Source organism: Peromyscus maniculatus, chromosome 1 (genome assembly GCF_049852395.1).
Source record: "Peromyscus maniculatus bairdii isolate BWxNUB_F1_BW_parent chromosome 1, HU_Pman_BW_mat_3.1, whole genome shotgun sequence".
Lineage (NCBI taxonomy): Eukaryota > Metazoa > Chordata > Mammalia > Rodentia > Cricetidae > Peromyscus > Peromyscus maniculatus.
Genome location: NC_134852.1, coordinates 20,028,539 through 20,096,505, shown reverse-complemented (window position 1 = coordinate 20,096,505; position 67,967 = coordinate 20,028,539). Strand labels below are relative to the sequence as shown.

At 48.6% G+C, this 67,967-nt stretch overlaps 5 protein-coding genes and 1 long non-coding RNA gene across 14 annotated transcripts; 4 read left to right on the top strand and 2 right to left on the bottom strand.

Annotated features, from left to right (window-relative positions):
- The first annotated feature begins 7,824 nt into the window (after positions 1-7,824).
- Positions 7,825-14,324, top strand: Zbtb45 (zinc finger and BTB domain containing 45). Of its 3 annotated transcripts, none has more exons than XM_006997198.4 (3): positions 7,825-8,117; positions 11,248-12,547; positions 13,146-14,324. In XM_006997198.4, exons 2-3 carry the CDS (start codon positions 11,248-11,250, stop codon positions 13,400-13,402), a joined length of 1,557 nt encoding a protein of 518 aa, XP_006997260.1. In that variant the 5' UTR covers positions 7,825-8,117; the 3' UTR covers positions 13,403-14,324. The 3 variants fall into 3 exon arrangements, with proteins under 3 accessions (XP_006997260.1, XP_042128684.1, XP_076427322.1); XM_042272750.2 differs by lacking the exon at positions 7,825-8,117 and adding an exon at positions 8,291-8,613; XM_076571207.1 differs by lacking the exon at positions 7,825-8,117 and adding an exon at positions 8,291-9,013.
- Positions 14,325-15,299: 975 nt separating this feature from the next.
- Positions 15,300-25,188, top strand: Slc27a5 (solute carrier family 27 member 5). The gene is made up of 10 exons (XM_006997199.4): positions 15,300-16,215; positions 17,038-17,247; positions 18,623-18,781; positions 20,578-20,702; positions 22,718-22,912; positions 22,999-23,089; positions 24,042-24,240; positions 24,406-24,503; positions 24,668-24,798; positions 24,875-25,188. The coding sequence occupies exons 1-10, from the start codon at positions 15,537-15,539 to the stop codon at positions 25,049-25,051; spliced, it is 2,064 nt and encodes a 687-aa protein (XP_006997261.1). The 5' UTR covers positions 15,300-15,536; the 3' UTR covers positions 25,052-25,188.
- Positions 25,189-29,298: 4,110 nt separating this feature from the next.
- Positions 29,299-29,975, top strand: LOC143273086 (small ribosomal subunit protein eS8). The gene has a single exon (XM_076571292.1). It carries the CDS (start codon positions 29,336-29,338, stop codon positions 29,960-29,962), a length of 627 nt encoding a protein of 208 aa, XP_076427407.1. The 5' UTR covers positions 29,299-29,335; the 3' UTR covers positions 29,963-29,975.
- Positions 29,976-34,110: 4,135 nt separating this feature from the next.
- Znf446 (zinc finger protein 446) lies at positions 34,111-39,788 on the bottom strand. The gene is made up of 6 exons (XM_042272770.2): positions 39,653-39,788; positions 38,954-39,335; positions 38,680-38,881; positions 38,319-38,413; positions 36,459-36,543; positions 34,111-36,247 (listed from the first exon to the last, which is right to left on the bottom strand). Exons 1-6 carry the CDS (start codon positions 39,727-39,729, stop codon positions 35,682-35,684), a joined length of 1,407 nt encoding a protein of 468 aa, XP_042128704.1. The 5' UTR covers positions 39,730-39,788; the 3' UTR covers positions 34,111-35,681.
- LOC143273091 (uncharacterized) lies at positions 36,238-45,635 on the top strand. 2 transcript variants are annotated; one of them, XR_013050993.1, is made up of 2 exons: positions 36,238-36,903; positions 38,698-45,635. It is a non-coding gene; the product is annotated as an uncharacterized LOC143273091 (long non-coding RNA). The 2 variants fall into 2 exon arrangements; XR_013050992.1 differs by having other exon boundaries at positions 38,622-45,635.
- A 1,034-nt stretch (positions 45,636-46,669) lies between these two features.
- On the bottom strand, positions 46,670-53,111 carry LOC102920510 (uncharacterized). 6 transcript variants are annotated; one of them, XM_042272699.2, is made up of 4 exons: positions 52,074-53,111; positions 49,802-49,928; positions 49,228-49,344; positions 46,670-48,547 (listed from the first exon to the last, which is right to left on the bottom strand). In XM_042272699.2, exons 1-4 carry the CDS (start codon positions 52,242-52,244, stop codon positions 47,151-47,153), a joined length of 1,812 nt encoding a protein of 603 aa, XP_042128633.1. In that variant the 5' UTR covers positions 52,245-53,111; the 3' UTR covers positions 46,670-47,150. The 6 variants fall into 6 exon arrangements, with proteins under 6 accessions (XP_042128633.1, XP_015845838.1, XP_006997264.1 ...); XM_015990352.3 differs by having other exon boundaries at positions 49,760-49,928; positions 52,161-53,110; XM_006997202.4 differs by having other exon boundaries at positions 52,161-53,109.
- Positions 53,112-67,967: the final 14,856 nt, after the last annotated feature.

Below are 67,967 nucleotides of genomic sequence, written 5' to 3'. Positions count from 1 at the left end.
TACATGTATGTGTGTGTACATATTTATTTACATAAAAATATGGAGGCCAGCCTGGTCTACAGAAGCGAGGTCCAGGACAGGCACTAAAACTAGACAGAGAAACCCTGTCTCGAAAAAAAAAACTATAAATACATATGTATATATAATGTATATGGATTTTTGCTACATGTATTTCTGTGCACTACTTGGATGCTAAATGTCCAAGGAGGCTAGAAGAGGTCATTTCTCCAGTCCTGGTAAAAAGCATTTTTTAAAAATATTCAAGACTAGGCTGGGCAGTGACGGTGCCTTTAATCTCATCTCTTGGGATGCTGAGGCAGCCAGATCTCTGAGTTTGAAGCCACGGACGTAATTAGGTCCTTAATTACAGCTTCCCAGCCTAAAATGTGGGCGTGCCCTCTGGCGCTCTCTTTCTGCACTCTTCGGTATTTCCCCCCTCCACGTGGTCTCTCTATCTCTCTGTCTCTCTATCTCTCTGTCTCTCTCTCCCTCTCCCTTTCTCTCCCAATAAAGCTCTAGAAAGGTAACCATGGCTCGTGACTCTTCTGTCACTGATACATCCAGCACTCTCCTCCGCTAGCATGGCCGCCACGGGCAGCGGCCAGCCATGAGCACCGATGCTGAACCAACAACCATGATCTATAGAAAAGTTCCTGCCAGGCTGTGATGGTGCACGCCTTTAATCCCAGTACTCACAGAGCCTGGTCTACAGATCGAGATCCAGGACAGGCACCAAAACTACACAGAGAAACCCTGGGGGGTTGGGGGATGGGAGGAATACTGGCTCCTCTTCCAGAGGACCAGCATTCAATTCTCAGCATCTCTATGGTGGCTTGCCATAGCTGTAATTCCAGTTCTAGGTGGTTCCAAGCCCTTTTCTAGTCTCCACAGGCACAAAGCATGCTTGTGGTGCACAGACATACACAGGCAAATACTCATGAAAAAATTTTAATTAAAAAGAAACTTTTTTTTTTTTTTTGGTATTTTCAAGACAGGTTTCTCTGTGGTGTTTTGGAGCCTGTCCTGGATCTCGTTTTGTAAACCAGGCTGGCCTCGAACTCACAGAGATTCGCCCAGCTCTGCCTCCTGAGTGCTGAAATTAAAGGCGTGTGCCACCACGCCTGGCTTAAAAAAGAAAGAAACTTTTGACAGGCGGTGGTGATGCACCCCTTTAAAATCCCAGCAGAGGTAGTCAGATCTCCAGGGATGTTACACAGAGAAACTATGATGGCGTTGGGGGGGGGGGGTTCACATTTGGGGATTTCAAGAGCCTAAGGGAAGATGACAGAGACTTTGAAGATAGATACCTTATATTGTGTGACTCCACAGATAAGTACTGCCCCAAATCACTACTCCAAAGTGACTTTAAGATTAGTGAAAATCAGTGTGGAGACTAGAACTAAGGCTGGGACTCGCGGGAGGCCGAGAAGGACAGCAGGAGGTAAGGTCACATTCCATGGTAAGTTTATGGATAACAGAACTGAGTGAGTAAGTGGGGGAAACATGCAAGGCGAGGAGGGCTTGCAGGAGGGAAAGCCAACCATTTGGATGCATGGTGCAAAGGCTAGATCAGTATCTACTGTAGGTGAGAGTAGCATACCCCCACCCCAGAGCCAGATGTGAAAAGGCAGCCTTGAGGGAAAACTAAGGAAGTGCTCTTCCTTAAATTGTGGCCCTTGCCCAGTTACAGGAATGTTTTTACATATGAAAGCTCCTCCTGTAAACCTCCAGCACACATTCCTCATCTCCACCCCCCTTTGTTGGTCTCTAATCTCTGTCTAGATGCTGTTTTTTTTTTTTTTTTTTCTGGTAAACCTTGGAGGCAAGGGACCTGACCTCTCTCCTGCTTCTACAACCTCCGAAATCATCTTTGGGTCTTCTCTGGTCCCCAACTTAACTTGCAGTCTTAGAATCTCTTCCAGGGGCTGTAAACTGCCCTTCCCCATTTCAGGAGCTCCCATTTCCTCTCCATTCTAAATTGTCCCTACTTGTTTGGACTTCTTTATCTTGCCTGGGTTTCCCCAGCCTCCATCCTGTCTTGTGCCAGGAAGCAGCTTCCAATGGGGTATGTTTAGTGTCTGTACCTGGGTGGAATGCAAACAGAACACCGTGGGTGTCTGGATCTTGGGGATGGTCTAGGGCCACTAGGGTGTGGCTTTGTTTGTGGATGTAGGACCAGAGTTTTGGACTTTGCCCCTGGGTAGTAGTTAGCTAGATGAGAACTTGGCTTGATAGTAAAAGTGGAGGTTAAGATGCTAACTAGATGTACCCCCAACTATAGCAGCACCCCTAACTAGCAGGGCCCGGGAAAATGTCCTGGGGAGAGCCTTTTTCTTTGACCTATGTGACCTCCTCCCAAAAGAGGAATATCTGTCTATCTCTATCCCTTTTGGTTTTTATTAATATTTTTGAAGATCTGGTCACTGTGACCTCGAAGCTTTTCCCCTTAAGTGACTGATCCATGCTGTCTGCCTCTTCCCTCCCTCCAGGGCCTAGGATTTTTTAAATATTTGCCGTCTATGCAGTCTGAGATAAAAAGTTGTGTTCAGGGCCAGAGAGAGAGCTCAGCCTGTAAAGGCACTCACTAGCCAACAGGCCTAAACTCAACATCTCTGCCCACTCTTACCCACATGGTGACATGGTTGAAGAGATAGAACTACCCTTAGCAAGCTGTCCTGCAGACCTGCACATAGACACACATGCATGCATACATACAGAATAGAAATAATTTTAAAAACTGTCTTCAAATATATGCATTTATTCTTTTGTTGTTTTGTGAGACAGAATCTCATAGAGATTCTCCTGCCTCTGCCTCCCGAGTGCTGAGATTAAAGGAGTGAGCCACCACTGCACGGCTTATTTATTTATTTTTGAGGCAGGACCTAGAATTTGCTAACCTCCAATTCACAGTGATTGGGCTGCCTCTCCTGGTTCCACGTACGGCTGGAGATCCCAACTTACCGGCATCTCCAGCCCCTAGATGTTACTGTTTTTTATCGCTACTGTAACAAGTGAACAGAAACTAGGTAACATCTTTGCAGCTCACACTGACAGACAGGCTCTGCGCCCTCAAGCCCCACCTGGAGGTGCTGGCCAGGAGGAAACTTATGTGAAGGCTCCGGAGAAAAGTCTACTTAATAATTTATTCAGGCTGGTTGGTAGTGGTGCACACCTTTAGTCCCAGCACTCAGGAGGCAGAGACAGGTGGATCTCTATGAGTTCCAGGCCAGCCTGGTCTACATAACGAGTTCCAGGACAGACTCCAAAGCTACACAGACAAACTGTATCTGGAAAAAGACAAACAAAAAAGTTCATTCAGGTTGTGGGTGGATCTAGCTCCATGCAGCTGTATGCCTGAGATTCCTGTTTTCCTGCAGGTTGTTGTATATGGTGGCTCTCATGTTCCTGCCCCGTCATTCTGTCACATGGCCTATCCCTTTCTAAGCTTCTGGAATATTCTACTTCAAGCACTTCCACCTTAAAGGTGGAACCTTTTTCATTACTTTAGAACTACCCAAATAATCCAGAATCATCTGTTTAAAAAATTATTTATTTTATGGTATATGGATGTTTTACCTGCATATGTCCATGTACCACACAAGTGCCTGGTGCCTGTGGAAGCCAGTAAAGGACATCTGATCCCTTGGAACTGAAATTGTGAATAGTTGTGAGCCATTAGTCAGCACTAGGCCTTGAACTTGGGTCCTTTATGTTAAGTTTCAAATCCAAGACAAATGGCTGAGGTGCCTATTTAACATATCAAAGCAGACCAAGTTCTCCCAGCATCCCTCAGTCCCTACCTGTTACAAGGGTCCTCCTGGCTGGTGTACCCCACCCCCTCCCCTAAACTTCTCCAGCCCAGAGGCCAGGCTGCCCTTCCCCCAGCTGCCCTTCTCTATATAATCCAATCCAACCATTTTGGTTACCTGGTCTTTTTTTTTTTTTTCGAGACAGGGTTTCTCTGTGTAGCTTTGGAGCCTGTTCTGGATCTCACTCTGTAGACCAGGTTGGCCTCAAACTCAGAGAGATTCACCTGGCTCTGCCTCCCAAGTGCCTGTGTCACCACTGCCCGGCCCATTTTAAGAATACTTGATGAACAACTTCGATCACATCTGCAAAGACTTTTTCAGCAGAGTGTACCTATTCAGATTAACATGAATACAGGTTTTGGGAATTTGAGCACCAAATGTGTGTGTGTGTGTGTGTGTGTGTGTGTGTGTGTGTGTGTGTGTGTTGTTTTGTTTTAAGACAAAGGTCCTTACTGTTAGTTTCCATGTGGTAGCAGCCTGCCTCTGCCACCAAAGCAAAGTTATGCCATCACCTGTCGCCAGGTGCCTCTCCACTGTCAGCTACGTGACATATGTACCCTTTAAAAGTGCCCGCCAGGCACAGCTCACTTGCTCTCTTGCCTCTTGCTCCTCTCCGCCTCTTCCCTTTCCTCTCCGTCTCTTGTTCTCTTGCCTCCTGCTCCTCACTTGCCTTCTCTCCTCCTTCCTCATGTCTCTTCCTTTTCCTCCCAGAGTCTGTCTGCCTGCCTCTCTCCTGTCCCCACTCCCCCACTCCGACACGACACGGCCTTTCACTCTCCCCCTCTCCCCCTCCCCTTCAGTAAACCTTTTGTACTGACTCTGTTGCGCAGTGGTGGTATGTGTGGTATGTTTGCTTAGTGGCAACCACTTTGCCTTCCTTTTTTTTTTTTATCATTACACTTACTATGCAGCTCTGCCTGAAGTGGTTCTCACTCTGTAGCCCACAGTAATACTCCTGCTTCAGCCTCTCTGAGTGATGGTGACCGACACAGGGATGGTAGATGCCCATTAGTAGTGGAGACCTAATATTGCAAGCTACTGAATACATAAGAGTTAATCCAGTTGGGCTGGTCGATCACCTAGCTAATGGACAATCCCTCAGAAAAGTGGGGCCACACCTAGGAAGGTGGCTTCTCCTTAAGAGACAATAGAGAAATGGGTGGGATAATTCCACCTTTAATGACACGCTGTACTTTTCTTTCCCCCAAGTCCCCACAAGCCCCCATCCTTTCCATTGGGTCTGCCTGAAAGGATGAAAGGGCGCTGGTGGGTCGGCGGGCGCGGCGGAAAGGCGGAAAAGTTACGAGCCATGGCTACGACTACCAGAGTTAGAAAGAGCTTTATTAGAAAGAAACCAGGCCTGGAGAGACAGAAAGATGGCGGGAGCAGAGCAGAGAGGAAACAGAAAAGAGGGGTGGGGGTGGGGGGGTCTGTGTGCAGCTTTTTAAGGCGGGGACACAGTCGCCTGCTGATGACATAAGGCGCCAGACAAGACCCCCGAGCCGCGCATGTACGAAATCCTAACACTGCCCACCTTGCTGATGCACAATTTTTGTTCCTTTTTGGTCTTTTTCTCTCCAACACTTTCCAGAGCCTAAATCCACATTTTTCTGATACTTTGGGCTTCCTTATCTTTCTCTAAAGCTCCTGTCCCTGTCCACATGTCTGTCCACCAAGTGGCTGATTTCCGTGCTGGTTTAACTCAAACAATACAGCTGGTTTGTTTTCTTTCTCTCCTCCGGGCATTTATGCCACGCCTGTCCCAGTCGGTTTTATTACTATTATTTTTTAACTCTAATAAATTAGTCTTCTTTGAATAAACTTTTCCTGCCTTTTGAATCTTTAATTAGTTCAAAAAATCCATTCCTACATCCCTAGATAGTATCAATAGGGTTTACAGATGTACAGCAGTAGGTTGGGTACCAAGTCTTAGAAGGGTATTTTTAGAATCCAGACTTCTTGCCAGAATAGTTTGGTGATGCCTCATAGGCTTACAGGATGGTAGCCCAGGATAGAGCTATACCTGTGTGTTCCTGTAGAAGGCTGTGGGGTGGAGGAGACAAATCACATGACAGAAGGTGGTACAGTCTGAAGTTAGGGTAGACCCTGGTGGCATAGCAGTCCAGTAAGAAAGTGAGGGTATAGAGAGGGGGTCCCTGAAGCTAGAGGGGAATGAGCAAGGAGAAGCCTGTCCAGTATGAAGGAGGTAATTCAGTGGGGGGAAGGCAAAGTCTCCTTCTTGAGCTTAGAATCTGAACAGAGGTAAAGATGCTAGACCATGATGCTAGGTCATTTTGCTATTTGAACTCAGGGTCTCAAGCATGCTAAGCCACGTCCCCAGCTTTTACTTACTTAGGAGGGTTTTGGTTTTGTGTGTGTGTGTGTGTGTGTGTGTGTGTGTGTGTGTGTGTGTGTGTTTTATGAACAGGTTCTTACAGCTGAGGTTGACTTAAATTCCCAATCTTCAAGTTTCTCTCTCTCAAGTGATAGGATTACAGACATTCCTGGCTGTTATAACTTAGGTTATTTTGTCTTGCCAGGCGGTGGTGACACCCACCTTTAATCCTAGCATTTAGGAGGCAGAGGCAGGTGGATCTCTGTGAGTTCGAGGCCAGCCTGGTCTACAGAGGGAGTTCCAGGATAGGCACCAAAACTACACAGAGAAACCCTGTCTCGAAAAACAAAACAAAACAAACAAAAAATTTAGAGTATTTTTCAGACAACATCTTGTGTTGCCCAGACTGGGCTCAAACTCTGATATATGGAGATGACCTTGAACTTCTGACTCTCCTGCCTCAATCTCCTAAGTGCTTGGATTACAGGTGTGACTTCTGTGACGTTGAGGATCAGACCCAGGGCCTCTGAATGTTAGGCAAGCACTCAAGCAACTGAACTATATTCCCAGCACTAGATTTGGGTTCTAATAAGGTTTACCTGGCACACACTTCACCAAACTTAAAAAAAAAATAACTTGCTTATCTTTATTTTATGTGCATTCGTGTTCTAGCCTGCATGTATATCTATGTGAGGGTGTCAGATCTTGGAGTTACAGACAACTATTAGCTGCCATGTGTGTGCTGTGAATTGAACCCACGTCCTCTGGAAGAACAGTCAGTACTCTTTTTTTTTTTTTTTAAGATTTATTTATTTATTATTATGTATACAGTGTTCTGTTTGTATATATGTCTGCACGCCAGAAGAGGGCACCAGATCTCATTACAGATGGCTGTGAGCCACCATGTGGTTGCTGGGAATTGAACTCAAGACCTCTGGAAGATCAGTCAGTGCTCTTAACCACTGAGCCATCTCTCCAGCCCCCCTTACCAGACTTTCAAATACGTCTACAACATAGCTATCCGACATCTGCCCAGGATGGGGAACAAAAATCCTGACATCTTCCTGAGGCACCAGGTCTGTTAGCCTCACCAGTACTAGGTAGGTACATGGGGACCTAGGGCTCTCTGCATCTCTCCAGCCCTACTCCCTGGTACCTGGTTGGCCTTACATGGTGGCTTATTGCCCCCAAGAATGGAAGGCCAATCCATCACTTGATAGGTTTGGTTCATGGGTGCCTTGGACAACAAAAGGACCACTCCGGGGGCCTTTTTGGAGGACGGCTGTTCTCTCTGCCTAGGTGACTGGTCTCTGCTGTTTGGTGTCTGACGACTTCCCACCCCATTTCATGTCCTACACTCTATATTCTGATCTGTGGCCAAGCTGAGGCATTGATTCCACAACTATTCATTTATAGAGCGCTGAATTCCTGGGGGTCTGAGCGGGGCGAGGTGGGAGAACCAAATGAGGATGCTTCCTTGGGAAGGCGGGCCTGTGTTCTTCCAGGCGACTGCAGGGGAGTCCTGTAAAGCGTCCTCATCTGGAATGGGAGCATGAGAAACTCAAGAGAATCTTTCTCTCCAGAGAGAATCTTTCTCTCTGGGGTAGGAGAAAGGACACCCGTGCAGGTCTGGGTTCGAGCGCCCTCTCCAGTTCGGTTGAGAGTACCGAGGGCGTGGCCAGAGGATTGATTGACAGCTCACTCATATCAGCAAGGCGACGACGGAAGCGTGCTCAGGCCCACAGATCCCTTGCAGCTCCGCCATCCCCAGCTTCGGCGATTTTGGTTCTGACGCGGATTTGGTTCTGGCCCAATGACTCCCTAGTCTTAATAGAAACACCGGAAACGTGTTCCCGACTATCGTTCCGCCGGCGCCGCGGCCATCGGTTCCGTTTCCCGGCCCGGAAGTGCGGCCTTCAAGTTCACAAGCCAGGAGGCAGCAACTGCAGGGCCTGGTGCCTGAGGAGTCTGAGGTGGGGTCGAGCGGGCATCCCCCTGCCTCAGAGTCAGAGGGAAGGCCGGGGCGTGCTGGGGGAGGGACGCCCGCGTGAGGATCGGTGCACGCGTTGCGGACGCGAGAGGGCGCTGCAGGATCGGGGCAGGACGCGGGCAAGGGTGCGGAGGCGGGAAACAGTGGGTGCCGTCGTCGCGGGCCTGAACGGGGCTCTGGCACAGGGTGGGAGAGAGACAGGTTGATGGAGCAAGGTGCCTGGCCTGGGTGGGGATGTGGTGGCGAGAATGCAGCAGTAGATGTGGCAGAGTGTGCCTTTGTTATGGGCCATCCAGAAAGGTCCTGCTGCATCTGAGCAGCACGAGCCCTCCGGGAAGTAGGTCCAGGGTGGGTTTGAGGAGTTCAGGACCTATGGATTGGCACACAGGCTGAAAAAGGAGGCCGCTGGCAAAGGCAGGTGCAAAGCCTTGGTCCCTTCGGAGAATCATCCATCATCAGAGAGGACCCAGATAAACTAGGTTAGCAGGCTCCCTCTGGCTGTCGCGTGAGGGAAAGGCCCGGAGGTGGGGATGTGGAAGGGACTTACAAGGTGACTTCCAACAGTCCAGGCCAGTAGTCACTGGTACAATGTGTAAGATAATCGGAGAGAAAGGGAGGAATCAGCCGCGACAAAGGGAAGGGCGCGTTTTCGTAAAGAATATAGAAACGTTGAGTCTGAGATCTCAGTAGCCCTTGTGTAGGGGTAGGATTTAATGGGGCCCTAATCTGGAGCCAAGGCCCTTAAGAGATAGATGTTAGGGTGTATACTGTGTCTTGATTCTCTCCCTTAGAGCAGAGTTGTATACAGTCTGATCCAAGTGTAACATCTTTATTTGTTAAATAAAGAAACAGGCACAGAGACCTGGAATTATCTACTTGGTGGGTAACTGGCAGATCTCAGCTTCCTAGCTCGTGTGTGTGTGTGTGTGTGTGTGTGTGTGTGTGTGTGTGAGAGAGAGAGAGAGAGAGAGAGAGAGAGAGAGAGAGAGAGAGAGAGAGAGAGAGAGATGGAGGAGTATCTCCTCTTTTTCAGGGCCTCAGTCCTCAGGATGATAGTTTCGGGTGCATAAGAAGTATGTGGGTTGCTTAACCACACTGGGTTTCAGCTTGCTGGCTTTTCACAGCCCTTGTGCAGGTTTTTAGCACCTCTCAGGGCGCAGGTGATGTAAAGAAGAAACTTGGCCACAGTGTTTTTTTTTTTTTTCCACATTTTTTAAATTTTTTTATTTTATTTTATATTTTTTAGTTTTTTTTTTAATTTTTTTTTGATATATATTTTTTATTTTACAATACCATTCAGTTCTACATATCAGCCATGGGTTCCCCTATTCTCCCCCCTCCCACGCCCTCCCCTTACCCCCAGCCCACCCTCCATTCCCACCTCCTCCAGGGCAAATCCTCCCCCCGAGGACTGTGATTGACTTGGTAGACTCAGTCCAGGGAGGTCCAGTCCCTTCCTCCCAGACTGAGCCAAGTGTCCCTGCATAAGTTCCTGGTTTCAAACAGCCAACTCATGGAATGAGCACAGGACTTGGTCCCACTGCCTAGATGCCTCCCAAACTGATCAAGCCAATCAACTGTCTCACCTATTCAGAGGGCCTGATCCAGCTGGGAGCCCCTCAGTCTTTGGTTCATAGTTCATGTGTTTCCATTCATTTGGCTATTTTTTTTCAATAATTGAGTAAAACTGAAATTTATTATATGCCACAGTCGTCCTAGGGACCTCCATGCTATATATATAGCCTCCATGGTTCTATGGGTTGTGGTCTGATTGTTCATTTTATATCTAGAATCCACCAATGAGTGAGTACATACCATAACTGTCTTTCTGGGTTTGGGTTACCTCACTCAGGATGATTTTTTTCTAGTTCCATCCATTTGCCTGCAAATTTCATGCTTTCATTGTTTTTCTCTGCTGAGTAGTACTCCATTGTGTATATGTACCACATTTTTTTCATCCATTCTTCCGTTGATGGGCATATAGGTTGTTTCCAGGTTCTGGCTATTACAAATAGTGCTGCTATGAACATAGCTGAGCATGTATCTTTATGGTATGTATCAGCATTCTTTGGGTATATGCCCAAGAGTGGGATGGCTGGGTCTTGAGGTAGTTTGATTCCTAATTTTCTGAGAAACCGCCATACTGATTTCCATAGTGGTTGTACAAGTTTACATTCCCACCAACAGTGGAGGAGTGTTCCCTTTGCTCCACATCCTCTCCAACATTGGTTGTCATTGGTGTTTTTGATCTTAGCCATTCTAACAGGTGTAAGGTGGTATCTCAGAGTCGTTTTGATTTGCATTTCTCTGATGATTAAGGAGGCCACAGTGTTTTGTTATATGTACTCTTTATTTGCTTTCCTTGGGTAGGAGGGACGCTGCTGATGCCCAGCCTCTAGAGATGCTCCCATATGATTTGCCAGGAGGCAGGTGCATCCCACCTAACTGAAAATCTCCATATACATTAGTTAATGGTACCTGGTTCTGAGGTAGTCTTGGATCTGCTTGGGGCCTTAGTGGTGCTAGGATAGGCAAGTTTGGCTAGGGGAGAATAGAAAAGAAAGAGAAAAAACAGAATGGAAAGTGTATTTTGGCTAGCCTGGTGGAGATGAAATAGCCTATCATTTCCTCAGGAAGGTCGTTCTCAATGAGACAGAGTAGCCAGTTTTGAATGGGAGTTAGAAGGTAGCTAATTTTAGTTACAGGGTAGCCAGTTTTGAATGGGAGTTACTGGCTTTTGCTTTGTTTCCTTTTAAACAAGGCTACCCCTTGGGAAGAGGGCCATCCTAGGATTTAAGGATATTAAATCTGGGGCCTAGGTAAGTTTCCAGAAGAAGGCTAAGCCTGGATCTTCCTTGGAGCAGAAAACAGGGGATCCATGCTGGTGTCGCAGGGATGGAGGGCATTGAAGAGTACCTAGGCCAGGAGTGCTGGCGTGTTTTATGTGTTGGTTCAGGGACTGTGATGACCTGCCAGGGACTCATGAGGTGGGCCAAGGCTTGGGATGTAGTGCACTGTTGGGTTCTGTGGTGAGGATTTAAGGGGACCAGGACATGGGATGGCAGAGAGTACTTAGCTGACAGCCCAATCCCCATTATCTCCTCATCTCACAGATGGCAGCGACCGAGGCGGTGCACCACATCCACCTACAGAACTTTTCGCGCTCACTCCTGGAGACCCTCAATGGGCAGCGGCTAGGCGGTCACTTCTGCGATGTGACTGTCCGCATCCGTGAAGCTTCCCTGCGTGCGCACCGCTGCGTGTTGGCCGCGGGCTCACCCTTCTTCCAGGATAAGCTGCTGCTTGGCCATTCAGAGATTCGTGTGCCCCCGGTGGTGCCCGCGCAGACGGTGCGCCAACTGGTCGAGTTCCTGTACAGTGGCTCGCTGGTGGTGGCTCAGGGTGAAGCGCTGCAAGTGCTCACAGCAGCGTCCGTGCTTCGCATCCAGACCGTCATCGATGAGTGCACGCAAATCATCGCACGTGCCCGTGTCCCCAGCACCCCAGCGCCTGCACCTCTGCCACCACCCGTGCCCCCTCCACTTGCTCCTGCGCAGCTGCGCCACCGTCTGCGCCACTTGCTGGCCGCCCGCCCCCCGGGTCACCCCAGCGTAGCGCACAGCCGCAAGCAGCGCCAGCCTGCACGCCTGCAGCTGCCTGCACCCCCAGCACCCATCAAGGCCGAGGGGCCAGATACGGAGCCATCGCTGACTGCCGCCCCTGAAGACAGAGGTGAAGAGGAAGACGATGAGGAGACAGATGAAGAGACCGACGCCGAAGAGGGTGAAGGCGGCGGCGGCCCAGGCGAGGGCCAAGCGCCCCCTGCTTTCCCCGACTGCGCAGGGGGCTTCCTTACAGCCACAGCTGACAGTGCGCGTGAGGACCCGCCTGCATCCACCGGCATCACTGATTATAGTGGTGCCGGCAGAGATTTCCTTCGCGGGACTGCTGTGACCGAGGATGTGTTCCCAGATAGTTATGTGTCTGCTTGGCATGAGGAAGGCAACGGGGGTCCAGAAGGTTGTCCGGTGGAAAGTTCTGCTCCACCTGACTGTGCTCTAGCTGGGCCTCGACCTACCAGTGTGAAGACCCCTGGACCACCTGTGGCTCTCTTCCCCTTTCACCTGGGTGCCCCAGGTCCGCCAGCACCAACACCTCCTACTCCATCAGGGCCAGCCCCTGCACCCCCGCCCACCTTCTACCCCACACTCCAGCCAGATGCAGCCCCCAGTGCTCAGCTCGAAACTCCCACTGTGTCTGCTGCCCCTGCTGCTCCAGCCACAGTCATCTCAGGCACTCCTGGGCGCGCACCTGGTGCCTCAGGTGCTGAGCAACCTGCCTATGAGTGTAGCCACTGCCGCAAGACTTTCAGTTCCCGGAAAAACTATACCAAGCACATGTTCATTCACTCTGGTGAGTGGGAGAGGAAAAGAAATCGGCTCTACTCGCACAGATTTCTGAGATCCTTAAGCACTGGAGATTTGGTTGCTGGGGGGGATTGGGCCCTTGATAAGCTTTGTTTTGTATTAACCTTAGAAGCCTGGAAATTTAGTTCCCAGTGTAAAGTGGGAGCCTGCCTTTTCCAAAGCCTCCCAAGGTCTTAGAAAACTAGATTCAGCCTGGGATGGTCAGGTTAAAGGAAGTGTTGGTGGAAAATTGACCAGCTTTGGGGGTGGGAGCTGCAGAAAGAGGCCTGAGGTGACTTATGGGGTAAATCATTTATGGGGTAGAAGAATGCTTGAAGTCGGGTGCGATCTGAGCATGTAGCCAATGTTGTTCCAGACAGGTAGAGTTCCTTGTTAAGGAACCCTGGCTGATCGTGGCATAATTGAATGATGATGTGGGTCCAGGAGAAGGGTTCCCAGTAGAGCAGGATTCCAGAGTGGTTTCCTTGACAAGCAAAGGCATCCTGAACTGACCCAGGAGGGGAGAATAGAGGAGTCCCTACCAAGGAGTCTCCAGGGAGAGCAAGCTGGACTAATGTATGTATGGCTTGCTTTGTCGTTTTCAGGGGAGAAGCCACATCAGTGCGCAGTGTGTTGGCGATCCTTCTCGCTACGTGACTACCTGCTCAAGCATATGGTCACACACACTGGCGTGCGAGCCTTCCAGTGTGCTGTGTGTGCCAAGCGCTTCACGCAGAAGAGCTCACTCAACGTGCATATGCGCACACACCGGCCGGAGCGCGCGCCCTGCCCTGCCTGTGGCAAGGTTTTCTCCCACCGCGCACTGTTGGAGCGCCACTTGGCAGCTCACCCGGCACCTTGATTGGGATCCAGCTGTACACAGTATGGAGGTGCAGTCAGACCCCTGGACTCGGTCCACTCCACCAGAAGGCTCTTGCTCCGGAGTATGGGACCCTCTCTCTTCCCCACTCTCACCCCATTTTCCCTGTGGACTTGGGACTCAGAACCCGATTTCCCTCCTACACATGCTTAGCATCTCTGGATGGGACATGCCTGGGTGGAGGATGGTCAGGGACTCTGCCACCTCAGAGACCTAGACCATTTCCAGGTTGAGCTGGGCACACAGACTCTTGCAACCTGATGCAGGATTTTCGCCCCACCCCCTATTAGGGTATCATGTCTAGGGCTGGCCTCTGCCCTGATGCTGGGCTAGTGTCGAGTCCTGCTTGACATGCTGAACGGGTTCTGAAGGGGGGAGTGTGGGGGAAACGATAGCTATGAAATATAGATGTAGATGAAGAAAAAGACAGAGACACAGGATAACTTCCAGAGGTTCTGGGTCAGTACCGCAGACCTCGACTTTATTGCTAACAGCCTTTATATACACAAAAGCAAAGGGAGGCAAAAAGACCTCCCCCTTTCGAGGACATCGCAGTTCAAAGTACAGTTAAGTGTAAACACTTCCTTAGTACTCAAGATCTCTGGCGGCCACACCTTACAGCAAGCATCCTGTAAATAGGCCTTGAGGTGTAAGATACCTGGTAACCAGCCTTTGGCCAAAACATCCTATCATGCTGTCTTGCAGGGGAAAAACAAGCTCGGACTCTCTGATCAAGATGAAAACAGGCCACAAGCTGGGGGTCTCTGGGCCCCCACATGCTAGAATTCTCTGACCTCACCCCCAGTCTGGAGCCACCCTTCCCTCATTTGGCACCCATGGAGGCTCAGATGGACCTACCATGGGACTTTAGAATTCCGTTCTAATAAAGGACATTGGGCCAGTGCACACTAGTAGGTTTTTGGGCTATGGGGTGGGGGCTTGGTCCCCATGTTCCTGGGTTATACCTTTGCAGTCCCCCAGATTTCCTGGGCAGGTAGGCACAATTTGGTTTGATAGCCTGGACTTTTATTTTGGGATTTAGGTGGGTGGGCTGCATATATAACAATCACCCAGTTTTCTTGAAGTGTTCAACCCTGTGGGCAGGGGAATCTCAGTCCCAATGCTGGCTGCTATATACACAATCGTTGGAGTCCCCCTTTCAACCAGAAATCTTATAGACTCAAGATTCTCCCTCCCCTATTCTGATGGACATGAATGTTGGACATCTTGTGAGATGCCCAGAAGGGTTCTTTGGGGACCAGGCTGCATTGAGGACATTTGAACTTGGGCTCCAAGTACTAGAGAACCCAGAGTGAATGAGATGGCTGTGTCAGGTGGGTGAGAAGAAAGAATGGCTAGGTCCCAGGTTGCCTATTGACTATAGAAGGTGACCAAGAAAACCAGCATTGTATCTGCTATCAGCTCAGAGACCCAGCCCTGTGTCCTTCCCACCTCCGATACACTGATGTCTCACTGTAAGGGTTTGGTGCCAAGAGCTCTTCTCTGGGCATCACAAGCAGAGCTCTCAGCCTTTTGAGTCCCACGACTCAGTCCATAAGGATACCGGAAGTGAGGCAGAGTCCCAGGGCAGCAGGCTCATGGTGGAGAACAGAAGTGTGTTTAAATCCAGGTGACAAAGGTGTTCTAAGTGTTTACTGAGCTGTCTCCGTGTACCTGATAGTTCGGGGCAAGGGATTTTGTGAACGGCCCTCAGAGCAGGTAAGTAGAGCCATGGGTTGTGCGTCTTACCCATTTTTCATGCTTGGCTGCAGTTCGGCAGGTCCTATCCCCTGTCGCCCTAGTTTCCCACACTTAACAGACATGAAATGGAGACAAATGCTGGCCTCCAGAGAAGGCTGGTTGGTGGTGACCAAAAGAGGTGGAGCAGGCCTCGTGACCAGGCAGAGGGCTGGAACAGCGGGAGGACTCCCAGCCAGTAAGAGCTATGTGACAGAAGAACAGAAGGACAGAGTCCAGGGGATAAGAGCAGTTGCTGAGAGTACCTATTTGGGGAGTGGGGTAGACAGATTCCCTTAAACGCAGCAAGTTAGGGCTTCGGAGCTCTGGGCAGAGTTGAGACTACACGCTCTCAGCCACTTCGGAAAGGGCCAGTGCCATGGGTGTTTGGCAGAAACTGACCTTCCTCCTGCTTTTGCTGCTTGGCCTGAGGCAGCCCCCATGGCCAGCAGCTATGGCTGTGGCCCTGCGTTGGTTCCTGGGAGACCCCGCATGCTTTGTGCTGCTTGGCTTGGCATTGCTGGCCAGACCCTGGATCAGCTCCTGGATGCCCCACTGGCTGAGTCTGGTAGCTGCGGCTGTCACATTAACTCTGTTGCCTCCACAGCTACCCCCAAGGCTACGCTGGCTACACAAAGATGTGGCCTACGTGTTCAAGATCCTCTCTTGTGCCCTGAAAATTAGGCGACTCCTTAACAGGCAGCCTCCAGAGACCTTTGTGAATGCTTTGGAGCGGCAAGCGCAGGCCCGGCCTGACCAGGTAGCTTTTGTGTGTACAGGGCCCGGGGCCTGCTCGATTACGAACAGCCAGCTGGATGCCAGGGCCTGTCAGGCAGCATGGGCACTGAAAGCCAGGCTGAAGGATACCACAAACCAGCAGGCCACGAAGACTGCTGCGCTCTTAGTGCTCCCCTCCAAGAACATTCCTGCTTTGACTGTGTTCCTGGGGTTGGCCAAGCTGGGCTGCCCTGTGGCCTGGATCAACCCATATGGCCGAGGGATGCCCTTGTTACACTCTGTGCTGAGTTCTGGGGCCAGTGTGCTCATTGTGGACCCAGGTGAGTGACCCAGGGGCAATGAAAAGAGGGGACAGAAGCAAGGGAGGTCAGAAGTTTCTGGAAGATTAGCAGAGAGTCTTTGTCCCTGTCCCATGCGATTAGGGTCAAAATGTTGGTTCTGGACTCACCACTTTATTTTTTCCCTAAATCTTTCAAGCCTATTTGATTAATTTGTTTGTTTGTTTGTTTCGAGATAGGATTTCTCTGTGTAATTTTGGTACCTGTCCTGGATCTTGCTCTGTAGACCAGACTGGCCTTGAACTCACAGAGATCCGCCTGGCTCTGCCTCCTGTGTGCTGGGATTAAAGGTGTGTGCCACCACTGCCCGGCTACTTTTTTTTTAATTGAAGTTTTTGTTGGTTTGTTTGTTTCCAAGACAGGATCTCATTATGTGAAGCTTTGGCTATCCTGGAACTTGATATGTAAATCAGGCTGGCCTCGAACTCACAGAGATCCACCTGTCCCTGCCTCCTGAGTGCTGGGATTAAAGATGCCAGGCCATGATGCCCAGCTTTATTTGACTAAAGTTGTATTTTATGAATTATAAGGTTCTTCTGTTGACAGGGTTTCTCTGTGTAGCCCTGGCTGTCCTGGAACTCACTCTGTAGATCAGGCTGGCCTCAAACTCAGAGATCCTCCTGCCTCTGTGCGGCTCCCCTCCCCCAGTGCTGGGGCACACGCCACCACCGCCCAGCAAAGTTCTTTATTCAAGAATGAGGAAGCTTTTCTCTTGCTTTCCTGTTTCTGAGTCTCTGAGACTCCCTCTTGACTTTGAAGGAAGGTAAGATTTACCTCTTTTTTTTCCTCTGATGGTCCATGTAGACCTCCAGGAGAGCCTGGAAGAAGTCCTTCCTAAGCTGCTGGCAGAGAATATCTGCTGCTTCTACCTTGGCCACACGTCACCCACTCCAGGTGTGGAGGCTCTGGAGGTGGCCATGGATGCTGCACCTTCTGACCCAGTGCCTGCCAGCCTTCGAGCTAACATCCAGTGGCAAAATCCTGCCTTATTCATCTATACTTCAGGAACCACCGGTGAGGAGGCCGACGTCCCTGCCCCCACCCTCCGCACTCTGACCTTAACCTCACTCACCTTTCCACCGAGCCTTCTGTTTGTCCTCTGACACCCAACCTCTGACTTTGACTCTGACCCTGAGTGTGGTTCTGTTTTGTTTGGATTTATTATCACCAGCTTTGAAAACCAACCACAGAGTGGGAGGTGGTGCTGTTCACATGTAAATCATAACACTCACAGGGTTAAGAGGCCAGAGGTTGTGGAGTTCAAGGTCTGCTCCTTTCACTGGTTCCCATCCTAAAATCAAACAATACACATATTAACATGTCCCCTGTGCAAGGATGACAGGCAAATTCACAAAGCATTCCACTCCGTGTTTTTATTTTTATTATTTATTTATTTATTATGTATACAATATTCTGCCTGCATGTATCCCTGCAGGCCAGAAGAGGGTGCCAGATCTCATTACAGATGGTTGTGAGCCACCATGTGGTTGCTGGGAATTGAACTCAGGACCTTTGGAAGAGCAAGCAGTGCTCTTAACCTCTGAGCCATCTCTCCATCCCCACTCCATGTTTTTAAAAAGGAATACAAATTCAAGCTGGGTGTGGTAATGCACATCTTTAACCCCAGCACTCAGGAGGCAGAGGCAGGAGGATCTCTTGAGTTTGAGGCCAGCCTGGTCTCCAGAGCAAGTTCCAAAATAACCAGGGCTACACAAAGAAACCTTGTCTCGGGATAAATAAATAAGGAATGAAGGTTCTTTTGGATGGAAAAAAAGGGAGAGAAAAGGAAGAAGGAAGGAAGAGAGGAAAGAAGGAAGGGTTGAAGTCTGGGTTACATAGTGAGTCCAGGCTAGCTTGAGCCATAGGGAGATCTTGTGTCAAAAAACAAAACATGCAGAAAAACCATCACCAACAAAAAGACACTCAACAAGTTTCTGTGTTTATTGTTACTTACTGTTTTGGTCTTTTGAGACAGAATTTTTTTTTCAAAAATCTATTTATTACATGTACAGTGTTCTGCCTACATGTATACCTGCATGCCAGAAGAAGGCACCAGATCTCATTATAGATGGCTGTGAGCCATGTGGTTAACTGGAAATTGAACTCAGGACCTCTGGAAGAGCAAGCAGCCAGTGCTCTTAACCTTTGAGCCATCTCTCCAGCTCTTAAGACAGAGTCTTGCTCTAACAGTTTTAACTGACTTTGGACTCCCTATGTAGCTGCCTCACCCTCTTGGGTGCTGGGATTATAGGCTTGCCCCACCTTACCCAGAAAAATCATCATACTTGGTCCCCTCTGAGAGGCTCAAAGGCAGGCAGGCTTGTGGAGACCCACCCTGCAGTGGTGGTCTCTCTTCCTACCCAACCCTTATTGCTCTGTCATCCTCCAGGACTCCCAAAGCCAGCCATCCTCTCACATGAGCGGGTCTTACAAGTCAGCAAGATGTTGTCATTCTGCGGGGCCACAGCTGATGATGTGGTCTATGTTGTCCTACCTCTGTACCATACAGCTGGCCTTATCCTCGGAGTCCTGGGCTGCTTAGAACTTGGTGAGTCTCCCAAGGATGACGGTGTGTTAGTGGGGGGCAATCAAAAGGACACGATTCTATACTCTGCACCCTGAGTTTGTTTTCCCCACCCCAGATTGGGCCATGTAGCCCAGGCTGGCCTCAAACTTGGTATATAGCTGAAGGTGGCCTTGAACTTCTGATCCTTCTGACTGTATCTCCCAAGTGCTGAATTACAGGTGTGTACCACTGTAGTGCCTGTGTTGAAAGACCCCTGAGCAAGACCACCACAGAGTTGATATCCAATGCAAGCACACAGGGGTTTATTAATAGCAAAGCAAGCTCAGGCTTGGTCCCTGTCCAATACTTGACACAGCAGTTGGAGGAAGATGGCCAGAGCCCTCACTTCAAGGGGTTTATATAGGAAAGGTTTATGTGCAGAGGGTTACATATCTCAGGATTGGACAAGGGGGCTAAGGGTGAGGTAGTTCTTTGAAGTTACTGGCTGAACTATAATCGTGAAATTACTAGTGGCTGACAGGATACAGGGTATCTACAGAGATATACATTTTTTACTCCCTATATCCTGTTTTGCGGAATCCAGGATATATGCACTTAGATTTATGGTTCTAGCCCTATCTCCATACGAGTTCAATGAGTTCAATCTCCGGTCAGCTGTAAAACTGCTGGTCAGCAAATACCTTTGGAGTGGGGGGGGGGTGTCTCTGAAGAGGGCTTCTGATTTTTCCCTTTAGCATGCCCAGTTGTAGACACTTTATCTTTTTTTTTTTTTTTTTTTTTTTGAGAGACAGGGTCTCAGGCTGGTGGTGGTGGCAGTGCATGCTTTTAATCTGAGCACTTGGGAGGCAGAGGCAGGTGGAGTTCGAGGCCAGCCTGGTCTACAGAGCGAGTTCCAGGACAGCCAGGGCTACACAGAGAAACCCTGTCTCAAAAAAAAACCAAAACAAGCAGGGTGGTGACCAATACCACTAAGCTCGATACAACACTCAGGAGGCAGAAGCTGGAGAACTAATGTAGTTTCAGGCTCAGCCCGGTTACATGCATAACAAGGTCCAAGCCAACCATGGCTAGAAACTCAGTAGTTAAGACTACCTGGGGCTCTTGTAGAGAATCCAGGTTTGGTTCCCATGCCAACATCAGATGGCTTCTCATCACCTGTCATTCCAACTCCAGGGGGTCTGATGTCCTCTCCTGGCCTCTCCAGGCATCCACATGCATGTGGTGCATATACATACATACATACATACATACATACATACATACACACATAGGCATGCACACATACACATTCAGGCATGTACATATACACACAAAAAGCAAACAAATCTGCCAGGTGGCGGTGGTGCACACCTTTAATCCCTTCACCTGGGAGCCAGAGACAGGTGGATCTCCAAGTCTGAGCCCAGCCTGGTCTACAGAGTGAGTTCCAGGACAACCAGGGCTATAAAGAGAAACCCTGTCTCTAATTGCCCCCCCAAAGAAAAACAAAAAATCTTTCATAAAAAAAAATCAAAACAGAACAAAAAAAAAAAAATGCCTTCTAGAAGCTCCATCCCCAAACCTGCAGAATTACTATTTATTTTGCAGGTTTGGGGATAGTCCAAGACCTTGAACATTCGAGGTCTGTTTCTAGTGAATTTGGGGCACCTGCTCTACCATTGAGCCACACCACCATCCCCTCACTGGTAAATCTTAGGTGTGTGGGTCATTTAGGTGAGTGTAGCATTACTTTGCATTTGAAACACCACAACCAGGTGACCACATAGATTCTCTCAACAACATGGAACATGATCACTCATTTTCTTTTTCCCTACCAGGAGCGACCTGTGTCCTGGCCCCCAAGTTCTCTGCCTCCCGCTTCTGGGCTGACTGTCGGCAGCATGGTGTGACGGTGATCCAGTATGTGGGTGAGGTCCTGAGATACCTGTGTAATGTTCCTGAGGTGAGGCTCTAGGATGAAGGCTCCAAAGTGAATTCCCAGGCACGAAACCCTAGATGACTTTCCACATAAAGTAGTTGTCAGATAAAGATTTAGATAAGGAGTGAAGGCATGACTCAGGAGCAGAGGACAGGCTTTGCATGTGTGAGACCCGACATCAGAGACAGAAAGACCCATACCTATGGGGCTCAAGCAAAGTCACCTCTTGGCTACACAGAGTTGAATGTTAGCCTGGCCTATACTGACACTCTGCTTCAAAACAAAGTCTCACATGATAAGTTCCGAATACTTCCACATTTTCTCATTTCTTTCTCATTTACTTATTTGTTTGTTTGTTTGTTTGTTGTTGTTTTTTTTGTTTTTGTTTTTGTTTTTTGAGACAGGGTTTCTCTGTGTAGCTTTGCAATCTGTCCTGGAACTCACTCTTTAGACCAGGCTGGACTGGAACTCACAGAGATCCACCTGCCTCTGCCTCCCGAGTGCTGGGACTAAAGGCATGCACCACCACCGCCCGGCGATGCTCTTACTCTTATAGAGCAATGAGCTATGGTCCCTAGAAAACTGTCTCCAGGTAATATGCCCCACCTCCCAGTCTCTTCCCACCCCTTCAGTTTCAAATCAAAAGCCCCATGAGAATCTTTGCCGGTAAGGTCCCTTCCTTGGGTAACACTTCAAGATAAGGTTTCAAGCAGGTTGGTGGTGGTGGTGCACACCTTTAGTCCCAGCACTTGGGAGGCAGAGGCAGGCGGATCTCCGTGAGTTTGCGGCCAGCCAGGTCTACAGAGCGAGTTCTAGGACAGGCTCCATAGCTACACAGAGAAACCCTGTCTAGAAAAAAAGAAAGAAAGAAAAAAACAAAACAAAACAGAAAAAGATAAAGTTTCTAGTGACTTCCCACTTTACCTATAAATGAATGTCACCACTCCACAGAAACCCTTGTAGATAATGCCTCCAGATAGCAATTCTCCTAGATCAATGTTCCTGGAAACTACCCCAAGCAGTGTCAGATGGTCAGATGCCTACCTGAGGTTGATGTCTCCAGTTACTCCTAGCTTGGTAACTCTTCAGATAAGGATACCCCCCAAGAAACTTTCTCTAGGCAAATGCCCACAGGGATAATTTAAGTACAGACACTGATAACTTTTTGTTTGTTTATTTTTTGTTTTTCGAGACAGATTTTCTCTGTGTAGTTTTGGTGCCTGTCCTGGAACTTGCTCTGTAGACTAGGCTGTCCTTGAACTCAGAGATCCGTCTGGCTCTGCCTCCCAAGTGCTGGGATTAAACGTGTGTGCCACCACCGCCTGGCTCCAATAATTTTTTTAAAGATGGAGCTCTCTCTCTATAGTCCAGGCTGGCCTGTGATTTGCTATGCAGCTCATTCTGATCTCCAACTAACAGTCCTGCTCAGTTTCCTGAGGGCCAGGATTATAGGCATGCCCTGCACTCATGTCTAACCTTTTTTTTTGTTGTTGTTTGTTTGTTCATTTTGTTTTCTCTATATAATAACAGTCTTGGCTGTCCTAGAACTCTCTCTGTAGACCAGGCTGGCCTCGAACTCACAGAAATCCTCTTGCCTCTGCCTCCTGAGTGCTGGAATTAAAGGCATAGTGGCAGGACCTATACTTAGGGAATTTACCTGGAGTACTTAAGAAGAGTTAGACATTACTAGGCTGTGGTGGTGCATGCCTTTGCATGCCTTGGGTAATTTCCAAGATTAAGATATTTTCTGGGCTGGAGAGATGATTCAGAGGTTAAGAGCACTGGCTGCTCTTCCAGAGGTCCTGAGTTCAATTCACAGCAACCACATGGTGGCTCCCAACCATCTGTAGTGAGATCTGGCGCCCTCTTCTCGCCTGCAGGCAGACATGCAGACAGAACACTGTATACATAATAAATACAATATACAAAATAAATAAATAAACAAACAAATAAATAAAAAAGATCTTTTCTTCAGAAAGAGTTCCCAGCCATAACTTCCAGGGCACCGCTTTCTGACCCTTCTTGGGATGTCCCTGCAGAAACCCGAAGACAAGATACATCCAGTCCGCTTGGCAATGGGCAATGGACTGCGGGCGGATGTGTGGGAAACCTTCCAGCAACGCTTTGGCCCCATTCGGATCTGGGAATTCTACGGCTCCACGGAGGGCAACTCGGGCTTGATGAACTATGTGGGACGATGCGGGGCTGTGGGCAAGACCAACTGCTTCCTTCGAGTGAGTGGACGGGGCTCCCAGCGTGATGGCGGTCCCGAGGCTGAGCCCCCGGGACCTTTGCCAATGCTCCCCGCCCTCCATCCCAGATGCTGAGCCCCTTTGAGCTTGTACAGTTTGACGTAGAGACGGCAGAGCCTGTGAGGGACAAACAGGGTTTCTGCATCCCCGTGGGGCCAGGTAAGGAGGTCAGCAAGTCTTTAGATGTGTGAGGGGTAATTACTTCCACCTCCTTGGCTGGAACCAGCTGCCTAAAGTCCTTTTTATTATTTTTTATTACATTTTTTTAGTGTAATGTCTCATATAGCCCAAGCTGGTCGTGAACTCTTAATCCTTGTGCCTCTACTTCCCAAATGCTAGGATTACAGGAGCGTGCCGCCGCCACACCTGGCCCAAAGTCATAACATGGTGATAGGTGGTGATGTCTGCAACCCTCACCTTGAACTCGAGTCACTGGCCTGTCTGACCATCACTTGTGGACCTCTGCCTTACAGGATTTGGGCTCTGCCCAGCTCTCCTGCTTCCGTCTTATTCTGTTCTGCTGCCTTGATGTGTGTCTATTGGTTCTCTTGAGCTTTCTGTAGGGGTCACACCCTCCGAGATATCGGTCCCTTACCCTGTACCTTCTCTCCTGGGGTTTTGCAAGGGCTCTGGCATATCTTTCTCCCACTCATCCCCTTTGTCAGTTCCTCACCCCCACCCTGTTTCTTATGGGCACCCTGATGCTACCTTCTCTTTTTCAGAACTCTCTGGTTTTCCAAGTTTCTCTCTCTTCCTCTTGGTTTCTCTCGCCTTTGGTCTGAGTGTCTCCCATCAACCCATCTTTTAAAATTTTATTTTATAGACATGAATGTTTGCCTGCGTTGATGAATGTGCACCGCGCACGTGTGTGCTTGGTACCTGAGGAAGGCAGAAGGTGATTGCGAGGCTGTGTGGATGGATGGTAGCAACCTAACTTTAGATCCTCTGGAACGACAGCCAGTGTTCTTAACCACTGAACTGTCTCTCCAGCCTTAACAGTACAACTTAGTTCTACCTTTGGCTGGATGAAGAGTGAGGAACCTCTAGCAGGAGCAGACTCACGAGTTGATGGGGTTCTCATTTAGGGCTTATTTTCCATTTATACCTCCAGGAGAGGCAGGACTCCTATTGACCAAGATACTAAAGAACCAACCCTTCCTGGGTTACCGTGGGTCCAAGGAACAGTCCAAGCGGAAACTGGTTACAGATGTGCGGCGCTCAGGAGACCTCTACTACAATACTGGCGATGTACTGTCCTTGGACAGTGAAGACTTCCTCTACTTCCATGACCGCCTGGGTGACACCTTCCGGTCAGGCATGGGTGGTTTAGGGAATGGGGCTTCTGGGGTCCATTCTGCCTAGGGATGGATGGGACCCTCTCTTCCCTGGGGCTGGGGTCGCTCCGCTTGGGGAGGGTAGCATCCCTTTCAGGGGGCGGAGCATTCCTAGCTTGGGCGTGGCCTCCCATCCTGCAGGTGGAAGGGCGAAAACGTATCCACACGAGAGGTGGAGGGAGTGTTGTCCAGCCTAGACTTCCTACAAGAAGTCAACATCTATGGCGTGCCTGTGCCAGGTATGGAGAGTTTGCCCGACTTTAAACATCTTGCACCTTTGGGGGTGGAAGGTGGTCATTACAAGTCTGGGGCACCTTTGGGGTACAGAGAGGTGAAGAGCTATGTCTAGTTGCACAGCCGGTGAGCAGAGCTGGGACAGCTGAGTGACCAGTGTGCTTTCTAGGGTGTGAGGGTAAGGTCGGTATGGCTGCTGTGAAGCTGGCTCCTGGGCAGAATTTCGATGGGCAGAAGCTATACCAGCATGTCCGTTCCTGGCTCCCTGCTTACGCTGCACCTCATTTCATCCGTGTCCAGGTGAGAGCGAGGTAGCAGGAGTGGATGGATAAGGGAATTGGTATCGCAATCAGGGCTCATGATTACTGCTTTGCAGGACTCCCTGGAGGTCACGAGCACCTTCAAGCTGGTGAAGTCACAACTGGTGCGTGAGGGTTTTGATGTGGGAGTCATTGTTGACCCATTGTACATCCTGGACAACAAGACCCAGACCTTCAGGCGTCTAATGCCAGACATGTACAAGGCTGTGTGTGAAGGAACGTGGAAGCTATGACCAACTGAAAGGCTATCCAAAAGTGTGGAACCCGATGCTGGCCAGGGTTCTTAGCATCAACTTCACAAAGTTGTCAGGATCCCAGATACCCATGGTCTAGCAGCACTTAGAGAATAAACTTGAATGTGTTTGCAGAAGGAAGCCTGTGTGTGGATTTAAAACAATAGATGAATGCAGCTGTTCAGTGCTGCCCCTGCCCCTCCCCCTCCTCTCCCCCATCCCTACCCCCCATCCCTGCCTGCTCCAGGGTTCCCTGCCAAGGACCAGCTTTGAAGCTGTTCCAGTGAAGAAGAGTGCTGACTGCAGCTCTGGGTCTTCATGTGTAGTCTTGGATGTCGTGAAACTCACTATGTAGACTAGGCTGGCCTTGAACTCAGAGATCTGCCTACTGCTGCCACTATGCCCAGCTCCCTTTTGTTTTTATTATGTGTATGCGTGTGTGGGGGGGGGGGTATGTGCATGTGAGTGCAAGTACCCACAGAGATCAGAGGTATCATATCCCCTTGGAGCTGGAGTTCAAGCAATTGTGAGCCACCTCGTGTAAGTGCTGGGAACTGAACACACATCCTATGGGAGAGCAGTCAGTGCTCTTAACCACTGAGCCATCTCTCCAGCCCCCTGTATGTTGCTTTAAAGGCCAAGGGGTGACAAAAGTGGTGTTTACCTTTCTAGTGTTACCAGGTGTCTTAGGGTTACTCTCTGTACGATGAAACACCATGACCAAAAGCAAAATGAAGAGGAAAGGGTTTATTTGGTTACAATCGAAATCCATCATCAAAGGAAGTCAGGACAGGAATTCAAACACGGCAGGAGCCTGGAGGCAGGAGCTGATGCAGAGTCCATGGAGGTGTGCTTGCGTCTCATGGCTTGCTCAGCCTGCTTTCTTTTAGAGCTCAGGACCACCAGACTAGAGATGGCCCCACATCAATCACTAACTAAGAAAATGCTCTGCAGACTTTCTTACAGCTGGGTTTTATGGAGGCATCTTCTCAGTTGAGGCTCCCTCCTCTCTGATGACTCTAGCGTGTGTCACGTTGACATAAAACTAGCCAGCATATCAGGAAAATGGCCAGTGGGGTTCAAAGTCTCAGTGGCCTCTAATGCTACTTTAACATTCCCCTATCAAGAGTTGAGGACCATGGGCTGGAGGGATGGCTCAGAGGTTAAGAGCACTGACTGCTCTTCCAGAGGTCCTGAGCAACCACATGGTGGCTCACAACCATCTGTAATGACATCTGGTACCCTCTTCTGGCCTGCAGACAGATATGCTGTATACATAATAAATAAACAAATCTTTAAAAAAAAAAAAAAAAAAGAGTTGAGGACCAGCCGGGCGGTGGTGGCGCACACCTTTAATCCCAGCACTCGGGAGGCAGAGGCAGGCGGATCTCTGAGTTCGAGGCCAGCCTGGGCTACCAAGTGAGTCCCAGGAAAGGCGCAAAGCTACACAGAGAAACCCTGTCTCAAAAAAAAAAAAAAAAAAAAAAAAAGAGTTGAGAACCTAAAATCATTTAGGAGATGTGCTAAAATTTGGGAATCAATGTGACCTGTGAAAACCTAGAGATCCAATTTGAAAGGTACTCACCTGAAGGGAACAGTGTCTGGACTGGAGGTTAGGTCTCACTCACATACTGCCTCAGGGCAGGAATGCTGGTTTAGGGGAAGGAAATAAGAACACAGACCAGGAACCGGGATGCTCTTTCAGCATCTTTGGCCTCCAGCCAAGACATGACCCATGACATTTCTGGCTAAGAACAAGAATAGAACAGCTGTTTAGGGGTCTCTGCCCTGAACTGTATGACCCATCTCATATCCTCGTTACCATGGCTCTGGAAAATATGGTCTGTATTGTGAGGAGGTGAGAGTACTTGTATGAACTGTGGTGGTAATCTAGACAGGATCAGGTGGGCATCCCAAGGCCTCAGAAGTACTGGGACCAGAAATGGCTCTGAGAGAGAGTGACTCTAAGAACCACAGCCTAGAAGAATGCTGAGGTCACTGGGAGGTGTTCTCTGTAGGTCAGGAGCCAGAAGTGTTTTGAGGGACTCCGTGTTAGGTGGTGGGCATGGAAATTCCTGCTGGAGTTGTGGGTCAGGCCTCCAGGGCCAGTTGTTAGTGGACGAACCCCAGGCCAACTCGTTCCCACCCCCCCCCCAAGAAGTGTAACCACTTTGTTGGTGAACAGCCCTAGCCAGCTAGCTCTGGCATAGGAACCACAGTTGCTGTGAGTTCATGAGTGCAATGGCCCCGTTGTTTCTAGAAGGCCCTTGTTACACAACATTCCACACCAACCTCTGGCTCTTATAGTCTTTCTGTCCCCTCTTCTGTGACATTCCCGGAGCTATGTTAGGAGGGGAATGATATGAAGGACCTATTTTGGCCTGAGTAACTCCGCAATTACTCAGGGCTGAGAGCTACACTAATCTATGGATATAAAGATATGCGTTCAGGAGGCAGTTTAATTCTAAGTTCATTGAACTGGAGAATCTACTACTATTATTTAAGACATGGCTGGCCTGGAATTGTGTAGCCAAGGATGACCTTGAACTTCTGATCCTCCTACTTCTACCTTGTCGGTGTTGAGATTCCAGGCCTGGGCTACCGTGCCCCATTTATGTGGTTATGAGGATTAAAGACCCAGTTTCAGGTATTCTACCTGAGCTGCAGCCACACCCACCACAGCCACTTTAATCCCCAGGTCCTTAGCTTCTTTCTAATCGGGAAACATGGCTTCCGTGCTCAATGCTTGGTTATTTGTTTCTGTCAAATTGTCTTTGCATAGTTTTATTCTCCTTTCAATTCACATGAGTTTTTGTTTTGTTTTTTTGAGACGACTGTGTAATTCTAGTTGGCCTGAAAGTCTAGTTGGCCTGAAATGTGTCAATCAGGCCGGCCTCCAACTCATTGACATCCGCCAGCATCTGCCTCCTGAGTGCTGGGGTAAAGGCATTCACCATCATATTCATTGAGTATCGGTTTGTTTTGGGTTTTGTTTTTTTAATTAATTTTTATTTTATGTGCATTTGTGTTTTGTCTTCATGCATGTCTGTGTGAGGGTGTCAGATCTTGGAGTTATAGATAGATGTGAGCTGCTGCATGGGTACTGGGAATTGAACCCGGGTCCTCTGGAAGAGCAGTCAGTGCCCTTAACTGCTGAGCCATCTCTCCAGCCCTTGTTTGTTTTGTTTTAAAAATAGACCTTTCATGTAATGTTTGAGACAAATATTTGCCCCAAGGAATGATTGTGTATTTTGGATAGAGTCTGATTACTTTACCAAAGCTAACCTTGGACTTGAATAATTTTACCACAGCTTACCTAGTATTGGGATTACAGGTGTGCCCGACTGTGCCTAAATCAAAATTAGTCTCTTATATATTAATATGACCCCCCCACCCAGTTTCATTAAAACAACTGGATCTCTGTACCTTTGCATTTCTTTTCTTTCTTTCTTTCTTTTTTTTTAATGGTTTTTGTTTTTGTGAGACAGGGTTTCTCTGTGTAGCCCTGGCTGTCCTGGAACTCACTCTGTAGACTAGGCTAGCCTCGAACTCAGAGATCCAACTGCTTCTGCCTCCTGAGTGCTGGGAGTAAAGACCTGTGCCACCACCGCCTGGTTAATCCTTTACATTTCTGGTAGAGAAAATTTATTTCCAGGCAGGCCTGGTTGTGTATGTGGAAAGTGGAAACAAAAGGATCAGGAGCTAGCCTGGGCTGCATGATACCTTTTCCAAAAAAACAGAACATAAATCAAGCTAATGGTGGTGACATATGCCTAAAATCCCAGTACTTAGGAGACAGAGACAGGAAGATTACTGCTAGCTGGAGACAGGCCTGTTTTACATAGTGAAACCCAGGCCTGTTAGGGTTACATAGCAAGACCCTATCTTGACAAATATATAAACAAATAAGAAATCAATAAGAAAATCTGCTTCTAAGCTGAGCAGTGGTGGTACATGCCTTTACTCCCAGCACTCATGAGTTAGGCAGATCTCTGAGATCGAATCCAGCTTGGTCTACAGAGTGAGTTCCAGGACAGCCAGGACTATACAAGGAAATCATGTCTCAAAAAAAAAAAAAAAAAAAAAAAAAAAAAAAAAAAAGGCCGGGCGGTGGTGGCCACGCCTTTAATCCCAGCACTCGGGAGGAAGAGACAGGCGGATCTCTGTGAGTTCGAGGCTAGCCTGGGCTACCAAGTGAGTTCCAGGAAAAGGCACAAAGCTACACAGAGAAACCCTGTCTCAAAAAACCAAAAAGGGCTTCCTCTTTCCAGCCAGCGCCGAGCGATGGGCATCTCTCGAGACAACTGGCACAAGCGCCGCAAGACCGGGGGTAAGAGAAAGCCCTACCACAAGAAGCGGAAGTATGAGCTGGGACGGCCTGCTGCCAACACGAAGATTGGCCCCCGTCGTATACACACAGTCCGGGTCCGAGGAGGCAACAAGAAGTACCGTGCCCTAAGATTGGATGTGGGGAACTTTTCCTGGGGCTCGGAGTGTTGTACTCGGAAAACAAGGATCATTGATGTTGTCTACAATGCATCCAATAACGAGCTGGTCCGCACCAAGACCCTGGTGAAGAACTGCATCGTGCTTATCGACAGCACACCATACCGACAGTGGTATGAGTCTCACTATGCGCTGCCCCTGGGCCGCAAGAAGGGGGCCAAGCTGACTCCCGAAGAGGAAGAAATACTAAACAAAAAACGATCAAAGAAAATCCAAAAGAAATATGATGAAAGGAAAAAGAACGCTAAAATCAGCAGTCTTCTGGAGGAGCAGTTCCAGCAGGGCAAGCTTCTTGCCTGCATCGCCTCGAGACCAGGCCAGTGTGGCCGGGCAGACGGCTACGTGCTAGAAGGCAAGGAGCTGGAGTTCTATCTGAGGAAGATCAAAGCCCGGAAAGGCAAATAAAGCATCATTCATAGCTCATGTAAAAAAAAAAAAAAAAAAAAAAAAAAAAAAAAAAAAACCAAAAAGAAAAAAAAAAAAAAAAAGTGTTGTACTGAAGTTGTTAAAATACTCTCTGGAAAAAAATCAGAACGCAAACAAAATCCTGATATGCTCTTGATATGCTCTTCTAATCTTATTTAAAAAATAAAAATTTGGGGCTGGAGAGATGGCTCAAAGATTAAGAGCACTGATTGCTCTTCCAAAGATCCTGAGTTCAATTCCCAGCCACCACATGGTGGCTCACAACCATCTGTAATGAGATCTGGTGCCCTCTTCTGGCCTGCAGACATATATGCAGGCAGAACACTGTATACATAATAAATAAATAAATCTTTGAACAATAAATAAATAAATAAATAAATTCTAAATAAATAAATAAAAATTCACCATGCATTGGTGGCTCACGCCTTTAATCCCAGCACTTGGGAGGCAGAGGCAGGTGGGTCTCTGTGAGTTCCAGGCCAGCCTGGTCTACAGAGTGAGATCCAGGACAGGCACCAAAACTACACAGAGAAACCCTGTCTTGAAAAACCAAAAAAAAAATAAATAAAAATAAAAATTCTAGTAAGACTTAGTTATTTCTATTTTATGTGTATGAGTGTTTTGCCTGAGTGTACCACATTCATGCCTGGTGCCCATAAAGTCAGAAAAGGGCATTGGATCCCTAGAATTGAAGTTATGGACAGTTGGGAGCCACCATCCAGGTACTGGGAATTGAACCCGGGTTCTCTGCAAAAGCAACCAGTGCTCTTAACCTCTGAGCCGTTTCTCCAGGCTCTCCATCTTTCTTTCTTGTAAGCATTAACAGTCTTTCATTTCTTCTCAGGCTCAAAGTAGTTTAATCTATTTTATTTATTAGTCTTAAAAAAAAAACTTTTGATGGTCTCATGTATCCCTGGATGACTTCAAACTTGTTATGTAGCCAAAGATGACCTTGAAATCCTGTCTCTGCATTATAGTTATGTGTGGGAAGCCAGGGCAAACCAAAGCTCTCCCCGAAAGCCATGATACATGAAGAAGGGACAGTTTCTTGTCTAAAACCAGCAACATGCTTAGCAAAGCCAGTGATGGCTTAGGGCCAGGGCCTTGAGGGGAGCTGTGATTTTTGGATACTGGCACCCCAGTTCTTCCTCCCTAAGGGGCTGTTCCCAGTCCCACACTTGAGAGATCCTGCATTTCTTTTGTGCAACATTGCTTATTAGCTTCCTACTGCCTTTGTCCCATTGTATGATAGCTTTCTGCTGACTCTGTCCCATTTCCCCCTGAAGTCTGTGAATAAGATGCTGAACTTCTTAATAAGCTTGCTTGGCATAGGCCATCAGCTTATGCAAGATCTCCTGGTCCCACTTTTCCTGTCTTTCTCATTCCCAGTCCTCTCTCTCAGGAGCCTACGCTGAAGAAAGGCCTGCTGGTTCAGGCCAGGCATGTACAACCACACAGCCTCTGCAGTTCTGGGGAGCTTTGTGCCTGCTGCTAGACAAAACACTGCTAGTTAGGGTTATTATGGTTGTGATGAAACACTATGAGGAAAGTGGGGAGGAAAGGGTTTATTTGCTTACATAACCTGAGGACAGTCCATTAAGGGAAGCCCAATGCAGGAACTCAAACCAGGCGGGAATCTGGATGCAGGACCTGATGTAGAGGCCATGGAGGAGTGCTGCCTACTGGCTTGCTCAGCCTTCTTTGTTATAGAACTCAGGACCACCAGCCCATGGTGGTACTACCTACAATGGGTTGGGCCCTCCCTCATCAATCACTAATTAAGAAAATGCTCTATAGGCTTGTTTATAGCCCAATTTTTGTTTTGTTTTGTTTTGTTTTGTTTTGTTTTCTGAGACAAGGTTTCTCTATATAACCTTGTTGTCCTGGAACTCACTCTGGAGGCCAGCAGGCTGGCTTGAACTCAGAGATCTGCCTGTCTCTGCCTCCAGAGTGCTGGGATTAAAGGCAGTACCACCACTACCTGGCAACCCAATTGTATGGAGGCATTTTTTTTTTTTTAAATTGAGGTTTCCTTCTCTCAGATGACTATAGCTTGTATCAAGTTAACATGAAGCTAGCCGGGACACTCTCCAAATGTGCTGCAGCCCCAACACACTACTCTCCTTTCTTTAAAGAAATTTTAAAAAAAAGACAACAAAGATTTATTTCTTAGCTATGGAGTCTCTAAGTTCCAGATTAGAATGAGAGCATGATCAGGTTCTATGGGCCTTCTTCTCATGTCACAGATGGGTATGTTTTTACATGTCTCATATGGTGAAGAGCATTCCCCCCTTCTTTGCTTTTTAAAGATTTATTTACTTATTATGTACACAGAAAAGGGCACCAGACCTCATTACAGATGGTTATGAGCCACCATATGGGTGCTGGGAATTCAACTCAGGACCTCTGGAAGAACAGCCAGTGCTCTTAACCTCTGAGCCATCTCTCCAACACCTTTTTTTGTTTTTTCAAAACAGGGTCTCTCTGCATAGTTTTGGTGCCTGTCCTGGATCTCACTCTGTATACCATGCTGGCCTCAAAGTCACAAAAATCCACCTGGCTCTGACTCTCAAGTGCTGGGATTAAGCCCCACCACCGCCCAGCTGGTGGCTCATCTCTTAAAGTGCTTGTGGTACAAGCAAAGTGACAAGGACAAATTCCCAGAACCCATATAAATGCTGGGTGGGTATGGTCGCTCCGGTCTTCCCAGCCTCAGAATTTGGAGACCATCCCCAGGGCAAGATGGGTAGTGAGATGAGCTGTATCAGCAAGCTCTGGGTTTGACTGGAAGAATGAGCAAGATCCCCAACATCAACCTCAGGCCTCCACACAACACCTGGATATATGTGCACCCACACATTCAAACACACACAGACCACACTCACATGTGCATGCGAGCACACTGTTGTCAAACACTTGGCATTCTGCCTTCAGTTCTAAATTTATTATGACTGGAAAAACCACCAAAAGATGATACCGATTTTATTGGTTTATATTTAGATTGTTTTATCAGACAAGGTCTCATAGAACACAGGCTGGAGCTTGCTATGTAGCTAAGAAAGTCCTTGAACTCCTGATCTTCCTGCTGGCAGTACAGGTTTATACCATGACCAGCTATGAAAAACACAAACCTTTCAACGATTAAGACAGTCTTCTGGCCAGGCAGTGTTGGCACACACCTTTATCCCCAACAGAGGCACTTGGATCTCTGTGAGTTTGAGGCCAGCCTGGTGTACAGAGACAGTTCCGGGACAACCAGGGCTACATAGAAAAACCTTGTCTTGAAACAACAGCCCCCACCCCCTCAAAAAAAAAAAGAATGAACAAAAAACCCAAACCAATCCCAAAACAAAACAACAAGGACAACAAAAAGCCTTCTGAGTGAGCTGGAACCCACTGCAGGACAGGAGCCAGGGAGGCCTTGCGTGCTGAGCTGCGGTGGCTCCTGGTCCCGCTCAAGGATGTGACTGGCTTGTCTGGAGGTCTGCTATCAGGCCTAAGCTTGAGTGAGGGGAGCAGCTTGTTCAGCAATCCGTGTAGGAACACAGTGGGGAAGGGAACTTGCTACCTGGTGTTTGAGGCCCTCCCCCCTTCCAGTTTCACTTTTGAACCTAGCCCATAATAGCGGGCTTTAATTTGAGCCATCATACCACTCCCATGGATGTCTCCAGTCAGACAAAGCCAGCATGCATCCCAGCTCTGTCAATCATTGAGTCAGTGAGGCAACTGGCAGCACTCGGGAGGCAGAGCCAGGTGGATCTCTGTGAGTTCGAGGCCAGCCTGGTCTACAGAGTAAGATCCAAGAAAGGCGCAAAGCTACACAGAGAAACCCTGTCTCGAAAAACAAAAACAAAACAAAAAAAAGCACTGGATATGAAGTCACACACACACACACACACACACACACACACACACACACAGAAAAGAACCCAAGAGTAGTGAGCAAGAATGGTCAGTGTTGAAAACCCAAGTTTCTAGAAGACACTTTGATATGCCCATCTCTAGAATTTATTTCCTTATTTTTGAGACAGGATCTCACTACATAGCCCCTGTTTGTCCTGGAACACACTATGGAAACCAGTCTGGCCTCAAACTAATGGAGATCTGCCAACAACACTAAAACCTGCTCCATATTTCTGAATTTTAATTTTATTTTTTTATTTTTTCCAGAGCTGAGGACCGAACCCAGGGCCTTGTGCTTACTAGGCAAGTGCTCTACCACTGAGCTAAATCCCCAACCCCATTAATTTTTTTTTAATTTCTGAATTTTAAAATGAAAAGTATTTAAATAAAGTCTTAGCCTGGCCTGATGGTGCACACCTTTAACCCCAGCACTCAGGAGGCTGAGGCTGGACCATCACAGAGAGTTTGAGGTCAGCCTGGACATTACAGCAAGACTATCTCAAACACACATACAGAGAATTTAAAAATACCATCCTGGGCTTGGTGGTACAAGTCTATAGTTCCAGCACTGAGGAAGCTGAGACAGGAGGATCACCAGTTAGAGGCCAGCTTATGCTCCATGAGGAGGCTCCATCTCAAACCAAATAAAATCTGCCTCACCATCTGACCTTAAGATGGTGATCACCCCTGGAATATATATGGGGCCCATGCCACTACAAAGTCCTGTAAGTGGAAATCAGAGAGTCAGTGATCCAAGGAGATGAACAATTGCCCACTGCTGAAGATGGAGAAAGAGGTCACAAGCCAAGGGCCTCACGTAACCTCTGTGCCTCCCAGGTGGAGCCTGCCCCCTGCTAACATCTTTGATCTAGTGAGATATATTTCACTGTTTTGATGTTGGCACAATTAGCAAACAGATCTGTTTTGAGTCACCTAGTTTACAGGCACAGTTAATAGAACACCATGCACTGACAAGTTGTAAGTGACCTGTCCTGAGGGTCACAGTTCCCTGGGTAGCTCTTTGCCCTCCAGTTTAATGATGAACCTGGTTGTGTGGGGTGTAGGCCTGACCTGGAGCCATGCCTGGTCTGAGGCACCCAGGCGTTGTCTACCTTCTCAGAAGCCGCTCATGTCCCCTCACACTCCCAAAGGAAAGTCCCTTATTGTTCATCCAAGTCCAGGTTCAGGAATTCAGAGGCCAGGGGGGTGGTGAGCAATGTGTGTGGCCAAGGAACTAGGTAGGCTGGAGGAGAGAAGTGACTGATTGAACCGTCTGGGCTCAGCGGCCCTGTGGTTCCTGTAGCTGGTCAGCCAGCACACAAGGCTGCTCTTTTGATCAGTGGAAGCCAGAAGTCAGAATTCTTCCTCAGAAATTCTAGTTATAGACGTATAACTTGTGTTAAAAATCTAGCATGTTAGTTGAGGGTCACATGCAAGAGGATGGAAAGGCAGCTGTGGTTTTCCTATATCTTCCACTGAGACATCTTGCCCAGCCACTGCAAGGAGGAACCTTAGGCAATTTCTGAGCATCTCGAAGCAGGGAGAGGCCTTCCCTTGCACAAGCCGGACCCCAGCCATGGATTAGTACGGCTCAGGCCAGACCAGGCTCCATAAAGCAGGGGCAGAAGGAAACAGCCTCTTCTTACCCTGGGGGGTCTGACTTTGAACAGGGGATCTTCTTGGGGTCCCTGACTCATTTGGGGTACCCCAGAGCCTCCTCTTGACTGGTGGGCATGCCTGGAGTGCTGCATTAGGGGCTGGAGGCCCCCAAGGTGAGACAGCCTTCTCTAGCTGCTCATGGGCCCTGCGGCTGGTGGATCTTCCTATGAATGACCAGCTGAAACTTCCAGTCAAAGCTGCACCCACAGTCCCGGCAGAAGTGGCGCCTCTGGCCTGCATGGCTCTTGCGGTGGATGACCAGCTGTGACTTCCAGCTGAAGCTGCGCCCGCACTCCACACACACATAGCCCCGAAGGCCAGTGGAGCACCGAATGGCTGGCTCCCGGGACATCTGGGGTGGCCTTTCCAGGCCTGGCCCACGCACGTGTGTGCGATGGTGGATGACGAAAACAGACTTCCAGTCGAAGCTGAGGCCGCACTGCTCACAAGTGTACAGCTTCCGAGGTGCCGGCCTAACAGGAGCTTCAAGCGGTGGTGTGGGAGACAAGCCTGAAGGGTCCTTGCAAGGGCTCCGGCTCTCGCTTGGAGAGGATGCGCAGGCTTGAACTAGCTCTGGACCTGCAATGGCTCCCACTTCTGGGAGATGGCTCCTGAGGGACTCCGGTCCTGCGTGTGGGATCTCCTGTTTTGGCCTCCGCTCAGACTCAACTTGTGTTTCTGGCTCTAGCAGCGGCAGGCTTGCTGGGGTGGGGAGAACGTTCATTTGGGGGCTCAGTGACATGGGTGCTTGCACAGAAGTGTGGGGGTGGCCACCTTCTGGTAGGAAAGAGATGCAGCCAGATGCTGGGCCGCTGCACCGGGAGCCCCAGTGGGGGGCTTAGCGCGCATGCAGGGAAGCACGTGGAGAATGGGGCAGGGAAGACAGGACAGGGAGAGGGCCATCAAACCTCACCCTGGGACACCATTGTGCCGTACTTCTCCAGCATCACGCCCCAGTACAGCTCTTTTTGTGATGAGTCCAACAGGGCCCACTCCTTCTGCAAGGATGCAACCAGTCACCGCCTCTCCCACCCAGCCTCACATCCTTATCCACCACCCAGTGGGTGTCAGGTTACCTAATTGTTATCTGCAACAGGCTAAGGACTAAATCAGAACCGGCATTTGTGAGTAGTGGATCAGCTTTCATCTGTAAGCTGTCTTCTCAGTGGCCTATCTCAGAGATGGCCAGAAGGACGAAATTGTGGCTGGGTGGGTTTTCGACAGAGATACTGTGGCTGTCCCCGTCCTTCTTCTGGTCACTAAACTGTGCACAGGATGTGCTGGAAAAGGCCAGGAGACTACCTGGAATTCAGCCACTTTCTGTCAAGACTGATAAAGAAAATGGAAACCTCCTTGGGGTAAGTAATTTTTTTTCTTTTGGCCTTCATTGGGGTCTGTATGCGTGAGATTGGGTCTATGTAGCCCAGGCTAGCCTCAAACTCATTGTGTAGCTGAGGATGACTTTAAACTTCTGATATTCCTGTCTCCACCTCCTGAGTTCTGGGATTACAGGTGAGTGGTACCACACCCAGTTTATGAAGTGCTGGGGATAGAACCTAGGACCTCGTGAATGCCAGGCAGGCATTCTACCAACTGAGTTACATTCCCAAAACCTTTATTTATTTAATTTTATTTTTTAGAAAGAGGATTAAGGAGCCAGGCATGGTGGGGCATACCTTTGATCCCAGTGCTCAGAGGCAGGGGCAGGCATATCTCTGTGAGTTCAAGGCCAGCCTGGTCTACATAGCTAGTTTCAGGACTGACAGAGCTGTGTAGAGAGATGCTGTCTCAAAACCAAACCAAACCAAACCAACCCCAAAAAGGTGGTGGTGGTGGTGGAAACACTAAGGTTGAGAATAATGAAGAATTTCAGGACTGTGAAGAATTTCAGGACTGTGAAGAGGAGAGGAGGCAACAGTGATGGAGAAAGGTCAGGGACTTTCTGCCAGCTGGTTCAGGCAAGGTCTGAAGAGGGTGAGTTTGGTGGCAGGACAGAGGCCGACCTATAACGGCCTTCCCAAGGACAGAATTACTTGCCTAAAAGATCTGCCTTTTTCTCTGTCCTAAAGTCTGTCATGTAGGTCTTTGGTAGGTTGGGAAAAATAACAGGATTTCTAGGCTACATCTAGAGGTGATGCTGGCCGGAAGCGAGGACACCAGAGAGGGATCCTAGAGGGGTTTCTTAACTTTGAAGCACCCCTTAACTAGACATTCTATTGAGGAAGGGAGCTCCCAAGTGGAGGGGCTCAGAAACAGGGAGAAGCTGGAGAGGACCAGATCCCTATCCCCTCCACATTAACTATACACGCTCAGGTAGCAGGGGCTTTTAACTAAGGTTCTAGGTCACTGTACTTTGAGAAGAGCAGTAGAGAGGACTTGAGGCACGTTCAGGGAGAGTGTCTTGATCTGCACTCAGGATTGCAGGGATCCTCTCCACCTGCACACATCACAGCTGGCCCATGGCCTCTGGGTATTGCAAACCTTTCCAGTAACTGACTTCTCTGGAGGTGAGGAAGCCATGCCCACCAGTTCTGGCCACTCTGGACCAGGCCTGAGACCTGAGGCCTAAATCGTTTCCAGTGAGAGACTACCAGTCTAGTCTTCAGCTCTCAGAACCTGCTGGGAGGGAAGGTATTTCCTACTCAGGAGTAGTAAGAAAAAACACATGAGTCACTGGCAGGGGATCCTACAAGACCACAGGGCAGAACACAACCACGAGAGACGCTCCCCCTCCTACACCCATGGCCTGCGTTTCCTGCTGGAGGCTGCTTACCTGGATCCTTCCTGGGTGGGAGGATGTGGAGGCTGGTTCCTGGTGTCCAAGATGTCCCTCTGGGGTCTGGGCTGGAAGGAGGGGACTTGGGGATACTGAGAAAGATAGGCAGATGGGAAGGAGTGTCAAGCTGTAATTACTGCATTGACCTTGGCCTGCCTCTGCCATGTGACTTGGTGGGAGGTCAGCCTTATCTTGTTGCATCACAGAAATCCAGCTTTCTAGTCTCTCTAGGGTCTTTAATCCAACTGGGGACATGTAGACCTATTTCAGGAGTCTCAGCCCTGGTACACTCTCTCCTAGGATACCCCACACCCCAACACACCCAGGGCTTTGAAATTCTGATGTTGCATCCCCTCACCCATCTCCTGTCCATCAGCACTGGCTTCCTCCTTCACATTGCAATCAATCTGGGTAGATCTGTCTATCCCAGCATCCTGTGGTGCCTCTGCTGGACCTGCCTTGGAGGACTCCATAGCTACTGCGACGTGGTGGCTCCCTGAAGACTCCTTTGTCTTTGCTTCTGTAAGAAGCATCTTTGGCTTCAGGATGTGGGCTGTGATCTGAAGAGAAGCATGTCACAGGGGCTCTACCTTCAGCCTGTCCCTCTAAGAAGCTAACGTCTTTACACTCACCCAGCCCAGCAGCTGCCCAGGATCGTGTTGCAGCCCTTCAACCAGGGCTGCAGCCTCCTCGGGGCTTCCCGGTCGCTGCCCTTGAACCCAGGCCTGGATCTCGGGGGGCAACACACCAAGGAACTGCTCCAAAACCAGCAACTCTACCATCTGCTCTTTGGAGCGTGACTCAGGCTGCAGCCATTGGTGACACAACTCTCGAAGCCGGGACAGCGCCTCTCGGGGCCCCTCTACCTCCTCATAGCAGAAACCCCGGAATCTGAGTCGCGCGGCCTCAGGCTCCTCAGTGGTGGTCTTGGAGTCCCCGAGGGAGAGGTGTGGGGGGCCCAGAGGAGATGGCATTCTTGTTTTGAAGGGTCTTTCTGGAGCTGACAAGAGGGATCTACAGAAAAGGAGGAATCAGAGTGTCATCTAAGGCCAAAGGCACCCACCAGACCCCTCCCAGAAGCCATGAAAGTGAACCCTGAGGCCACAAGCACTTCAAGTAAGGTCACGGGAGGTGCAAGCTCATAGAGGTTGAGACCTGGAGGATGCCTTAATGATAAATGCCTGGGTGGAAGGTGTCCAAGAACCTTCTAGGGAACTGCAAATGGCTGGTGCAAACACTGGGTGCAACAGAGGACTACTGGGAAATGAAGGTGGCTCCCCCAGCAGACAAAGGATCAGGAGGGGACAGGTAGGACCATTGTCCAGGGTCACCTGGAGCCCCGAGGCTTTCGGCAGAAGGCAGATTGGGTTGTGTTGTCTGAAGAGTTGGCTCTGGGATCCGAGTACATCGCCTGGGGCAGAGCTGAAAGCCCGGGTGTGCTCCCAGGGGCCTATATGAGTGTGGTGACAGTGCTCGCTGACCACAGCGTAGCTGCTGATGCACACACTGCTTCAGCAAGCAAAAGCCAAACCAAACAGCCCTGTGTTGTGTGGAGTCGTAAAATGGAACTTGCGTCCCAGTCCTTAGGTTCTGGATTGAAACTGGCTCTCCTGGGGCACCTGTCTTGTCAAGGAGAACCTTAGAGTTGGGGGTGTTGGTCTCTGACACAGGAAAGGGGAGGGTCTTTCAGGAGGAAGGGGCTCAGCGTTCTGGGTTCGAAGGCTTGGGGGCGCTCTTGGAGCTCGGCCAGCCCAGCCAGGAGTGAGCTCACCTCTGACGCCTCTGGGCGCCTCAGGAGCTCGGAGCACTTCCGGAAAGTGACACCGCGCGTCCCACCGCCACTCACAGAACGCCCCGCCTTGCGCGTTACCCTACCAGTCTGGCCAATCCTGCACCTGCCCCGCAGACACAGCCCCCTCCTCTCGGACTACGTCTCCCGTGAGCCTCAGCAAGGACGACAGCGCGTTTCCAGGGTCTCTCGCGCGCGAGGTGCTCCGTTCCTCTCCCGGAGCCCGGTGCCGCAGGGTTCCAGGGGTTCCCTCTTCTGACTTGGCAACCGTTCTCCCTTTGCACCCCAGCCGAAGGACTCACCCACTGCGGACCCGGACTGCGGGTTAGCGACCTAGCGCATGTGCACAGCGGACCTGGTTTCTATTGGGTGGCGAGGTGTCTTGACCAATTAGAGTTGACGCTCATTACAGAAGGTATCATCGTTCCATGTGTCTCCTAGGTAACAACTCGTGCGCAACCTACTCCCTTTTGCTGTTCCCAAAGCAACTCTTGTTAGCGTCGCCCTACCACCGAAGAGGACTAGGTGGCGGTTCCAGCCAATCCCAGTGGACGACAATGTTGGGCGAGGAAGACCCAATATGGCCTCTGTTAACACCCCGTTAAGCTCCCTTGGTATTGTGGGGGCAATAGGCCCATGGGTGGTCAAGCGTTCTGAGGAGGTAACCATGTGATTATTCCTTCATTAACAGTCTTTAGGTAACAGTACTGCAAATGAGGATGGAGGTTTCTGTTTGAGATTATGAGATGCACTCAACCTTTAATTTGGAGGCTGCAGTTAGACAAGGTGACCTATGTTTATTTTTTTCCAAAGCTTTTTGGGAAAAGGGCTTTATAAAAATAAAGTTAGTGACTTTATTTGTTTGTTTTGGAGGAACAAGGTAAAGGTTTAAAAAAAAAAAAAAAAAAAAAAAAGTTCCCGGCTGGAACTCACTCAGAAATCTGCCAGCCTCTGCCTCCCGACTGCTGAGATTTAAGTCGTGGACCACCACACGCAGCAGTTAATGGCTTTCAGATTTAGTTGCAGATGGCCTGGGTTTTGTTTCCACATACCCAGAGTATGAACAATGATATAATCATTCAATCCTAAACTGGATCTGTGTGTTCTGGTTTCTTCTGATTCCTGGGACACCCGCCCTCCCTCCACGCCCATCCCTCTCCCCCTTGGCTGCCAGCTGCTGGCGGAGAGCAGCAGTTCTCAACATCGGAAACTCCTGAGCAGTTATGTGGGTCGAGTTTGTCAACTCTTACCGGCTGAACTATCTTTTTTTTTTTTTTTTTTTTTTTTTTTTGGTTTTTCGAGACAGGGTTTCTCTGCGTAGCTTTGCGCCTTTCCTGGAGCTCACTTGGTAGCCCAGGCTGGCCTCGAACTCACAGAGATCCGCCTGGCTCTGCCTCCCGAGTGCTGGGATTAAAGGCGTGCGCCACCACCGCCCGGCTCCGGCTGAACTATCTTGAGGTGAGGTCTTTCACAGAGTCTCTGGACACAACTCTCACACCCACCCAGTGGGGAGAGGCTGGGCTTTAAGGGGTTTCCCAGGGAGCTCTCCCCGGGAAGCACCTTTGTTCTAGGGTTCCCCTCCCTGGTTAGCTGGCTCCCAAGCCTTCACTGTGCTGCCCGGTAGACCTGTTCCCCCAGGGCTTTAAATCTAGGGCTGAATATTTATCAGGTAAACAACCATTGAACCAGCCCCAACTCCCTTAATTACTGTGGTTTATATTGGGTTGATCAATGTAACCATGAAAAAAAATTTTTTTTTTGAGGTAGAATCTAAGTTCCCCAGTTTGGCCTCTCAGCCACCTTAAAGCAGAGGGTTTATGGTGACCTAATGACCTTGCCCTTAGGGTAATGAAATACAAATTATACAGCAAATGGTCTATGAAACCGGGGTATTGACATTTTCTCTTGAGGTGGGGGGACATTTCAGTCGCCAGTCCTTGCCCAACTGTGTGCCATCTTAGAAATGCTGAATTTTAGCCAGGCGTTGGTGATGCACACCTTTAATCTCAGCACTAGGGAGGCAGAGGCTGGTGGATCTCTGTGAATTCGAGTCCAGCCTGGCCTACAAAATGAGTTCCAGGACAGCCAAAGCTGTTGCCAGAGAAACCCTGTCTCAGTGTGTGTGTTGGGGGGGGCAGGGCACTGAATTTTAAGGTAAAAAACTGATTGGGACTCTTCAGTCACCCATGTTCTTGTAACCCCAATAAACTTATTTGCCAAGCGGGACTTAGGACTCTTTTGTGTTTTCTGTCTCCCTAATTGGGGAGTGTAGGTTTATGCCTGCCCAGGAAAATCATGAGACAAGCTCCGTGTCAGCTCAGTATTTGGTTTCCCTTGAATAAGGATGACTCATCTCCTCCTGGCTTCCGGGTGCCACTGTTACGTTTCCCCCATTGTTACCAGTAGACTTATGTGAGCTAAGAGTGGTACATGTGTTTGCTTGTTTGGTTGTTGGGGTGGTTGTTTTCTTTCTCTTTGATTTTTCGAGATGCGGTTTCTTTGTGCAGCCTTGGCTGTTCTAGAACTAGCTCTGTAGATCAGGATGTCTTCAGACTCACAGAGATCCACTTTCCTCTGCCTCCAGAGTGCTGGGGTTAAAGATGTGCAACACCACCTCCCTGTGGATTTTCTCTTTTCCCTTCCTTCCTTCCTTCCTTCCTTCCTTCCTTCCTTCCTTCCTTCCTTCCTTCCTTCCTTTCCTTTCCTTTCCTTTCCTCTCTCTCTCTCTTTCTCTTTCTCTTCCTCTCTCCCTCCCTTCCTTCCTTCCTCCCTCCTTCCCTCTCTTTCCTCTCTCTCTCTCTTTCTCTTTCTCTCTCTCTCTCTCTCTCTCTTTCTCTCCCTTCCTCCCTCCCTTCCTTTCTTCCTCCCCCCCACCTTTTTTGAGGCATTTTTTCTAAATCCTACTTTGGTCTCTAACTCTCTGTCTTCCAGCTTCAGTTTTTCCCAGTGCTGAAAATATGGGCGAGTGCTACCAAACTCAGCTGGTTTAACATTTTGACTTAGAAAGCCCCCAGGACATTTTTACAGTCGCAGCCTGTTAAGAGGGGTCAACCAATATAGCCATGGTTGCCCGGGAAGACCAGGCACAGGGGCACAGAACAGTTCTGGGTATTGGAAGATTCAAGGAGGGTAGAACTAAAGGGCAGTAGGGACACAAGCAGAGGAGGCTGGCGAGGAAGAGAAGATGGTATTGATCCCAGTCTGGGGGGCCAGGAAGGCTCAGGACATGTGCTGCAGGTTTCCTGTGACTGTCGGGGAACTCGTTTGCTCAACATATACCTTCAGTTCTGAGCCCCCCTGGCATTACACAGCCCCATCCAAGAGGAGCTGAGTAGGCCTGCTGAGTATCGGGAGGCCTAGCCCAGAGAACTTGCCTTTACAGGGTTTGGGGCAGCTAGGTCCTGCACAACACCCCTCCTTGCGTGAACTCATTAGGTTTAGAGGAAGATGTATCTGATCCCATTGGCAAATGGGTGGGACACACGTGTCTTAAGTATAGAGGATAGCTGCAAGATGGGTTGTGGGTTGTTTTTTTTTTTTGTGTGGGGGGTTGTTTTTCTGAGACAAGGTCTCACTATGTAGCCTCAACTGCTCTGGACCTTGCTATGGAGAACTGCTTGTCTGTCTCTTGAGTGCGATTAAAGGTATTAATCAACACATCTGACCTTTTCCTTTTTTTTTTTTTTTTTTCAAACTGTCTTAGTAGCTTCACACTGGCCTCAAACTTGATGTGCAGTCAAGTCTGGCCTTTTAACTCCAGATCCTCCTGTCTCAGCCTCCCAAGTGCTGGGTGACAGGTATGCACCACCATACCTGCAAGGCTCTTTAGGTCTGGAGTTCCCACAGGGCTGGAGTCAATTTTGCACACGCACTCAGCCTCAATAGCAGGTGCCTCACAGCATTGCCTTGGTCTTCCCACTCTTTTCTCTCCCACAGCCTGATCCACAAAGGCTCATCTTTCAACAGAACTGCTGCTCTGGGGCAGTCCCACTCTGCTCCGGTCTCCTGGCTTCCCCCACCCACCTGTGGCCACCCGGGGAATGTAGACAACCCATCCTGTACTGGGCTGCAGACAAGCTCTCTCTCTACCCTATGGCCCCTCTGAGAACCCAGATTAAAGCGAAATCTCCAAATCTGTGCTGACACTCCAATGCCCTGTCTGTGTACATCCATTTAATACTATCTGCATTGTTTTAAGGTAAAAACAAGTGTTACTGTTCATACAGCTGTTAAAAATGTCAGGGTATCTCAACTCTTTTGTTTGTTTGTTTGTTTTTCAAGACAAGTTTCTCTCTGTAGCTGAACTTGTCCTGGAATTCACTCTGTAGACCAGGCTGGCCTTGAACTAAGAGATCCATCTGCCTCTGCCTCCAGAGTGCTTGGATCAAGACATGCGCCACCACACCTAATTTTTTTCTTCTTAAGATAGGGCCTCGCTAGGCAGTGGCCCACGCCTTTAATCCCAGCACTCGGGAGGCAGAGGCAGGAGGATCTTTGTGAGTTTGAGGCCAGCCTGGTCTACAGAGCGAGATCCAGGAAAGGCGCAAAGCTACACAGAGAAACCCTGTCTCGAAAAAAAAACCAAAAAAAAAAAAAAAAAAAAAAAAAAGATAGGGCCTCAAACTATCCTTGAACTCCAGAGGTGGGGCTTCCAGGCATGTATCATCAAGCCTAGTTCTTTGTTTTAATTTTTTGATACAAGGTTTCTCTGCGTGTCTCTGCCTTCCTCTGCCTCCTGTGAGCTGGGATTAAAGGCACATGCCACCACGCCTCCATTTCCCTGTTGGGGTTGCATCAGGTCCAAATGGGACCCGGTCTAATGAAGGCTACAAGAAGCAAACTGAATCCCACCCAACTGTCCTCACCATTCTGAGTCATTATATTGACAAGGGTGGTCCAGAAGTCATAGGAAATGTCTAGTCCTTCCTGCTCAGCTTTTTACCTTCTGACCACGGTGGGGACAAGGACAACAGGGAGGTACATGATGGCTAAGCCCAGCAAAAGTAAGCAGCCCTCTAAAGTTTGTACCACCACTTCAGATGTTGTAAAGGTCTAGACTTGACTTTACAGGCTCCATCTTCGGGAAAGGGCCACCATCTCAGACCACCTGCTGTACTCAGTTCCAGGAAGGAACTCAGGAATGTGCCATGACAACTTGAACAGATGCAGAGCAGTATCCTCCTGCAGACATCCTGTCTGAGGTGTATGGCCCTTGAAGATCTCTAGATAATCCTGCTGAGCAGCCCAGATAATCCTGTTCAGCGGGTTGTGGTTCCCGCCAAAAGTCTAACCCAATGGTTTCAAATGTGGTTTTGCACCCAAAGTCTAGACCAATAGTTTCAAAAAATCACCTTGCCCCATACCCTTTCTACCCAATCCCAAGTTGCCAATTCCTGGCTTGTGTTTTTTCCCTATAAAAACTCTCTATGCCTGGGCTCTCGGCCGCCGTCACATTTCCTTCCATCTGCTGTGCGGTGGCCAAGGTTGAACCTGAATAAAAAGACCCTTATGTGCTTGCATCAGAAGCTGGCTCCTTGGTGGTCTCTGGGGGTTTCTCAAAACAGGTACAACAATGTAAAGGCTCATATAGCATGGGCTTTGGTAGTGGTTGATGACAGGCTTGGATGAGAATGGGAATAAATGCTGAGGAGGAATCAGCATCCTTGATCTGTCTGACAGTGCTGAGAGCCATATCTTCCCTACAGGTCTCTACTTCCTACAAGTGGGTTATGCCAGCCCTTCAAGCATGGTAGAGTAGAGGGAAGGGACTGTGGTCAGAGACTGCAGAAGTCCATCTAAGTTCAGTCCTGGTTCTGTAGTGTCCTCTAGGCCACACTACCTCTTCTGTGCTCTTCAGTTTTTTCTTCTGAAGTAGAGCTTCTAAATACAAGACCCACAAAGCCGCTTACTCTACAGTACCTAGCACGTCTGGCAGTGAGTCAGTCTACTTGGACTTTATTTGGATTCTGTTAGAGCTCTATTTATTTATTTGTTTGGTTGGTTGGTTTTTTGAGGCAAGGTTTCTCTGTGTAGCTTTTGGAGCCTGTCCTGAAACTCACTCTGTAGACCAGGCTGGCCTCAAATTCACAGAGATTCACCTGCTTCTGCTTCCCGAGTGCTGGGATTAAAGGCATGTGCCACCACCGCCCGGCTTATTTATATTTTTAGACAGGGTCTCACTATGTAGTTCTGGTTGGGGCCTGAAACTCACTATGTAGACCAGGCAGACCACAGAGACCTGTCTGCCTCTGCCTCCCTAGTATTGGGTTTAAAGGCATATGTTACTACATCCAGTTGCTAGAGCATTTTTTTAAAGATTAATTAATTAATTTATTTATTTTGTATACGGTGTGCTTGTGTGTCAGAAGAGGGCACCAGATCTCACTATTGATGGTTGTGAGCTACCATGTGGTTGCTGGGAATTGAACTCAGGACCTCTGGAAGAGCAGCCAGTGCTCTTAACCTCTGAGCCATCTCTCCAGCCCTAGAATATTTTTTAATACTCCTTTCCATTGGCCCAAATTTCCTTCCCTCTTCGTTTTCCCAGAGAAAGCTGAGGTTCAGAAACAAACCATTTATTTGCCTGAGGCTGGCACCAAGGAAACTGAATGCCCTGAACCCTGGGAGTGTCTCTCCAGCTGCTAGTTTGGGCGTAGCCAGAGTCTTCCCGCCATCTCTACCTACTGCCTGCTCCTTTCCTGTTTTCATAGCCGCATTCAGGAAACACTGAAGTGACATCAACATGAAGATAATGTCTGTGGGACACCCACTGATTCTGGAGGCAGTCCTTGTGGGCTCCACCAGTTCCAGGGGGTACATGCATACTTCGGATGCCTCTCCAGAATGGCTTCTTTCAGGGTATAGGTGTGAATGGCGGCTGAACAGCAGATCTTGTCATATGTAAATGGCACTGACTGGCAAGTCTTCCGGATACCTGGTTCACATGGCTGGGCTTCTCAGTGGATTTGCTGAGGACACAGGCTCTTCAACAGTGAGTGAAAGGGATTCAGAGAAAGCAGGGAAGGGCACTGCTGTGACCCTCAGGTCTCAGTTAGTTTTGGGACCACTGCTGGGCCTAAGGTGGCCTTGGGAGGTGTACCATCTAAGGATGCCCCTAGAGACCTGGCTTGGGAATGTATGCCGCCCCTGGGCCTCCGAAGGGCCTTCTCTCCGGTGTGGATCCTCTGGTGATGGAAGAGGGCAGGGCGCTCACGGAAGGCGCGGCCACACTGCGTGCACACGAAGGGCTTCTCCCCCGTGTGGATGCGCCGGTGGCTGAGAAGCACTGCGCCCTTGGCAAATGCCTTGCCACAGTCCCCGCAGCGGAAGGGCCGTTCGCCAGTGTGCAGCAGCTGATGCTGTGTGAGGTTGGAGCTGTGGCTGAAGGCACGGCCACACTGTGGGCATGAGAAAGGCTTCTCTCCGGTGTGCACACGCTGGTGCTTGAAGAGTGAGGAGCCCTGACTGAAGGCTGCGCCGCAGAGGGAGCAGGCATAGGGCTTCTCCCCGGTGTGCGTGCGCTCATGCTGGATGAGATGCGAGTTGCGACAGAAGCGGCGACCACACTGAGCACAGGCATAGGGCCGCCCTCCTGCGTGGATCTTGCGGTGCTGGCTGAGGTTGGAGCCGTGGCTGAAGGCCTTGCCACACTCGCTGCAGTGGAAGGACTTCTCGGCCGTGTGGATGCGCTGATGGCGCACCAGCGAGGAGCTGTGTCGGAAGGCCTTGCTACACACCATGCATGCATAGGGCGTCTCCCCACTGTGGATGCGCTGGTGCTGAGTCAGGTGTGACGTCTGGCTAAAGGCCTTGCCACACTGGGAGCACTCATACGGCCGTTCTCCCGTGTGGGTGCGCAGGTGCTTGAGGAGGTCTGAGCTCTTCACGAACACTTTGCTGCATGCCCTGCATTCAAAAGGTTTGTCCCCGGAGAGAAGACCTGGGCCAGCCTGGAGGGCCTCGCCCAGCTCGTCCCATATTGGGGGCTCTGGAACACTGGGGTCTATCTGAGATTCGTGCCAAGCCCCACTAAGTCCACGTGCCTCATGGAGGTCTGGGATACTTTGGAAGACTCTCCCAGGAGTTAGCTGCATCTCTGGCTTTTGCTGCCCGGCTACCTGTGACTGCTTCCCTGGGGCCAAGAGGTCAGAGAAAGCCTTCACTCTGGATGAACTATCTTCAGGAACCCCCACTGGGGAGGTCAGTCTCAGGCTCACAGTTGCCTCATTGCTGCTGGAACCTAGCAGTAGCTGCTCCCAGTAGATCACAGATACCCCTGTGGGTTTTCTCTGCAGAGACGGGGAGGCACTCTGGTGTCTCTCCAGGATTTTTGCATCAGGGCAGGCACCAGCAGGTATCCCATCAGGACGGTCACAGGTAGCCCCTGGAAGTGCTGCATCTCTAGACACGTGTCTGTCCCTTGCATGGTAATTGGATCCTGAAGGCAGAGGAAAGATAGTTATCTGGGTCCTCTGGCCGGCCAGGAAGTGACCACAGCAGAGTGCCTGGGCAGTCAGGGGACTCTATGAAGTGAGTGTAAAAGAGTAGGGAGAAAACAGGCGTAGGCTGGCCCTGGCAGAAGTTGACAGGGAAGAGCTAACAGCTCTTGGCCCTCCTGGTGGCAATGGCCTCGTGGTGGTCGAGACTCTGCACTGGCTGTCCTGGGGGACTTTCTCTCAAGCACGAGCTCCCTAGTCTGCTTCTCCTTGTGCTCATCTCTTTCGTCTATGAACTACTTATCAGTCTGTTTGCTGGCTGCTTTTCCCTGGCATTGCCACACTGCACAGCAGTGTCCCGGCTGATGCTGTGTGTGCAGGGACAGGAACAGCCCACCAGACGTGTTCAAACAACAGTTGGGAAGGAGGAGGGACCCTACAAATATGACAACTTGATGTGGAAAGTGAAGCCACAGAGGACAGGCGAGGGAGGGCCTCGAAGGAGTCATTTCCTGCATGGACGCAGTACCTGTGCCCTTCAAGTTTTTTCTCTAAGGGCAGGAAGGGCCACAGGATGAGTAAAGGATTCAGAAAGGGAAGAGAGCTAGATTGGAGCCAGGAGAGGAAGGTGATTATGATACCAAGTTGGCCCTGAGTTCATCCTAGGTGGAGCCCGACTCACCAATGCTGGATCTTCTGTGGGGGCGCCTGCCTGGGCCTGTATTTGTCCTATTGGGAACCCAGGGTTCCTCACCACGCTGGAGTTGGATGATCACACGAGGCCGGGAGACAGAGAGTCCTATGATCACACGAGACAGACAGGGAGAAGGAGCATGTGAGGTCAGCCCCAGCTCAGGACAGTTCGGCCTCAACAGAGAGCAGGACAAGGGATATCATGGATATCAACCATGTAATCTATGTATCCAAAAGGTCATACCACACAGGAGGCTCACAGGGCCAGCTTAAGGGTTTCCATAAGGAACCACTGGGTCAGCAGCTCCAAATGAAGGGACTAGAACCCAGGCACAGAAGAATGTAGCCAGCCAGCACCTCAGGGATACAGGAAATGGTTGAACTTATCAGACTGCATGTGTTCAGGGCCCCATCCTTTCTCACGTGGTCCATGGATAGAGGACCCCACTCATAGACAGCTAGGGAGAGAGGGGACAGTTGTAATGGCCCCCAAAACTGGTAACCTCAGCTGGCTGCCATACCTGGTCCCAGCTTTGCTTCCAATGGAGGATTCAGGGCTTTACCTATGGAGTCTACAAGTGCGAAGTTTTCCAGCATTACATGGCGGTACAGGGCCCTCTGAGCTGCATCCAGGAACGTCCACTCCTCCTGGGAGAAGTACACAGCCACGTCCTCAAAGGCCATCAGGCTCTATAACAGCAAGAATAAGATAGTGTCTATGCTATGGCTGTGTGAGGCAGGAACCAGCTCCTTGTCCTATGGCTATCTCTCCTTAATACTTCTTAGACACTTATCTTCCTTCCCTGTAGTACTGGCTCAGGAGGCAGAGGCAGGTGTAGCTCTGTGAGTTCAAGACCAACTTAGTCTACATAGTGAGTTCCAGGACAGCCAGGGGCTGTGTAGAGAGAGCCTGTCTCAAAACACACACACACAATAGCTGAGTAATGGCGGTGTACACCTTTAATCTCAGCACTTGGGAGGTGGAGGCAGGCAGAGCTCTGTGAGTTTGAGGCCAGCCTGGTCTATAGAGTCCAGTTCCAGGACAGCCAAGGCTACACAAAGAAACCAAAACCAATACACAAAATTGGCTCTTTGGAATAAACATAAATGGAGAATCCCAGTCACTTCTATGGGGGTAGGGTGGGAGTGGCCACATCAATCTGATAGACATACAGGAAGCCAACCTTCTTCCTTACCAGTGATTCATTTCCTTTCTGTTCTTCATCTACTCCTCCTCTTGCTCAGCCACCTGCTGGATTCTTTCCCTCACAGCCACAGGCTTGCTTTTGTTTGTTTGTTTTGTTTTTGTTTTGTTTTTGTTTTTCGAGACAGGGTTTCTCCGTGTTGTTTTGGTGCCTGTCCTGGAACTCATTCTGTAGACCAGGCTGGATGTGAACTCACAGAGATCCACCTGGCTCTGCCTCCTGAGTGCTGGGATTAACGGCGTGCGGCACCACCGCCTGGCATGTGTTGTCTTTGTAATGTTCTATGCATGCTCTCTTCATAGAGAAAACTTATGAATGAATGGAAGCAGTTAAAAGGCAAAAGACACCGCCGCCCGGCTCAGGCTTGCCTTTCTTCATCGCTCTCAGGTCCTAAGTGACCAACCCTGATCAAGCCTGTGGCACTATGCCCCTTCAGTTCTCAGGTCTAGACTCAAGACACCAGGAGCAGTTAACTGGACATCTATCACTTCAGGCCCACCAAACCAGTCTACTCTGGGCCAGCACACACTCCTGGGTTTCTCCACATCTACAGTCGTTGCAGCCTCCCAGATGCTTAAGCTGACAAGAGAGTCCTCTACTCATAACACTGGTTCACACTCAAACCTGACGCTTCAGCATATCTACCCATAGTTAAGCCACTTTAACCACTATCATTACTAATCTGGTCCAGGGCCCACCATCATTCCCATGGATTTGAGGGGGGGGGGGGTCAGTAGCCTTTGTTCTGCATAATGATGCCTCCTCCATGTCTGTCCTACACTCAGAAAAAGATAGGATGCTTTTAAAATCCTAACTGAGGGGCTGGATGTGGTGGTTAATCCCAGCATTTAGGAGGCAGAGGCAAGTGGATCTCTGTGAGTTCAGGGCCGGCCTGATCTACATATCAAGTTGCAGACTAGCTAGATCTACATAGTGAGACTGTCTTAAAACAAAACAAAACAGGAAACTATGGCCAGAGAGATGGCTCAGTGGTTAAGAATGTTTGCGGCTTTCCCAGAGGACGTGAATTCAGCTCCCAGCCTTCACATTAGATGGCTCACAAGTGCCTGAAACTCAGCTCCAGGGGAACTGACAGTCATGTGCATATACCCACACATAAATGCACGTAATTAGAAATAAAAAATATTTTAAAAAAACCTAACTGGGAAACTGTCCAGTCTATGTTTAAAGCACTCCGTGTCTTCCAATACCTTTGGGACAAAGTCCCAACTCCTCTCCCTGATATTTCAGTCACACAAGTCCTCCCTTCCTTGTTCATTCCACATCTAAATTGCTAAGTTCCAGTCTGGAAACATAGCTCAGTTTGTAGTATTTGCATGATATGCACAAGGCCCTGAGTTCCATCCCCAGTAACGTGAAAGCTGGGTGTGGTGGTGTATGCCTGCAAATCCAGTACTCGGGAAGTGGAGGCACGAGGACCAGAAATGCAAGACCATTCTTGGCTATGTATCTAACTTCTGGTCGGCCTCAAAAGAAGAGACACTGCCTTCAAACTATAAAAATGTCACCGTTGCTTTTGCACGTCCGGGTTCTTCCCTTTAACTTTCTTCCAGCCCTAACCCTCTTGGCTATCCCAAGTGAGGCTTCCACACCGGCCACCCTCACTGACCTGGACTATGGTGCTGGAAACAACTGCTGACCTCCCCACAACACGGCAAGAGGGCAAGCCAGGACATGGTAGGATCCCTACACTCACCGGCGATGTATCTGTCAGTGGCCAGGTCGCCGCGGTCCGAATCTGCAGTGGGGGCGGGGCACGACGGGCGGGAGACCCGGGCATAGCCCGTCCCCGCCCACGGCCTCGCGCAGCCCGCCGGGGCCTCAGTTTCCCGGTCAGACGAGGGCGCTGTACGCCCAGAGGGATGCTGATGGGCTGCAGCTGGGGGATGGAGAGTACGTGGCTCCAGGAACGGCCCTAACGGTCCTAACTGTCGCCTACGAGTCAACGGGGGAAACTGAGGCTCGGAGGAAGGTTCACCGGCTTACAGAGCGGACGAATGCTGAGCCACGGCCCGAAGCGGGCAGCTGCGAGTACCGTCCTCACTTGCCCTAGTCTTGGGTCACCAGAACCTCTTGGAGGGTGCAGAGCGGGCGCGGTCCCTCACGCACCAATCAGGATCACCCGTGTGGCCCGAAGCCGGTCTGCAAACTGACAACCTAGACCGCCGGAAGCCCCGCCTCCCTGGCTCGCGTTGGCCAGTGCACACGACCGATGCTTGGGTAAACGTAGTTCCTGCTGGCTTGCCTGAATGACAGGCGGTGCCTTCCCAGTAACCATGGACACGGCCAAGCATCTTTCCCCGACTCCCCTAGCCCTGGCGGAGTGCTGGAAAGAGAAATTGACGACCACCGTCACGTTTCTACAGGCCTCAGCAGCAACAGGCTCTCCTGGGTAGGTTCCCGCGCCCGGTAGGCGGCCCTAGACCAAGTAACTAGAGAGGCACAAGTGGGAACTTCGCGGTTTCCGGAGGCCGGCGACACTAACCAGGCGCACAAAAGAGAAAGCATATGAGAATCAGAGCAGCTGCCGGTGTGGTAGTCTTTTAGTCTCAGCACTCGGGATGCAGAGGCAGACAGGTCTCTGTGAGTTCAAAGCCAGTTTAGTCTACAAATCGATTTCCAGGAAAACCAGGGCTGTTACACCGGGTTTCTTGAATAAACAAACTCAAACTAAAAAAAAAAAAAAAAAAAAAAGGGTGCGGCGAGTGTGTGTGTGTGCATGCTGGAGAGATGGTTAAGAGCAATGTTCTTCCAGAGGTCTTGGGTTCAATTCCCAGCACCCAGCATCCACATAGCAGCTCGTAACTGCCTATAAATCCAGTTCCAGAAGATCTGACATCCTCACAATGCACATGAAACAAAATAAAGGGGGTGTGTGTTTGGGGGAAGGGGGGCAGACAGTAACTTTAGACCTGATCCGAATTTAAAACTCAATCTGGCCGGGCGGTGGTGGCGCATGCCTTTAATCCCAGCATTCCGGAGGCAGAGGCAGGTGTATCTCTGTGAGTTCGAGGCCAGCCTGGGCTACAGAGTGAGTTACAGGACAGGCTCCAAAGCTACACAGAGAAACCCTGTCTCAAAAAACCAAAAACCAAAACCAAAACAAAACAAAAACTCAATCTGAGCCCAGCATGGAGGTGCACTCTTTTTTTTTTTTTCCCCCCAGAATGAGAACCGAACCCAGAGCCTTGTGTTTGCTAGGCAAGCGCTCTACCACTGAGCTAAATGCCCAATCCCGGACTTGCATTCTTTTAACACTCAGAAAGCAAAGGCAGGAGGATCGCTGTTAAATTTGAGGCCAGCCTGGACTACATAGTAACTTCCACTCCAATCAGAGCCATGTAATGAAATAACACCCCAAAGCCCAGCTCTGTCAATTTTCTGCTGTGTGGCCCCAGGGGACAGGGTTGCGTTTTTTGACCTCTCTTTGCAGCTCCCTACTCACATCTTGTAAAGAGTCAAGGCCAGCCGGGTGGTGGTGGCACATGCCTTTAATCCCAGCACTCGGGAGGCAGAGGCAGGCGGATCCCTGTGAGTCTGATGCCAGCCTGGTCTACAGAGCGATATCCAGGACAGGCACAAAGCTACACAGAGAAACCCTGTCTTGAAAAAAAAAAGGGGGGGGGGTTCATAATGAGGGCTGGAGTACGGTTAAGAGCTCTGGCTGCTCTCCCAGAGATCCTGAGTTCAATTTCCAGTAACCACATGGGGGCTCACAACCACCTATAGTGGGATCTGATGCCCTCTTCTGGCATAAAGTTGTACATACAGATAGAGCACTCAAATAAAATAAATCTTTTTTTTAAATGTCATAATGAGCTGGGGGTGGTGGTGCATGCCTTTAATCCCCGCACTCGGGAGGCAGAAGCAGGTGGATCTCTGTGAGTTTGAGGACAGCTTGGTTTACAGAGCAAGTTCCAGGACAGCCTGAGCTGTACACAGAGAAACTGTTTTGAAAAAACAAAAACAAACAAACAAAAAAACATAATGAAATTCACTACTGATTAAAAGAAAACTAATAAGAATAAAGTTATAAGAAAAAAGAGTCGAGGCCAATTTTGCCATTCCTTCTTATTTTCAGACCCTTGCACAGATCAACTGTTATTGTTTACATTTAGGCTGCTTGTCCTAAGGCTACCTAGTCCTCACCTTTTCCCACACATCACAATACTGATTCTTCATTCCCTTGGGAACAGTGTGTTTGTGATATGTGAGATTTTGGAAAGGTTGGGCAGTCTCGGTGCAGACTGACCTTGTTGTTGATTGTACCACCTGACAAATCTTGTTTGAGAATTCCTATTTTCCTTGTGTTGAGTTCCTTAATTCTACATATGCTGGTGTCTCAAAAGAAAGAAGGGCATACTTGGGTTTTTTGTTTGTTTTACTCTTTGGGGGCCCACCACCCAGCTCCCAAATGGGGAGCTTATTCTTACTTATGAATGCCTGGTCTTAGCTTGGTTTGTTTTCTTTTTCTTTCTTTCTTTTTTTTTTTTCCTCCTGAGACAGGGTTTCTCTGTGTAGCTTTGTGCCTTTCCTGAAACTCACTCTGTAGACCAGGCTGGCTTTGAACTCACAGAGATCCTCCTGCCTCTGCCTCCCGAGTGCTGGGATTAATTGTTTTCTAACTTAAATTATCCTGTTTCTCTTTATTTTGCCTCTAGGCTTTTTACCTTTCTTTATTCTATATTTCTTTCCTTCCCTTTCTTCATGGCTGGCTGGGTGGCTGAGTGACTGGCCCCTGGCATCCTATTCTCCTCCTCCTTATCTTGCTTCTCCTATCTCTCTTCTCCTATTTGTTCTCTCTGCACACCAGCCTCACCTAGCTATTGGCCATTCAGCTCTTTATTAGACCAATCAGGTATTTTAGGCAAAATAACACAGCTTTACAGAGTTAAACAAATGCAACATGAAAGAATGCAACAGATCTTTGCATTATTGAACAAATATTCCACAGCATAAGTGAATGTAACACATTTTAAATTAATATTCCACAACAGAAGGTTCCTTGGGTCTTTTGCTGAAGAGTGGGCTGGAGATGGCTCAGAAGTTAAGAGCACTGGCTGCTCTTCCAGAGGTCCTGAGTTCAATTCCCTGCAACCACATGGTGGCTCACAACCATCATAATGAGATTTGGTGCCCTCTTCTGGCCCTCAGGCATACATGCAGGCAGAATATTGTATACTAAATAAATAAAAAGTGGGCTGGTGCAGTGCCCAACACACAGTAAGTTCTCAAATACATGGGTTGAGAGCTGGATGTGTTGGCACCTAAAATTCCAGTATTTAGGAGTTAGAGGCAGAAAGGTCAGGAGTTCAAGGGCAGCTGTGGCAATATCATGAATTTGAGAGCAGCCTGGGCTACAAGAGACACTAATTCCAGAACTCAGGAGACTGCACCAGGAGAAGTGTCACAAATTTGAGACCAGCCTGGACTATAGAGTATGTCTGTCTGTCTGTCTGTCTGTCTGTCTCTCTCACATACACGTGAGGGGGGAGGGATAGAGATATGTTGTGGAATAATCTTTTTGTACACTGTGAAAGACATGTGTTCTCATTGTTAATAAAAAGCTGACTGGCCACTGGCCAATAGCTAGGCAGGAAGAGGTTAGATGGGAGAGCCAAACTGGGAGAATGCTGGGAAGAAGAGGGGCGGAGTTGAAGCCAGACGTAGAGAAAGCAGGAGAGGAACTTGCTGTGCTGAAAAAAGGTTCTGCCATGTGGTAGAGTGTAGATAAGAAACATGAGTTAATATGTATTTTTATTTTTTTGGTTTTTCAAGACAGGGTTTTTCTGTGTTGTTTTGGTGCCTGTCCTGGATCTCGAACTCACAGAGATCTGCCTGGCTCTGCCTCCCGAGTGCTAGGATTAAAGGCATGTGCCACTACCACTGACTAGACCTCTGTTTTTCAAGCATTGTGCTATGCACCACCTGTAATTTTAACTACAAAGGTTCTGTATTGCTTGTTCCAGGAATGGCAATCATGTCTTTGTTTTAGGATGAGGGGGTCCCTGCATATGTCATACAGGAAATTGATCCAGAGGAGAGATAAGAATGAAAACCCCGTGCAGATTGACTTCATCAACCTGGATTGGACTTCCAGGAGTCTAACAACAGGCAGTTTATTCTCAGTGTATTTAAGCCCAGTACAGTGTGGAAAAATACAATCCCCATTGCACAAGGAAGTGTAATTACATTGAAACTCAACTCAGGATACACGTCATTTCTTTCAAGAAGGAAGGGCCTTAAGGGCCTAAGGGTCTGGCCTGGTCTCAGTCACACAGATAGTACAGAAGTCATTTGGGCTATTAGCCACCTCTGGTCTTAGTTGTGGGGGTTTGGGGGAACCTCTGGCTATTAAGGTCATTTAGATTACTAGCCACTTTTGGTCTTGGTTGTAAAAGCTTGATATGACTTGGCCCAATAGATAATGCAGTACACCAGGCTGTTAATCCTTCAATTCTCAGCTTTCTGGGTGGAAGAACGGGTTTTTCACCTTTCCCATTAGAAAGACAATCCTGTGTGCTTAACATGCCAAGTTTCCCTGGAGATCTGTGGGTGCAAGGACTTTCATGCTATGCTCCCAACATCAGGAGGTGGTTACAATTAACTTGTTATGCTTATGTTCTGGTCCTGTAATCCTACCTATTTTTCTGGCCAAATTCCCCATTTGGAAGCCCCTTAATCATCCCCCACTCCCAGCCATAAAAACCTTGCCTTCCTCACATCTGGGGCCACTCGCTAAAATCCTGACTTAGGGTGAGACAGCCAGCTGGTCAGTCTCAGGTGCACCTTTAAAATAAAGCTTGTTTTAATTAGATAATCATGGATTTGGTCTTTATCCTTGAAAATTTCAAGTTTAACACAACCACAACAAAATAGTAGAAGTAGGCCTGATGGTACAAGCCTGTAACCCCAGCTATTCGGGAGACTGAGCCAAGAGGGTTACAAATTCACAGTCTGGTCTGTGTAGTGAGTTCAAGGCCAGGCTAGGCAACCTAGTGAGAGCTTGTCTCAAAATAAGAAGTATAGAGGGCTGGGGGTGTATCTCAGTAGCATATGAGAAAGGAAGGAAGGAAGGGAGGAAGGATTGAAGGAAGGAAGGAAGGAAGGAAGGAAGGAAGGAAGGAAGGAAGGAAGGAAGGAAGGAAGGAAAGAAGGAGGGAAGGAAGGGAGGAAGGAAGGAAGGAGGCACGCCGGCAAGCTAAGAGAGGCGATCTCTACAAGCTAGCACTGGGTCTGCAGGGTCTGCCTGAAGGGTGTAACTTTCCTGTTTTCTTCTTCTCTTCTCTCAGTTACAGGTCTAGTATGCTTTTTCTGGTACTGTGGTCTTCCGTATTTCCTGAAGGTCCTTCCCTGCCATGTCACCTCTCAAAAGGACAGTGGTAGGGCTAAGAAGGTGGCTCTGTGGGGAACACTTGATGGGTAAGCAAGCAGACCTGAGTTCAAATGTCTCGCAACAGCCAGGCGGTGGTGCTGCACGCCTTTAATCCCGGCACTCAGGAGGCAGAGGCAGGTGGATCTCTGAGTCTGAGGCCAGCCTTGTCTACAAAGCGAGTTCCAGGACAGCTAGGGCTGTTACACAGAGAAACCCTGTTTCAATAAACAAACAAACACCAAAACCCCAGCACCCTTGCTGGTGAGATTGCTACCAAGCTCAGTGATCTGGGTTCAGTACCAGGGACTGGCTACTGTGGGTTGTCCTTTGACCTCCACACAATACCATGGCAGGCACACACAAATAAATGTAATTAAAAAGATTTTTTTGCCAGGCGGTGGTGGCGGCGGCGGCGGCGGTGGCGCACGCCTTTAATCCCAGCACTCGGGAGGCAGAGCCAGGCGGATCTCTGTGAGTTCGAGGCCAGCCTGGGCTACCAAGTGAGTCCCAGGAAAGGCGTAAAGCTACACAGAGAAACCCTGTCTCGAAAAACCAAAAAAGTCTCGAAAAACCAAAAAAAAAAAAAAAAAAAAAAAAAAAAAAGATTTTTTTTTTCAGGCATAGTGACTCATTCCTTTAATCTCCGTACTCAGGAGTCAATCAGGCAGATCTCTTTGAGTTCTAGGCTATCTTGGTCTACAAAGTCAGTACCAGGACAGCCACGGCTACAAGTCTCCATCAACCATTTATAAAAGCCAGGCATACCTGTAACTACAGCACTCGGGTGCAGTACGAGTATAGGCGGGTGGAGATGTAGAATCTCGGACTTCATTGGCCAAACAGCCTAGTGAAAATAGTGAATTTCAGGTTCAGTGAGAGACCCGGTCTTAAAGAAACAGAGCTGAAAGGACACCGAATGTCCTATTCTGGCCTCCAAGGGTATGTGCACCTCTGCATACATCTTAACACATACACCACTTTGTCATAACCAAAGTTCATCACCAAACTACAAATTGCAGCAGCTTCTACGTGAGCTCAGAATCTCCCGGAGTCTCATCCAGGCCTGGGTGCTCAAGCCAAGCCAGACTCAGTGTCAGAGGAGCCTTGCCCGTGAAATTGAATTACTAGCAAGTTCTTCAACGATACTAAAGCCTTTGGGTCAGAATCCGCTGAATTACAAAGGCACTCACTCCATGTCATTTAAACCAAGGAGCTCAGGGCACTGGACGCTTGCTGGGTATCTCTAAAAGGAAAACCCTAAATGAAAGTTAATCCACATCCATGCCACGTTTTATTTCGGGACTCCATTTTCCAACGCCCTCTGCGTTGCAGCCTGGGCGTTGCCATGGAGAACACAAAGCTTGCTCCTCGCCGGCCGGACGACGGATTGAAACTACATTTACCAGAAGGCTGTGAGGATTGGTAGACTGAGCCGTTCACATTAAAGATGAAGAGCTTCTTCCGGCCATGTGTGTGGCGGAGGCGTGACTTCCTGCCACGGCCTGGCAGACGTTTACTTTGCTGGACTAGTGGCATGCTGCCCTTGTGGTCGTGGAGCGCTGTTCTTGCGTTTAGTAGGCTCCCTGAAGTGGTGCCCAGGGCCTTGAGTGCCAGAGCGTGACGATCAGCTCACGGTCACCTCTCTCGGTAAAGTGAGGGTGCTGCTGAGCCCTCAGGGCATGCCCGGGTTGCTATGGCAGCGAGGCCGCCGAAGGACTGGGGCGCAAGTGAGTCGAGGGGTGCCCCGAGGCCCGCATTCACACCTCCCAGACTCGTTGTTCCACGGCCCCGAACTGAAAAGGGTGTCTAAGGACTTAACTCTTCCTCCTTTCGCCGTTTTGCCTTGCTTCTGGGATCCCTAGATTCACATTCTCCAAATCCCCACTGTGCGTTATGTGTGTGTGGAGGGTTTTCCAATTCTGGAAAACAGTGAAGAACGGAAAGCTATGGTATGCATAGGGACGGTGGGTGCAATTGCTTGAAATCGAGGCTGAGCTAGAGTGTTCAAGATCCGCTGTGTCGGAGGAGAGGGAGGCAAGGTAGAGTGGCAGTCTGAAGAACTCTCAAAGGTAGTGGAAGCCATGGTTGGATTGAAGCACCCTAGATGCGTGATCTTATGTTCCCAAGCTCCCCCTGGCTGCCCAAGATCTATGCTTGGGGTGAACGTTAGGAAGGAGGGAGACCCATAAGGATTCTATGTAACTTCTGCCTTCTAGTTACTGAGGACAGACTCCATTCCTTATTATTCCCTCCTTATTTCCACATCATAAAATCTGGCTAGTTTAACAACAGATGAAAAATTTTATTTCTCCCACCTCCAAACTCACAGGTCCAGCAAAACTACAACCATCGCTTCCTTTTCTTTCTTTCTTTTTTTTTTTTTTTAAAAACAGTATTTTAAGCAACACAGGCTGTGATCCAGCTCCCAATGTGGCCAAGTCTGACCTGGAACTCCTGATTCTCTTGCTTCCACCTTCCCAGTCCTGTGATTACAGGCACACACCAACATGCCTGTATATACATAGACCTGCACAGACATACATAAATAATAAACTTTAAAGGGGGGGGCATCTTTAGGTTAGGAGAGTGGATGGCTAATTGTGGCAGTTGAGGACCAGTTAACTGAGCTGTGGTACATGCCACAGAGTCAGAGGAGGGAGGAGCAACTTCAGGGGAAGATGTAAGCCCCTCAAGGCTTGAAGTAGCCAGGCCCCCTCCCCTGAGGACTTCCAGTCCCATAGAACACTCTAACTGCCCTAACGGCCAGCCCTAGCCCCTTCCCTACATAGTAAAAAGCCCAAGCTCTGGACTTGAAATTCCACCAATCTCCACCGTGGAAATCTGCACCCTGAAAAGAGCCCCCACCCCCAACAACATATAAAGTTTGTCCTCTTCTCAGTTCTCTGATGTTTCTTTCCCAAGCAGAGGTTGATGGCACTCTGTCCTAGATTCTGATTTTTTTGTTGTTTTTTTGCCTGAACATAAAAACAGGTTATAATTTAAAAGTCCAGGGTTATTTTAAAGAGTAACATATTTTCTCTGTAGAAAATAGTATAAATAACATTTCCCAATAAGCTCTTATAAGCCAAATGATACCTGAGTTATATATAAATATTGATAAGATTCTGGGATACAGGAGACCTATCTTCATGTGTTCAGAGAGCTATGTTTGGGTGGCAGTGGCACATGCCTTTAATCCCAGCACTGGGGAGGCAGAGCCAGGAGGATCTCTGTGAGTTCGAGGCCAGCCTGGTCTACAGAGTGAGATCCAGGACAGGCACCAAAACAACAAGGAAAAACCCTGTCTCAAAAATAAAAAAAAAAAAAAAAAAAGAGAGAGAGAGAGCTAGAGCTACATTTTACTTAAGTTGCGTGAGATTCCTATTCATCTTCCCCTTCACTGTTTGATTTACAGCAGACATTTTTCTATAGGCTAATCCATAATTTTTTTTTCTTATATGAGACATGGTTTTACTCTGTAGCCCAGGCTGTCTTCAAATTCACAATCCTCCTACCTCAGTCTTCCAAGTTCTGAGGTATGTACTACTGTATCTAACAGCCTTCTCTTTCTTCCATCCTTCCTTCTCTCTTTTTTGAAAAGATTTATTCTTTTATTTTATGTATATGAGTGCTTATCTGCACGTATGCCTTTATGCCAGAAGAGGGCATCAGATACCACTAGAGATGGTTGCTAGGAATTGAACTCAGGACCTCTGGAAGAACAGCCAGTGTTCTTAACCGATGAGTCATCATTGCAGCCCCTCTTTTTTTAAACAAAAAAACAAAAACAAAAACAAAAAACAGGGTTTCATTGTATAGTCTTGGGTGGCTTTGAACTTACAAATATGCACCTGCCTCCTTCGTGCTGGGATTTAAGGTGTGCACCACCACACTCATTCCCCCCCCCCCCTTTTTTCTGTTATATATTTATTTTTAACTAGATACTTATTTTATTGGATATTTCTATTGGATATTTACTTTTTCCATTAGATATTTATTCTAGGAGCCTGGCTACTGCATGTGAGGACCACTGAGTTATTTTTTGTTTGTTTTCCAAGACAGGGTTTTTCTGTGTAGTTTTGGTGCCTGTCCTATATCTCACTCTGTAGACCAGGCTGGCCTTGAACTCACAGAGATCTGCCTGGCTCTGCTTCCAGAGTGCTGGGATTAAAGGAGTGTGCCACCACTGCCTGGCCCACTGTGCTATTTTTACGAGACATTCTTCAGAGGCTTTTTTGGGTATGGTTTTTTGAAAAAAAAAATTTTTCTATGTTGGGGCACAAACCCAGGACCTTGGACAGACTAGGCAAATTACCACTGAGCTATGTTCTCAGCCTAGGATTGTAAAAATGAACTACATTCTCACTTCCGGTTGCAAAAAATGAGATGAGATGCCTCTGGTCTGTCAGACAGTGGGTTGCCCTAAGTGAAAGCTAGCCACCCATCTCTCTTCTCTTTCTCCCACAATTTGCATCTTCCAAGGACTGTGTGAGTTCACAGTTGGAGCAGGGTAAAGAACCCTGAGTGCTTGAAAAGATGGATGTGTCTCTAGTCACCAGAGGGAGTGAAGGCTTGGTGAAGGGGAGCTGGGGGCAGGAGTAACACCAGGGTTAGTTAGCATAGTGCTACGCAACTCTTCTGCTTATTTTTTGTAGACAGTTTCTCTGTGTAACAACTCTGGCTGTCCTGGAACTCACTCTGTAGACCAGGCTGGCCTCCAACTCACAGAGATCTGCCTGTCTCTATCTCCAGAGTGCTGGGATTAAAAGAGTGCACCACCACTGCCTGGCATGTTTGCTTATTTTTTTGAGACATGTTCTCATTATGTAATCTTGGCTGGCCTGAAACACTCAGAGACCACGCTAGCCTTGAACTCACAGAGATTTGCCTGCCCCAGCCTCCGGAGTACTGGGATTAAAGGTATATGCCCCTACACCTGGCTGGATAGGTGCTTGTAAAGAGGCTGCCCACAAGCTCAGTGATGATGCACACCTATAACCCAAGAACTTTGGAGAAAGGCAGGAGAATCACTGCTAGATGAAGATTTACCTGGAGTACAGATGAGAGACTGTCTCAAATAAAACAAACAAAACTAGGCTGTCCATTTCCAACAAAGCCCCCACAGATGCTTTCCTGGTGCATATATTCTTTCAGGTTGCTGGCATGGAGTGGAGAAAGCCTTTCCTGAACAGGTTGTTTTTGTAGAAGTGTTTCAGTTTGGGACCTATAAGACAGGCTGGAGAGCTGGAGAGCTGGCTCAGAGGTTAAGAGCACTGGCTCTTCTTCCAGAGGTCTTGAGTTCAATTCCCAGTCACCACATGGTGGCTCACAACCATCTGTAATGATATCTGGTGCCCCCTTCTGGCCTGCAGGGATATGTGCAGGAAGGCAGAACACTGTACACATAATAAATAATCTTAAGGGACTGGAGAGATGGCTCAGTGGTTAAGAGCACTGATTGCTCTTCGAGAGGTCCTGAGTTCAATTTCCCAGAAACCACATGGTGCCTCACAACCGCCTGTAAGGAGATCTGGTGCCCTCTTCTGGCCTGCAAGGACACATGCAGGCAGAACACTGTATACATAATAAATAAATAAATAAAATAAAAATAAAAAATAAATAATCTTAAAAAAAAAAAAAAAGACAAGCTGGAAGGCCTATGCCTGTGTTATGTGCAGCCAAGTCTTGAAAAACAGTTTAAATGTTGCTGAATGTAAGGGAACACAACTTCAACAGAAGCCATACACTTGTGGCACATGTGGCAGAAGCTTCTGGATCAGTGTGAACTTTCATTGGTAAAAGAAAAAGCATAGTGCTAAGAAACCCATCATGTGGGGCTGGAGAGATTGCTCAATGGTTAAGAGCATCTGGCTGGGGCTGGAGAGATGGCTCAGAGGTTAAGAGCACCGACTGCTCTTCCAGAGGTCCTGAGTTCAATTCCCAGCAACCACATGGTGGCTCAGAACCATCTGTAATGAGATCTGGTGCCCTCTTCTGGCCTGCAGTCATACATGCTGTAAACACAATAAATAAATAAATCTTTAAAAAAAAAAAAAGAGCATCTGGTTGCTCTTCCAGAGGTCCTGAGTTCAATTCCCAGCAACCACATGGTGGCTCACAAACCTCTGTAATGAGCTCTGGCCTACAGGCATACATGCAGACAGAACACATATACATAATAAATAAATAAATCTTAAAAAAAAAGAAAGGAAAGAAATCCATCATATGCTGGGAAGTAGTGGCACTTGCCTTTAATCCCAGCATTTGAGAGGCAGAAGCAGGTGGAGCTCTGAGTTTTCGGTCAGCCTGATCTACACAGAGAGTTCCAGGAGAGCCATGACAGTTATGCAGAGAAACCCTGTCTTGAAAAACCAAAAAAGTCATCTTGGAAAGCCCTGATTCCCAGCGGGTCATCCCCAGTAAAGAGAACACTGAGCACAGGCCTGCCTTCCCACCTTGGTCTCGCCACAAGGAACCGCAGGGAGTTGTGGTGCACAGAAGCCTTTCAAATGCAGTGTCTGTGGAACATGCTTCCTGTTGTAGAATATTATTATTATTGTTAATAAAGGTGTTACTTTTGTTTTTGTTGCATTTGTTTAACTCTGTGAAGCTGTGTTACTGTGGCTGTCTAAAATACCTGATGGTTTAATAAAGAGCTGAACGGCCAATAATGAGGCAGGAGAAAGGATAGGCGGGGCCGGCGGCAGAGAGAATATATAGAAGGAGAAATCTGGGAGGAAAGAAGGAAAAAAGTATCCAGAGGAGGAGGACCATCGGGGGCCAGCCACCCAGCTACATAACCAGCAACGGAGTAAGAAAAATATACAGAAAAAGAGAACAGGAAAAGACCAGAGACAAAAGGTAGACAGGATAATTTAAGGAAAGCTGGCAAGAAACAAGCCAAGCTAAGGCTGGGCATTTATTTATTTATTTTTATTTATTTATTTATAAAGATTTATTTATTATGCATACAGTGTTCTGTTTGCATGTATGCCTGTAGGCCAGAAGAGGGAGCCAGATCTCATTATAGATGGTTGTGAGCCACCATGTGGGTGCTGGGAATTGAACTCAGGACCTTTGGAAGAGAATTCGGTGCTCTTAACCTCTGAGTCCTCTCTCCAGCCTGTAGGCTGGGCATTTATAATAACAAGCCTCTGTGTGTGATTTATTTGGGAGCTGGGTGGCAGGCCCCACAAAGAGCAGAAACAACCGACAACAGCTTCCAGGTGGTCTTTGCTTTCCTTGACCATCTGACAAGACACTGTGAAGACACTTCAGATGCCAAAAAGGTGGGAATGGCTTCATGGGAAATGCCAACAAATATCACACTGCAAAATCATTTCATGTGTGTAAGACATTTCATGTGTGTAAGAAATGTGGGAAGATCTTCAGCCACTTATTTAAATAAGGTCACATCAGAAGGATCATACTGAAATGTCACATCTTACTTGTAGTGAAGGTGGAAAAACTTTCACCCGCCAGGCAGTAGTGATGCACGCCTTTAATCCCAGCACTTGGGGGTAGAGACAGGCAAATTTCTGTGAGTTCTAGGACAGGCTCCAAAGCTACACAGAGAAATCCTGTCTCAAAAAACCAAAGAAGAAGAAGAAGGAGGAGGAGGAGGAGGAGGAGGAGAAGAAGAAGAAGAGCTTTCACCCAAAAGCACTCAATGGTTCAGCACCAGAAAATTCACAGCAGAGAAAGTATGAGTGTGGCCAGTGTAAGAAAGCCTTTGCTTGAAGCTTCCAGGTTGTTTGGCCTCAGAAAGTTCACAATGTTAAAAAAAAAAAAAAAAAAAAAAAAAAGTTCACAATGCAACTGGTACAGGAGAGTCTTTAGTTGCATTTCCAATTTTTTGTTTGTTTGTTTTTTGTTTTTTGTTTTTCGAGACAGGGTTTCTCTGTAGCTTTGGAGCCTGTCCTGGAACTCGCTTTGTAGACCAGGCTGGCATCGAACTCACAGAGGTCCACTTGGCTCTGCCTCCCAAGTGCTGGGATTAAAGGTGTGCACCACTGAAAGACCCTAGCCCTTCAGGCTTACACCCCCAAGCCTCAGGAAAAGAGAAACTTCAAGCACCAGGAAATGGGAAACTAAAAATCTAATTCCAAGGGCAACCTGACTTAGCCATTGTTCAATCTCCCCTGCAACCATATAACAATGTAAAGAGATTTCTATTAAGAAATGTGCTCAACTGTGACTGGGATAGTTGCAAATGTTCCAGGAAGGACCACCGTGACCTTTGTGTAAACTCCACTCCTGCCCTGATATCCTCCTTGAGGTTTCAGGAAGAATGTACCTGTTGACATAACTGTACCCCCTCTGTGATCACTCTGTACCCAGACCATGATCTTGTGAAACGAAATTGTATGGGAATTGTAATCTTGTGGGTTTTGTGGGTTTTTCCCTTAAAAGCCCTCATGGGGCTGCAGTAAGATGCTGCCCTTGCTCTTAGGAGCAGAGTTTGTCCTTCTATATAGAAGCTTAATAAATCCTCCTGCTATTGCATCAACTGGACTGGAGTCTGGGTTCTTGGGGTGCCTACTTGAGACCCTAAACTTTGGGGTCCAACACCACCACCGCCGCCCAGCTCTACATTTCCAATTTGGTTGAGCAGCAGAAAATACACACTGGAGAAAGGCCTTACAATGCGAAGTGTAGGAAAACCTTCATAAACAGCTCCCACCATGTCTGTCACCAGAAAGTTCCTAACACAGAAAGTCCTCTTGAGTGGAGTGAATGTGGGAAAGCCTTTTGACAAACCTCCAAGCTTGTTCTGCCTCAAAGGAGCTGCTCTGGAGAAAGACCTGATTGATAACTTCAACCACTGTGGGAAAGTCTTCAGCAGGTTCCCTAACCTTGCTCCACACCAGTGAATGCATACTGGAGAAAAACCCTGTGAATGCTCAGAAAATAGAAAAGCCTTCAGCCAATCTCTGCCCTCATTCAGCACCAGAACGTTTACAGTAGAGAGAGGCCTTACTAATGCAGTGAATGCAGGAAAGCATTCAGCTATAGCTCTAACCTTGCTCAGCACCAGAAAGTTCACACTGGAAAAAGGCCTTGAGTGTGGCTGGTGTGGGGAAGTCTTTAGTGAAAGCTCCATCCTCAGTCAGCACCAGAGAATCCACACAGCAGAAAAGCCTAGCCATTGTAGCAAATGTGGAAAAGTTTTCTGCTATGGCTCTACCCCTATCCAAGCACCAGGAAAGACATGCTAGAGACTAGCTTTCCAAGTGCATCGGACTTAGGAACACCTTCAGTCAAAGCTGCAGTTTCTCTCAGCACCGGAATCATCACACTGGAAAGGTGGCCAGTGTCGGAATGCACTCAGCTGGAGCCTTTCTTCTGCTTCACTGTAAAAGGACTCACTCATGAGAAACCTTAAGTCAGAAGAATCTCTAAGGAAGTCATCAGATTATAGCAACGCAAACTGAAACACACATCCCAGCATCCCTCAGGGGAGAGTGCCAAGAATGTGGGGAGCTTTGGGGAGCTATTTTACACTTCCTTTTCTGTCTAGGTGCTTTGTCAGATTATGTCACTGCCAGATGCCATCTTACCTGGAAGGACAGACAGTGTGTGCCTCCCATACTTAGGGAAAGCAGACCTCTGTGCTCTCCGTTCTGGAGTAAGTGAAGGGAACCCTTTGGGTCACCTCAGTTCCCACTTATCCCCATCTGCAGTGGTTCAGGCTCTTCCCTGACCTAGGTCTGTCCAAGAGGATCTGAACTGGAATCCACTGATGACATCCAGAGATTTTCCACCTTGGTTCTTGAGTCTCGTGCAGATTTGTCCAGCCTGCAAGTGATTCGACCTTGGGACCCAGCTGCCTTCAGAAAGAATAAGAAAAGTCTTCATGTTATAGTCATCTTTTCATTTCAGGGATCACCCTCTGTGGGCAGGAACTGAAAGGGTAATTGGGCTCCAACAGTGTAAAGATGGAAGGGCTCAGGAGGAGAGGCTTCATTTACCTCACAGGCGACAGTAAGATGACAAGCAGCAGCGCCCAGTTCATGTTAGCCTGGATTTCCTTGATGCTCAAAGTCTGGGGGATGGACTGAAGGTCACTGTGTCCCATATGTCCAGGACCTCTTGAGTCTAAAGCTTTGGAAACTGGATGGTGGAGTG

What these genes read in the sequence shown, in the direction of transcription:
- Zbtb45 (XM_006997198.4), top strand. Translation starts at nt 11,248, where the DNA reads ATGGCAGCGACCGAGGCGGTGCACCACATCCACCTACAGAACTTTTCG. An exon ending in GCACATGTTCATTCACTCTG is followed by an intron (nt 12,548 to 13,145) that starts GTGAGTGGGAGA and finishes TGTCGTTTTCAG; the next exon opens with GGGAGAAGCCACATCAGTGC.
- Slc27a5 (XM_006997199.4), top strand. Translation starts at nt 15,537, where the DNA reads ATGGGTGTTTGGCAGAAACTGACCTTCCTCCTGCTTTTGCTGCTTGGC. An exon ending in CTGCATCCCCGTGGGGCCAG is followed by an intron (nt 23,090 to 24,041) that starts GTAAGGAGGTCA and finishes TTATACCTCCAG; the next exon opens with GAGAGGCAGGACTCCTATTG. An exon ending in CGCCTGGGTGACACCTTCCG is followed by an intron (nt 24,241 to 24,405) that starts GTCAGGCATGGG and finishes CCCATCCTGCAG; the next exon opens with GTGGAAGGGCGAAAACGTAT.
- LOC143273086 (XM_076571292.1), top strand. Translation starts at nt 29,336, where the DNA reads ATGGGCATCTCTCGAGACAACTGGCACAAGCGCCGCAAGACCGGGGGT.
- Znf446 (XM_042272770.2), bottom strand. Translation starts at nt 39,729, where the DNA reads ATGTACTCGGATCCCAGAGCCAACTCTTCAGACAACACAACCCAATCT. An exon ending in CTGGGCAGCTGCTGGGCTGG is followed by an intron (nt 38,882 to 38,953) that starts GTGAGTGTAAAG and finishes GCTTCTCTTCAG; the next exon opens with ATCACAGCCCACATCCTGAA. An exon ending in CCCACCCAGGAAGGATCCAG is followed by an intron (nt 36,544 to 38,318) that starts GTAAGCAGCCTC and finishes GCATCCTTGCAG; the next exon opens with AAGGAGTGGGCCCTGTTGGA.
- LOC102920510 (XM_042272699.2), bottom strand. Translation starts at nt 52,244, where the DNA reads ATGCCCGGGTCTCCCGCCCGTCGTGCCCCGCCCCCACTGCAGATTCGG. An exon ending in TTTCCAGCACCATAGTCCAG is followed by an intron (nt 49,929 to 52,073) that starts GTCAGTGAGGGT and finishes TTGCTGTTATAG; the next exon opens with AGCCTGATGGCCTTTGAGGA. An exon ending in CGCACTTGTAGACTCCATAG is followed by an intron (nt 49,345 to 49,801) that starts GTAAAGCCCTGA and finishes GTGTGATCATAG; the next exon opens with GACTCTCTGTCTCCCGGCCT.